The 72,089-nt window shown below is 36.9% G+C and overlaps 1 pseudogene; it reads right to left on the bottom strand.

The window, feature by feature from the left end:
• Positions 1–32,127: 32,127 nt before the first annotated feature.
• LOC102270314 (E3 SUMO-protein ligase PIAS2 pseudogene) lies at positions 32,128–33,971 on the bottom strand (annotated as a pseudogene).
• Between the last annotated feature and the right edge of the window lie 38,118 nt (positions 33,972–72,089).

The raw sequence follows: 72,089 nt of genomic DNA on the forward strand, positions 1-72,089 counted from the left end.
ATACAATACAGAAATGAATAATACTAAACATTTTTGTATTAATTTTCTGTAGACTGTGTACTTAGATAATTTTATTCATCTTCTTTTCTAAAATTTCTCAAGTTTTTATAATAAATATGTATGGTATATTATAGAATTTTAAATATTCAGTGAAATACATTTTGTATTAAAAACTTTAATACTATAAATTATAAGAAGTTTTTCTAGACATGTTTAAAGGTCACTGGGACTTTTTATCTGCAATTCTCTTCTATTCTTTTTTGATATTGCACAATAGAGACTAATGAAGGAAAATGATTCCCTTTATCATAAATTTTAGTTATAGTTAAAATGAGTGTTTAATAATATGTACAGAATGTCTCTCCCATTGACCACATGCCAAGGTCACTCAAAGTGTTTTTATTTCTGTGAAAGAATTCTACTCTAGATATCATTGAAAAAAAATTAGAAAAAAACCCACCAAACTATTTTTACCTTTGATCTAGTGGCTCAGACAGTAAAGTGTCTGTCTGCAATGCAGGAGACCCGGGTTTGATCCCTGGATTGGGAAGATCCCCTGGAGAAGGAAATGGCAACCCACTTCAGTATTCTTGCCTGGAAAAGCCCATGGATCGCAGAGCCTAGTAGGCTACCTGCCATGGGGTGGCAAAGAGTCGGACACGACTGAGCGACTTCACTTTCACTTTGATCTATCAGCACTGTGTTTCTCAAATATTAAACAAGTTTCAGGAAAATATGCTATGTTATAGTTACTGGAAAATATCAGACAATTTGATTTCCAGAAGTCTGGGAATCAACAGGGAGATTTGATGCATTTATATCTCCTCATGTCAGTCTCTTGGAGACCTCGCGGACTGTAGCCCATCAGGCTCCTCTGTTCGTGGATATTCTCCAGGCAAGAACACTGGAGTGGGTTGCCATCTCCTTCCACAGGGGATCTTCCTAACCCAGGGATGAAATCCAGGTCTCCCACATTAGAGGTGGATTCTGTAACATATGAGCCACCAAGGAGCCCCTAAGGCACTGTGATACAACAGATGTAACTATAACTATATATACACATGTGTATGTGTAAAATAAATATATATGTGTATATACATAAATCCACACATATATTTGTGCCTTGAGAACCCCATGAACAGTATGAAAAGGCAAAAAGACACGACACTGAAAGATGAACTCCCCAGGTCAGTAGGTGCCCAAAATGCTACTGGAGATCAGTGGAGAAATAACTCCAGAAAGAAAGAAGAGACAGAGCCAAAGCAAAAACAACACCCAGTTGTGGATATGACTGGTGAGAAAAGCAAGGTCTGATGCTTTAAAAAGCAATATTGCATAGGAACCTGGAATGTTAGGTCCATGAAGGCAAATTGGAAGTGGTCAAAAAGGAGATGGAAAGAGTGAATGTCAACATTTTAGGAATCAGCACACTAAAACGGACTGGAATGGGTGAATTTAACTCACATGACCATTATACCCACTACTGTGTGCAAGAATCCCTTAGAAGAAGTGGAGTAGCCATCATGGTCAACAAAAGAGTTTGAAATGCAGTATTTTGATGCAGTTTCAAAAACGACAGAATGATCGCTGTTCATTTCCAAGGCAAACCATTCATTATCATGGTAATCTAAGTCTATGCCCTGACCATTAATGCTGAAGAAGTTGAAGTTGAACAGTTCTATGAAGACCTACAAGACGATTTAGAACTAACACCCAAAAAAGATATCCTTTTCATTATAGGAGACTGGAATGCAAAAGTAGGAATTCAAGACACAACTGGAGAAATAGGCAAATTTGGCCTTGGAGTACGGAATGAAGCAGGGTCAAGGTTACTAGAGTTTTGACAAGAGAACAAACTGGTCACAGCAAACACCCTCTTCCAACAACACAAGAGAAGATTCTACACTTGGACATCACTAGATGGCCAACACTGAAATCAGATTGATTCTATTCTTTGCAGCCAAAGATGGAGAAGCTCTATACAGTCAGCAAAAACAAGACCGGGAACTGACTGTGGCTCAGATCATGAACTCCTTATTGCCAAATTAATACTTAAATTGAAGAATGTAGGAAAAACCACTAGACCATTTAGATATGACCTAAATCATATATTTTACAATTATACAGTGGAAGTGAGAGATAGATTTAAGGAACTAGATCTGATAGAGAGAATGCCTGATGAATTATGGACAGAGGTTCGGGACATTGTACAGGAGACAGGGATCAAGATCATCCCCAAGAAAAAGAAACAAAAAGGCAAAATGGTTGTCTGAGGAGGCCTTACATATAGCTGTGAAAAGAAGAGAAGCAAAAAGCAAAGGAGAAAAGGAAAGATATAAGCATCTGAATGCAGAGTTCGAAAGAATAGCAAGGAGAGATAAGAAAGCCTTCCTCAGTGATCAGTGCCAAGAAATAGAGGAAAACAACAGAATGGGAAAGACTAGAGATCTCTTCAAGAAAATTAGAGATACCAAGGGAAGTTTTCATGCAAAGACGGGCATAATAAAGGACAGGAGTGGTATGGACCTAACTGAAGCCGGAAATATGAAGAAGAATTGGCAAGAATACACAGAAGAACTGTACAAAAAGATCTTCATGACCCAGATAATCGCGATGGTGTGATCACTCACCTAGAGCCAGGCATCCTGGAATGCAAAGTCAAGTGGGCCTTAAGAAGCATCACTATAAACAAAGCTAGTGGAGGTGATGGAATTCCAGTTGAGCTATTTCAAACCTTAAAAGATGATCCTGTGAAAGTGCTGCATTCAATATGCTAGTAAATTTGGAAAACTCAGCAGTGGCCACAGGACTGGAAAAGGGCAGTTTTTTTTTTTTTTTAAGTTAATTTATTTATTTTTAATTTTATTTTATTTTTAAACTTTACAATATTGTATTAGTTTTGCCAAATATCGAAATGAATCCGCCACAGGTATACCTGTGCTCCCCATCCTGAACCCTCCTCCCTCCTCCCTCCCCTCCCCTCCCTCTGGGTTGTCCCAGTGCACCAGCCCCAAGCATCCAGTACCGTGCATCGAACCTGGACTGGTGACTCGTTTCATACATGATATTATACATGTTTCAATGCTATTCTCCCAAATCTCCCCACCCTCTCCCTCTCCCACAGAGTCCATAAGACTGATCTATACATCGGTGTCTCTTTTGCTATCTCGTACACAGGGTTATTGTTACATTTGAATCAGTTCTAATGAGATGGATAAAACTGGAACCTATTATACAGAGTGAAGTAAGCCAAAAAGAAAAACACCAATACAGTATACTAACACATATATATGGAATTTAGAAAGATGGAAAAGGGCAGTTTTCATTCCAATCCCAAAGAAAGCCAATGCCAAAGAATGCTCAAATTACCTCACAATTGCACTCATCTCACACACTAGTTAAGTAATGCTCAAAATTCTCCAAGCCAGGCTTCAGCAATGCATGAACCATGAACTTCCACATGTTCAAACTGGATTTAGAAAAGGCAGAGAAAGCAGAGATCAAATTGTCAGCATCTGCTGGATCATCAAAAAAGCAAGAGAGTTTGAGGAAAACATCTTCTTCTGCTTTATTGACTATGTCAAAGACTTTGTGGATCACCACAAACTGTGGAAAATTCTGAAAGAAATGCTAATACCAGACCACCTGACCTACCTCTTGAGAAATCTGTATACAGGTCAGGAAACAACAGTTAGAACTGGACACAGAACAACAAACAGACTGGTTCCAATTCAGGAAAGGAGTACGTCAAGGCTGTATATTGTCACCCTCTTATTTAACTTCTATGCAGAGTACATTGTGAGAAATGCTGGGCTGGATGAAGCACAAGTTGGAATCAAGATTGCCAGGAGAAATATCAATAACCTCAGATATGCAGATCACACCATTCTTAGAGCAGAAAGCGAAGAACTAAAGAGCCTCTTGATGAAAATGAGAGAGAAGAGTGAAAATTTGGCTTAAAGCTCAACATTCAGAAAACTAAGATCATGGAATCCAGTCCCATTACATCATGGCAAATAAACAGGGAAACAGTGGCTGACTTTTTTGCGGGGGGGAGGGAGGTCCAAAATCATTGCAGATGGTGACTGGAGCCATGAAATTAAATGCGCTTTCCCCGTGGAAGGAAAGTTATGACCAACCTAGACAGCATATTAAAAAGCAGAGACATTATCTTGCCAACAAGTTCCATCTAGTCATGGCCATGGTTTTTCCAGTGGTCATGTATGGATGTGAGAGTTGGACGATAAAGAAAACTGAGCGAAGAAGAATTGATATTTTTGAACTGTTATTTTGGAGAGGACTCTTGAGAGTCCCTTGGACTGCAAGGAGATCCAACCAGTCCATCCTAAAGGCGATCAGTCCTGAGTGTTCATTGGAATGAATGATGTTGAGGCTGAAACACCAATACTTTCACCACCTGATGCGAAGAGCTGACTCATTTGAAAAGACCCTGATGCTGGGAAAGATTGAAGGCAGGAGGTGAAGGGGAAGACAGAGGATGAGATGGTTGGATGGCATCACCGACTCAATGGACAAGAGTTTGGGTAATCTCTGGGAGTTGGTGATGGACAGGAAGGCTTGGCATGCTGCGGTCCATGGTGTACTCCTTTGTAAGAAAAGTTATGACCAACCTAGATAGCATATTCAAAAGCAGAGACATTACTTTGCCAACAAAGGTCCGTCTAGTCAAGGCTATGGTTTTTCCAGTGGTCATTTATGGATGTGAGAGTTGGACTGTGAAGAAAGCTGAGTGCCGAAGAATTGATGCTTTTGAACTGTGGTATTGGAGAAGACTCTTGAGAGTCCCTTGGACTGCAAGGAGATCCAACCAGTCCATTCTAAAGGAGATCAGCCCTGGGGTAGGGTTAGGAATTCTTTGGAAGGAATGATGTTAAAGCTGAAACTCCAGTACTTTGGCCACCTCACGTGAAGAGTTGACTCATTGGAAAAGACTCTGATGCTGGGAGGGATTGGGGGCAGGAGGAAAAGGCTGACGACAGAGGATGAGATGGTTGAATGGCATCACTGACTCAATGGACATGAGTTTGAGTGAACTCTGGGAGTTAGTGATGGACAGGGAGGCCTGGCATGCGGCGATTCATGGGGTCACAAAAAGTCAGACACGACTGAGTGACTGAACTGAACTGAACTGAACTGAAAGCTCTGAAACCATTAATCCAATTAAAAAGAAAGACAAAAAGAATATGAAACCTCAATATAGATATTTTCTTATATTTATAAATGATACACATCTACTGTTGCATTTCCAGTCATACATTACGGAACATTTCAAAGGGCAAGTTAACATGAAATAAATGATATTTTATAATTTTTGCTCTACTATGAAAGTTTTTGGCTGTGTTCTAGGTTTTAGTTTATAAATGTCTACAACTATGCTTTATAAATAATATTAGCATACTGTATTCCTATTCCTAGGGAGTAATTTATTTTTAACAGCAATAGACACAAATCTCTCTTTCAAGTTGTCCTTTTTTCTTTGAAATGGGGGAGCAACTTCTTGTCACATTTGAGTCAATGATGTTGCTTCTAATCTGTAATATAGCTGCTGGTTTGTTTGTGTTTTTCTGCTTACTTACTATTCTTACTTGCAGTATAAGGATTATATTCTTCCTGGAGCCATGTGTTTTTCCGGTTCTTAATCTCATGAGGGTTAACATTAGATATTTTGTTTCTATGAATTCACATACCTCGGACATATAAACTAAAAGCACTACATTAAAAAAGGTAGAGATATTAAAACCCTATATATTGGGTTTGGACTTTTCCCTCATGTGCAGGTAAAAACTATCATCTGGACAAATTATTTTCCTTTAAGTCGTGGTAGTTTAGTCGTTCAGTTATGTCCAACTCTTGGTGACCCTAAGGACTGTAGCATGCCAGGTTCCTCTGTCCATGGGATTTTCCAATAATACTGGACTGGGTCTCCATTCCCTCCTCCCAGGGATCTTCCCAACCCAGGGATCATATCCACGCCTACTGCATTGGCAGACAGATTCTTTTACTGCTGAGCCACCAGGGAAGCCCTTTTCCTATAAGTATGCCACTGCTGCTGCTGCTAAGTCGCTTCAGTCGTGTCCGACTCTGCGACCCCAGAGACGGCAGCCCACCAGGCTCCCCCGTCCCTGGGATTCTCCAGGCAAGAGCACTGGAGTGGGTTGCCATTTCCTTCTCCAATGCATGAAAGTGAAAAGTGAAAGTGAAGTCGCTCAGTCGTGTCCGACCCTTAGCGACCCCACGGACTGCAGCCCACCAGGCTCCTCCGTCCATGGGATTTTCCAGGCAAGAGGACTGGAGTGGGGTGCCATTGCCTTCTCCGCCTATAAGTATCAGCATGTTAAATATCTCTTAAACAAATTCAATGTTTATTTTAGTTAAAAAACTCAAGCAATACCCTTACTCTTCCAGTATTGCACTAAGTATGTGGAATCAACTGCAAAGAAATGTGATCAAATCTTAGAAAGCAATGCATGATACATTTAACAGCTTGGATTTTAACTGGCAGTCAGTAAGAATCAATAAGTTACCAACATGACTTGAATCTTTTGGCTGGATGGACCATTCTCAGACATGAAGGCGGGTAAACTAGAAGAAAAGAGTAACTCATGTGTTTCAGAATATTGCCTTTCACTTATGCTCCCCAACTGCATTTGTAGGAGCTTTAATTCCTAGATAGATCATATTTTCCCCTATTTAAGATCCACTTGAAGTAAAAGATTGATGTTCATTAACATCAGTTTGTCAGTTAACAAATTACTGAGGAACTCAGCCACGTAAACTGTGAAGAGGTGAGAAGTTGAATGCCACAGTGGTTAGACAAAAAGTTCTCAGTGCCTGGAAAATGTGTGAAATATGAAAGAGCAGATTTTGAATATAGGTTGCCCTGACTTCGCTTATTTAACAATAAAGCCCATTCTAATTGAAATCTCTAAGATATTGTCTCACCAAGTCCAGGAAGAGATCATACTAATTGAAGCAGTATGAACACATCTTCCTGGAAAGGCTTCTCATAGGTATGACTAGGAAAAAAGTTAAAAATTCATACAGTGTTGGGGATGGATTCCAGGAACTCTCTTCTTTTGTCTTTATTGATGAGGCGTGTTTAAGCTTTTTGCCTCATACAGAGATCTATTTTATAATTATTGAACCTGCCTGAAATCACAGCGTCATACATAACTAAGGCCATCAAGGGGACCAAAATCCTATTTCAGAATTCTCTCCTGAAAAAGAAATGCAGACAAATAGATACTGAGCACAAAACAAAGAAAGGGCTTAGAAAATTTTCATGTCTGATTTTGTGAATAAGCATAGGCAGTGTGGGTGAGGATTACATCACTTCAGCATGTGTGAATTTGCTGGTAAATTTACTACTTAAAAAAAAAAAATCTAAGTATATGTAGCCCAAAACAATCCTATTAACCTAGATCATTTTGTTTGCATCATAGAGTTATGTAAATCTCTCAAGAAATTTGAAAAAAGTCCATAAGTTCACAAAATAGAAGTCATTATAATTTTCAGTCTCTTTATAGATATAAATGTCTATATAACTAATTTTATACTTATCAAATCTAATAATTGAAACCACAATGTTGAAAGTTGGGAACAAAAGGTAAATAAATAATAACTGTAAAAGAGCAAAAACAAATATTTTAATAAAAAGGCTGTGACAACTTACAATTTGATGTCTTCTCAGTGCCTGTGCAGACTTTACTATGTCTCAGGAAGCTTTCTTTCTGTCCATGAGTCTAGGAGCCGAAAGGAGCTTTATAAGCAGTTGGAGAAGACAATTGACTACTATAAAGAAGGACTTTACGTATTCTTAATCTGTCCTTGCTAGAGTCACCAATGTCACTTCTCTGACATTGAGCATTTGAGCTAATTCTTGGGAGAATTTGGCAATTTTGATGATTCCTCTAATCATAGAACTCTCTCCTCTTGATATCTTTGATAAACTCCCCCACTTTTTGACCAATGCTATAAGCCTTCTATTTCTTCTAGACTCGTAGCTTCCTGTCTGGACTGTAAATGTCAGTTTCCTTAAAATTAGAAGTCTTGCCATTTCTGTACCTTTTGAACTCTTTAATTTTTTGTGAAAGTCCTTCTGCATATACTACTACCAGCTTAGGCCTATAAGTATACATTCCTACTCTCACTTATGCTTTTATGTTGTATAATTTTTTTTCAATATTAGATACTGTTTTTACTTCTTTCCCACCTTTCTTAGTTGCCTAGAACAGACAACATATATCTTTTGTTATAAATTAATGTATAGAGTTACCAATGATTTTTCATGAATTTAAAAATAACACGTATATTAAGCAAAATGGCCTTGAGGATGTACTTGTCAGCAGCTACGCCATGTCACACTGTGCTAATCGGGCCAGGCAGTGGTGCAACATTCTAATGATCCAGCTGGGCTTAGGTATTTCCTAATTAGTTATGTAATCCTATTCTAACATAACAGACATCTGAGTCCAACAAGTTTAAATGACAAAGCTTAGGCCCTACACTGCATAATAATGTTAAGAGTTGAGAGAAGAATCGTTTCTAGAGTCACATACTAATTGTCACTCAGCAACTAGCTGACAGGGAAACAGGCACAGCATTAAAAGTCTAAGATGGTCACAGCAATCTGCTTGAGTTACCTTTTATAATTTGTTCCTTTCTGTTGCCAATTCCCAGTCACTGATGTCTGTGAATAATGTAAAAGGAACTGTTGAGTACAGTGGCTGAAGCAAAACCCTTACAGCTTTCTTCACAAAGAAATGAATTTAGTTCTTACCGAAAGTGGTTAGTGATAACCGAGGTGTGGTCATCGCAGGAGAGGTATTTGTTCAATAATTTCTCGTCCTAACTATACTCTCACTCTTCTCTCCTATTCTGTTAAATATTCCAGCTTTAAAATATACATGAACATATTTAAATATTGGTTATGGAAGAATTATTTTATTTGGTGATAATCAAGACATTATTAGATCATGACTTTATATTCACAGTTTCAAGCTGGAAATAATACAGAAATAATGATTAACATTTGTTAATCATTCATTCATTATGGATTCAGAGAAGGAGAGCTTTTGCTGAGTGACTCATAACGGATGCTAATCACATTAATTTTACTACATTTGGGATGTCACCAAAGCAGAAGGGCTGGTAAAACATTTTGTGGGCTGGTAAATAGTTTTCATCTATTTGCATGGTTGACTGATACTGTTTACTAAATTTGTTTTAAAGAGCCCCATGCCAAAGGCAGTAAAATATAATATGAGAGAATAAGAAGCTAATTAAAGCAAATTACTGCCAAGCAAGCCAATTATATTTATACTTTAATACATTTTATGCAATGGATTTATATCTATATCACATCATTATAGGTTAATCAAATGTAGGCTAAATGCTTAAGAAAATAAAGAATTAATAAATTTCATTCAATTTGTGAGAAAATATGATTGAATTGACAAAAAGACATTTTCATGAATAAGATATATGGTCATACAATCTATATTATTTTTTTGGACAATGTAAAGTATTATCCCTTTTAAAACAATATATCAAAATAGTATGTAAATATTTTGTCTTAATGTGCATTTTTCACATACCATATGACACTGATACTTACTCAAGAATTTTAGTGTTTACTGAAAATTTTATAACTCAAGTGGAAACAGACTCAAAAAAGTTATGTGATTTTTCATTATGGTATCTTAAGATAGGTAGCTTTTTATCTTTCAATTTAACTATCTACCTATCAACCTATCTACCTCTCTATCTACCTACAGATGCTTAGGAACACATTATATATTTTATGCTCAGTTCAGTTCAGTTCAGTCGCTCAGTTCAGTGTCCAACTCTTTGCGACCCCATGGACTGCAGCATGCCAGGCCTCCCTGTCCATCACCAACTCCAGGAGTTTACTCAAACTCATGTCCATTGAGTCGGTGATACCATCCAGCCATCTAATCCTCAGTCATCCCCTTTTCCTCCTGACTTCAATCTTTCCCAGCATCAGAGTCTTTTCAAATGAGTCAGCTCCTTGCATTAGGTGGCCAAAGTATTGGAGTTTCAGCATCAGTCCTTCCAGTGAATGTTCAGGACTGATTTCCTTTAGGATGCACTGGTTGGGTCTCCTTGCAGTCCAAGGAACCCTCAAGAGTCTTTTCCAACACTACAGTTCAAAAGCATCAATTCTTCGCTCAGTTTTCTTTATCGTCCAACTCTCACATCCACACATGACTCCTGGAAAAACCATAGCTTTGACTAGATGGACATTTGTTGGCAAAGTAATGTATCTGCTTTTTAATATGCTGTCTAGGTTGGTCATAGTTTTCCTTCCAAGGAGCAAGCGTCTTTTAATTTCATGGCTGCAATCACCATCTGCAGTGATTTTCGAGCCCCCCAAAATAAAGTCAGCCACTGTTTCCACTGTTTTCCCATCTATTTGCCATGAAGTAATGGGACCAGATGCCATGATCTTAGTTTTCTGAATGTTGAGCTTTAAGCCAACTTTTCATTCTCCTCTTTCACTTTCATCAAGATGCTATTTAGTTCTTCTCCACTTTCTGCCATAAGGGTGGTGTCATCTGCGTATCTGAGGTTATTGATATTTCTCCCGGCAATCTTGATTCCAGCTTGTGCTTCATCCAGCCCAGCACTTCTCACGATGTACTCTGCATATAAGTTAATTAAGCAGGTTCACAATATACAGCCTTGACGTACTCCTTTTCCTATTTGGAACCAGTCTGTTGTTCCATGTCCAGTTCTAACTGTTGCTTCCTGATCTGCATAAAGATTTCTCAAGAGGCAGGTCAGGTGGCCTGGTAGCATTTCTTTCAGAATTTTCCACAGTTTATTGTGATCCACACAGTCAAAGGCTTTGGTGTAGTCAATAAAGCAGAAGTAGATGCTTTTCTGGAACTCTCCTGCTTTTTCGATGATCCAGCAGATGTTGGCAATATGATCTCTAGTTCCTCTGCCTTTTCTAAATCCAGCTTAAACATCTGAAAGTTCACAGTTCATGTACTGTTGAAGCCTGGCTTGGAGAATTTTGAGCATTACTGTACTAGCATGTGAGATGAGGGCAATTTTATGCTCACAAATGTTAAAATAATTTATTGTAGTGTAGTAATGAGTGAAATTAACATCTTAGACATACCATTTAATAGCATGTTATTACACTGTATATTAATGTAAGTTGGTTCCCGAGGTCAGAAAGATCTCCTAGAGGAGGAAATGGCAACCCACTCCAGTATTCTTGCCTGGAAAAATCCCATGGACTGAGAAGCCTGGCAGGTGACAGTCCATGGGACTGCAACGTCCTTTTGCATTATATTTACATTAGAATTCACTCTTGATAATATATTTTCTACGGGTTTTAAAAAAATGTGTAAGGACATGTATCTATCATTATAATATCTTACAAAATATTTTTACTGCCCTAAAAATCTGTGCTTTGCCATTCAGTCCTCCCCACCAAACTGTTCAACCACTGATATTTTTACTCTCTCCATAGTTTTAACTTTTCCATAATGTCATATGGTTGAATTCTATGTTGGGTAGCCTTTTCAGATTGACCTTTTCTCACTTATTAACGTGCAATTAAGGTTTCTCAATGTCAGTCCATTTCTTGCAAGCTTATTTCATTTTGGTGTTGAATAACAGTCCGTTGTCTGCATGTACCAGTTTATTCATCCATTCATCTACTGAAGGACATCTCAGTTGCTTCCAAATTTTGGCCATTATAAATGAAACTGTTATAAATACCCATGTTCACATTTCTGTGTAGATACAAGTTTTCTAAACTTTAGGGTAAAAACCAAGGAGCACAACTGTGGAACTGTATGGTAACAGTATGCTGAGTTTTGTAAGAAAACGCTAAACTGTCTCCCAGATTGACTGGACCATTTTGCATTGTCATCAATAGTGTTTGAGAATTCCTGTTGATCCACATCCTCCTGAGTGTTTGGTGTTGTCAGTGTTCTGCATTTTGGCCACTCTACCAGGTGCTTAGTGGAATCTCACTATTATTTGAACTTGAATCTCCCCTGATGGCATATGATGTGGAGCATCTTTTAAGATGCTTATTTGCCATCTGTTTTTCTTCTTTGGTGAGATCTTTATAAGTTCTGTTTGTGTTTTCAGGTATAAGTGTTTTAAGCTAAGGTATTCATTTTTAAATTTAAATAGCAACAATATGAAATATTTTATAAATTATATAAGGTTCTGGACATCTTACTTTGACAGGTTAAGTGCCTTTGGTTTTGTAGATCTATTTTCTCTCCCTCCCTCAACAATGTAAAGAGTCATATTTGCTTAACTAATTGGTTTTACTAGTTTAAAACTCTGTAGAATCTTTCATTATTGCCATAGTTCATTTACTTTAAGCTTTAGATTCAGGTATTTATTATTAAAATATTACATATCATGAAATGACCAGCTTAAATACTCATAGTAAACAGATATGAAAACATCAAACAAAGTAACATTGTTTCAGAGAGAGATTCATTGGGGAACATCTGCCTCTCCTTAGTTACATAGTCAGGTAAATGGAGCCATATGTATTAAGTGACCCTGTTTGAGTATATCTGCAGTAATCCTCCAATCATTTCTGAAGTACTGCTGCTGCTGCTGCTAAGTCGCTTCAGTCGTGTCCAACTCTGTGTGACCCCAGAGACGGCAGCCCACCAGACTCCCCCATCCCTGGGATTCTCCAGGCAAGAACACTGGAGTGGGTTGCCATTTCCTTCGCCAATGCATGAAAGTGAAAAGTGAAAGTGAAGTTGCTCAGTCGTGTCTGACTCTTAGCGACCCCATGGACTGCAGCCTACCAGGCTCCTCCGTCCATGGGATTTTCTAGGCAAGAGTACTGGAGTGGGATGTCGTCGCCTTCTCCATCTGAAATACTAGCGTCTCTGAAATCTGTTATGACATATATTATAAGAAAAAAGAGGATTCCTAGATTTTAAAAAATATATTTTTTTTTTTTTTTTAATTCATGTATTCTTGTCTGGAGAATCCCATGGACAGAAGACCCTGGTGGGCTAGCACGCTACAGTCTGTAGAGTCACAAAGAGTCAGACAGGAATGAACAGCTGAGCACTCACACGCAACTCTTCAAGACTGAACCAGGAAGAAGCAGAAAACATGAACAAACCAATGACAAGCACTGAAATTGAAACTGTGATTAAAAAATCTTCCAACGAACAAAAGCCCAGGACAAGATTGGTTCACAGGTGAATTTTAACAAACATTTAGAGAGAAGCTGACACCTACCTTTCTGAAACTCTTTCAAAATATTGCACAGGGAAGGACACTCTTAAACTCATTCTATTTATATGAGATTGTCATGAGAAACGCTGGGCTGGAAGAAGCACAAGCTGGAATCAAGATGGCCAGGAGAAATATCAATAACCTCAGATATGCAGATGACACCACCGTTATGGCGGAAAATGAAGAGGAACTAAAAAGCCTGTTGATGAAAGTGAAAGATGAAAGAGAGTGAAAGATTTGGCCTAAAGCTCAACATTCAGAAAACTAAGATCATGGCATCTGGTTCCATCACTTCATGGCAAATAGAGGGGGAAACAGTGGAAACAGTGTCAGACTGTTTTTTGGGCTCCAAAATTACTGCAGATGGTGATTGCAGCAATGAAATTAAAAGACGCTTACTCCTTGGAAGGAAGGTTATGACCAACCTAGATAGCATATTCAAAAGCAGAGACATTACTTTGCCAACAAAGGTCCGTCTAGTCAAGGCTATGGTTTTCCCAGTGGTCATGTATGAATGTGAGAATTGGACTGTGATGAAAGCTGAGCACTGAAGAATTGATGCTTTTGAACTGTGGTGTTGTCCCTTGGACTGCAAGGAGATCCAACCAGTCCATCCTAAAGGAGATCAGTCCTGGGTGTTCATTGGAAGGACTGATGCGGAAGCTGAAATTCCAATACTTTGGCCACCTCATGCGAAGAGTTGACTCATTGGAACAGACCCTGATGCTGGGAGGGATTGAGGAAGGAGGAGAAGGGGACAACAGAGGATGAGATGGCTGGATGGCATCACAGACTGGATGGACATGAGTTTGAGTAAACTCCGGGAGTTGGTGATGGACAGGGAGGCCTGGCGTGCTGCGATTCATGGGGTTGCAAAGAGTTGGACATGACTGAGTGACTGAACTGAACTGAACTGAACCATCACTCTCATTTCAAAATCAGACAATGATATCACAAAAAAGAAAGTTACAAGTCAATATCACTGGTGAATATTGACATGAAAATTCTCAACAGAATAATAGCAAACATAACCCAACAACACATTAAAAGGATCATATACCATGATCGAGTGGGGTTTATCCAAGGGATACAAAGATTCTTCACCATATGCAAATCAATCAATGTGATAAACCATATTAACAAACTGAAAGGTAAAACCCTATAGTCATCTCAATAGATACAGATAAATATTTTAACAAAATTCAACAGTCAACACCCATTTATGATTAAAAAAAAAAAAAAACCTTCCAGAAAGTGGGCATAGAGGCAACATATCTTAATATAATAAAGGTTGTACACAACAAACCCACAGCAAACTATTCTCAATACTAAAAAATTGAAAGCATATTCTCTAAGATCAGAAACAAAACAAGGGTGCCCACCCTCATCATTATTACTCAACATAGTTCTGCAAGTCCTAGACATGGCTATCAAAGAAGAAAGAAAAAAGAAAAGGAATCCAAATTGGAAAAGAAGTAAAACTATTACTGTTTGCAGATGATTTGATACTTTACATAGAAACCCTAACGATGTTACCAGAAACACTACAGTTTGTCAATGAAATTGGTAAAGTTACAGGATAAATATTAATACACAGAAATCTCTTGCATTTCTATATACTAAAAAATAATTAAAGATCAGAATGCAAATACGAAACATCTCATTTACCATTGTATCAAAGAAAATAAAATACTTAGGAATAAACCCACCAAAAGAGCTGTACTCAGAAATTTACCCACAATAAATGAATGCATTTGCCTACACAAAAACATGAATGTAAATGTTTACATAGATTTTATTTCAATTACCCTCAAATCAGTACCAACACAATATTCACCAGGAGGTGGATGAATCAATAAATACCTATGTGATGGAATTCAAATTTTAAAAAATGAAATAAATTACTGATAAGCATGAGAGCACAGATAAATCAAAATAAGTATGTTGAGTTATAGGACCCCAAACTACAGGAACTACAGGTATTTACTACGTGTCCCCTTGTATAACAAATTCTGGAATATGTATACTAATCTATATTAAACAAAAAGCAGATGAATGTGGTGGTTAGATTAGAAGAACAATAGGAAACACTTGGTATGATACATATTTTCATTACCTTGATTATCTTAATGGTTTCATAGCTATATGTGTATATGTATATCTAGGCTTCTGAGGTATCTCAGTGGTAAAGAATTTGTCTGCCAATGCAGGAGACACAGGTTTGACTCCTGGGTCAGCAAGGTCCCTGGAGAAGGAAATGGCAACTCACTCCATTCCAGTATTCTTGCCTGGGAAATCCTATAGACAGAAGAGCCTGGGTGAGTGGGTGGGTGTGTGGGTATGGGTGTGGGTGTGTGTGACAAATCAAATACTTGACGAAAATATATTTAAATTCATAAAAGCAGTGGTGTTCATATGATCTAGATTTGAACATAGAATATGTAATTAAAATATTTTAATACTATATATAAGTATTTATACATATATGTATTTTATATATATATATAAAATATATGGGTCACATTACATGTACTTTGGTAATACATACTGGGCTTTCTAAACAACTGGAGAAATATACTTTAGGGTTAAAATATTTTCATTTGAATATCTTAGTCATTTCTAATTTAACATTTCTAAAATTGATTTTCAAATTCCCTCTATCTGCTACTATTGTGCTTCATGGTTCATTCATTAAGAGGCATTGAAATTTTACCAGCTACACAAACCAGAAGGGAGAAGGAAATGGACTCCAACTCCAGTATTCTTGCCTGGAGAATATCATGGACAGAGGAGACTGGCAAGCGACAGTCCATGGGGTCACACAGAGTCAGACACGACTGAAGCGACTTGGCACACAAACCAGAAGACTATTTTTCTCCCATCTCTCTATATCCTAACCAACATCTTGACTCAATGTTATTTCTAAAATTTCTTTATTCTACATCTCTCCATTTGTATTTTTATGACCCTGCCTTTTTAACATTGCTTCCTAATGCCAGGAAGATAATGAAATCATTATATAAATTACTTTATGACATTTACTTGCCTCTGTATACTCATCTCAAACTACTGCATTCTCCATCTACATTATGACTCCATGTCAGCAATGCACTGAACTTGCTTTCTTTTTTTTTCTTTCTGATTTTGTTTTATTTTTAAATTTTACATAATTGTATTAGTTTTGCCAAATATCAAAATGAATCCGCCACAGGTATACATGTGTTCCCCATCCTGAACCCTCCTCCCTCCTCCCTCCCCATACCATCCCTCTGGGTCATCCCAGTGCACTAGCCCCAAGCATCCAGTATCGTGCATCAAACCTGGACTGGCAACTCGTTTCTTACATGATATTTTACATGTTTCAATGCCATTCTCCCAAATCTTCCCACCCTCTCCCTCTCCCACAGAGTCCATAAGACTGTTCTATACATCAGTGTCTCTTTTGCTTTCTTTTTAAAAGTAGATTATGTTCTTTGTGGTGCTCATAGGTATGTTCTTTCACCTGAAAGGCTAATTTTCAATTTTGCTGGCATGCTAATTATACATGTTTCAGTTTCAAAAAGATTTTCAGAGTGAAGCTTTCCTTAAACATTAGACTAGGCTGAGACTTGCTTGTTAACTCTCTCATAGGATAATTTGGACTCTTATTAACTAACGTGTATATTAGTTATTTATATTATTTAATTATTATTATAAATAATGCCATGAAGACTGAGACCCCCAAGGACAAGCACTGTGTCTGTTGTATCCTCCTATGAGACTAAATATTGACTGAATGAACGCATATATACTTAATAAATCTACAGCATCATACAGATGAAAAAACTGAGGTCTCAGTTCAGTTCAGTTCAGTCACTCAGTCATGTTCAACTCTTTGCAACCCCATGGAATACAGCAAACCAGGCCTTCTGGTCCATCACCAAGTCTTGGAGTTTACTCAAACTCATGTCCATTGAGTTGGTGATGCCATCCAACTGATGCTCATCCTCTGTTGGCCCCTTCTCCTCCCATCTTCAAACTTTCCCAGCATCAAGGTCTTTTCAAATGAGTCAGTTGTTCATATCAGGTGGCCAAAGTATTGGAGTTTCAGCTTCAGCATCAGTCCTTCCAATGAATATTTAGGACTGTTTTCCTTTAGGATGGACTGGTTGGATCCCCTTGCAGTCCAAGGGACTCTCAAGAATCTTCTCCAACACCACAGTTCAAAAGCATCAATTCTTTGGCGCTCAGCTTTCTTTATAGGCCAATTCTTACATCCATACATGACTACTGGAAAAATCATAGCTCTGACTGGACAGACCTTTGTTGGCAAACCAATATCTCTGCTTGGTCATAACTTTTCTTCCAAAGAGCAAGCGTCTTTTAATTTCATCACTTTAGTCACCATCTGCAGTGATTTTGGAGCCCCCAAAAATAAAGTCTGTTACTGTTTCCACTGTTTCCCCATCTATTTGCCATGAAGTGATGGGACTGGATGCCATGATCTTAGTTTTCTGAATGTTGAGCTTTAAGCCAACTTTTTCACTCTCCTCTTTCACTTTCATCAAGACGCTTTTTAGTTCTTCTTTGCTTTCTGCCATAAGAGTGGTAGAGTGGTATCATCTGCATAGCTGAGGTTATTGATATTTCTCCTGTCAATCTTGATTCCAGCTTGTGCTTCATCCAGCCCAGCATTTCTCATGATGTACTCTGCATATAAGTTAAATAAGCAAGGTGACAATGTACAGCGTTGACATACTCCTTTCCCAATTTGGAACCAGTCTGTTGTTCCATGTCCAGTTCTAACTGTTCCTCCTTGATCTGCATACAGATTTCTCTGGAGGCAGATCAGGTGGTCTGGTATTCCCAATTCTTGAAGAATTTTCCACAGTTTGTTGTGACCCACACAGTCAAAGGCTTTGGCCTGGTCAATAAAGCAGAACTGAGATCTAAAGCATTCTTAAATTCACAGTACCATTGGTTGAAGACCAGAGGTATTAATAGTAATGTTTCTTCATTGTCAGTTCAGTATTTTATCCTCCAACTACATTACATCAGTTATAGAATAACTCTCCAGAATTCAGAAATACATTATTTTCCCCTTACCTCACAATCCAACACTGATATTGCAGAATGGACATCATTCCTCTCAGTTGTGATCCTGTGAACTATGCTCTTTCCCCCATGGCTACTGAGTTTGTTCTAGAAGTTTTGTCTATTCCATCCAGCTATAAGGGGAAAGAACCAGAAATATCATCTGTGGGAAATTGTTATGGGCTGGATCTGAAAGTGCTGAACATTACTTTCTCTCACCATTTCATTTGTCAACATAATCACATGGCCTCACCTAACTGCAAGAGAAACGGGAACTGGAATCTAGCTGAGTGTCAAGAAAAAGGTGACGATAATCCGACATGCAATTAAAACATACTGTAATAAATAGCTACCACACAATTAAAACATACTGTAATAAATAGCTACACTCCAGAATGTCAAGATATAAATACTAATAAATAAACACTACACCAAATACTAATTTTAAAGCAGCATCTATCAAGTGTAAGTTTTGTAGAGTCAGGCATAACCCAGTGTTTGACAGACTGAGTTGAAATTTAATGCACAGAATTTATAACATAGAATAGGACTTCCCAGGTGGCAGTAGTGGTAAAGAACCCATCTGTCAAAGTAGGAGACATAAGAGATGTGCATTTGAACTGTGGGTTGGGAAGATTCTGTGGAGGAAGGCATGACAACCCATTCCATTATTCTTGCCTGAGAAATCCCATGGACAGAGGAGCCTGGCGGGCTACAGTCCATGTGCTAACAAAAATTAGACAAGACTGAAGCTACTTGGCACACACACACCCACACTATATAACTTAAAGGAAATAAAGTTATAATCATTTCTTCTATGTAAAATATCCTAATCAGTATATTAATTACACTTCAAATCTTGTTAGATGAAAATTATTATAGTAACAATCTACTTCATAGTTTTACCCTACTGTTAAAAATTAAAAGAGTCAGAGCAATTATTTTCTTTGCTTAAAGGATGAATTATCATAAAGGTCACTGATATCCATGTGCTCTAGAAGCAAATAAGGGAGATTTTATACTCAATGTGTAAATAAATATTTCATTTCATTTATCAACATCAAATTTAACTTCCCTTCACTTCCCTGTGCTGAGAAATACACTAGATTAGGGTTCAGGATTATAATGCCACTGTAAGAAATGGACAAAGAGCACAGTGGTTATAAGCTGAGTTGACTGAAACAATGCAATTCACAACAAAATTGAGGGGAAAAAATATACATTATCAATGAAGCATATATAAAAACTAGAAGTCATTTTGAAAGAAATCTCATTTTAACTCTATAACTATTTTTCCTTCAAAAGTATCTTTTGCAAAAATTAATAACTGCATACTATTATGTAATTCACTAATGTTGCAAATGGTTTGGTCTCTATATTTTACAATCTACAGATAAATTTCCAAAAGAAAAATCTTAAATTTAGCTTGATGCAATTGTTAGAACACTCAAGAGATGATAATAATTTGCATTGTCTCAGTTTTAATTTGTATTTGAAGAGAAAATTCAGTTTCATTAGGCCTAAGGTATATGCTAAATTTCTTGGTTATTCTTATGCATACTTTTTTAAAGTTGGCCACTATTATGTTGGCACCATTGTCAATAATCAGGGCATAAAAAAATACAAAAATATATTCTTTGAAGATAATGTTACACAAATTATTGCTGATTTTATTTTTATATCCTCTCCCTATTTTACATGAATCTGCTCTCCATCTTTCTGTTTATGAGTGTATTGAAAAAAATTCTTTGTGAGGCAGGTGGTGTAAATAATCTGCACTTGAGGGACATGTCACTGTTTTCATTTACTATTTTAATGTCTACATGTCCTTATATAAAAAGTTCTGAAGATTTGCTATTTTTAATGGAGCAATAGTTATGAGACTGATACTGATGAGATACATTGCCTTATCATTTATTGCTCATCAATTATGTGACAGCCACTTGTTGGGGCTCTAAGAAACACAAAGGAGTAAGATATGAATCTCATCCTTGAATAGTCAACTGTATATTTACCACTATTTTTCAGAGACGTTGTTGCTACTGATTATGAAATAATTATTTTATATTCTATTAAGAAAAAAGTGCAGTCAATTAAAAAGATCTAATCTCTTATTGCATCAATTATAACACATATCTGTATTTTATAGGTGTTATAATGTAGAAAAATATACATTTAGAGTATTTGCAATATGATATTAGCATCAGTGTGATAAATGCTCTATCAAGTGGTAGAGAGAAGACAAAGTGAAAATAGAGGTAGCTTAGATTGATTTTTTCTTGAGAGAACAAAGGAGAGGGTATTTAAGCCATGTCATAAGTGATAAGTAATATTTTTCATGTCATAAAGAATAGAAAGGAAGTTTTAGGGCAGCACATGTAAGTAAATAACATATTGCTGCTAAGTCGCTTCAATCGTGTCCGACTCTGTGGGACCCCATAGACGCCAGCCCACCAGGCTCCCCTGTTCCTGGGATTCTCCAGGCAAGAACACTGGAGTGGGTTGCCATTTCCTTCTCCAATGCATGAAAGTGAAAAGTGAAAGTGAAGTCACTCAGTTGTGTCTGACCCTCAGCAACCCCATGGACTGCGGCCTTCCAGACTCCTCCATCCATGGGATTTTCCAGGCAAGAGTACTGGAGTGGGGTGCCATTGCCTTCTCCAAATAACATATTAGGTTGGTATAAAAGTAACTGCAGTTACTAAATCATTACAATTTGGCTCAAGCATCTTTATTAATCAAACTAGGAACCATTACAATCAACAGATTTTTGCCAGTGAGAAATGTTTGTTTATTCCTGTAGTGTAAAAATCCGTGCTTCAGGATTCAACAAACTCTTACAAGCATTTTCTGCATCCTGCTGGTAGTGGAAGCATTTCCCTGCAAAAAGTAGTCAAGATACTTGAAGAAGTGGTAGTCAGTTGGCAAGAGGTCAGGTGAATATGACAGATGAGGCAAAACTTTGCAGCCTAGTCCGTTCAAGTTTTGAAGCGATGGTTGTACAACGTGTGGTTGGGTGTCGTCCTGGAGAAGAACTGGGACCTTTCTGTTGACCGATAACGGCTGCAGCTGTCATCTCATCAATTTGCTGAGCATAATTCTCAGATATAATGGTTTCATTGGGATACAGAAAGCTGTAGTGATACAGACAGGCAGCAGACCACCAAACAGTGACCCTGACCTTTTTTTTGGTGCTAATTTGGCTTTAGGAGGGCTTCCCTTGTGGCTCAGCTTGAATCTGCCTGCAATACAGGAGACCTGGGCTTGATCCCTTGGTTGGAAAGATCCCCTGGAGAAGGGAAAGGCTACTCACTCCAGTATTCTGGCCTGGAGAATTCCATGGACTGTATAGTCAATGAGGTCTCAAAGAGTCAGACATGACTGAGCTACCTTCACTTCACTGGCTTTGGGAAAAGTGTTGGAGCTTCTTTGCCCAACCACTGAGCTGGTTGTCGCTGACTGTAAAATCCACTTTTCTGACACATCACTAGTAGTAAAGAGCTCTGCCTGCTAATACAGGAAACGTAAGAGACACTGGTTCAATCCCTGGGTTGGGAAGATCCCCTGGAGGAGGAAATGGCAACCCATTTCAATATTCTTTCCTGGAGAATCACATGGACAGAGGAGTCTGGCAGTATGTGGTCCATAGGGTCACAAAGGGTCAGACAGGACCGAAGTGACTTAGCATGCATACTTTCTCGCATGTCACAATCTGATCGAGTAATTGTTCATTGTTGTTGCATAGAATAAAAGATGATGCCTCAAAATGATGTTTTTGTTTTTGTTTTTTTTTTTTTGATTTTCAGTCAGCTTATGAGGCACCCACTTATAGAGCTTTTTCATCTTCCCAATTTGCTGCAAATGCTAAATGACGTTAGAATGGTTGACAGTGAGTTCTTCTGTAACTTCTCATGTGGTTGCAAGAGGACCAGTTTCGATGATTCTTTCAGTTGGTCTTTGTCAACTTTGAATGGCCAGCCACTAGACTCCTCATCTTCAAGGCTCTCGTCTCCTTTGCAAAACTTCTTGAACCACCACTGCACTGTACATTTGTTAGCAGTTCCTGGGCCAGATGCATTGCTGATATTGTGAGTTCATTCTGCTACTTTATGGCCCATTTTGAACTAAAAAAAAAAAAAAATACCTTGAATTTGCTTTTTGACTAACATCATTTCTGTAGTCTACAATAAACATAAAATAAAGAACAGGTAATAAGTCATTAGCAATAAAAGAAAAACATAGGGCAAGAAAGCAAGAAATGTGCATTAAAATGATGTATAACATAACTATGTTTATTTAAGAATATATTCCAATATCAGATGGCAAAGTTCAAAAATGCAAAACTGCAATCGCTTTTGCACCAACCTAATAATATCACTCTTCTGTGTCTAAATTCTATAATCCTACAGTGATACAGTAGAAAAATGTGTTACCGTAAGCGTGATATGTCCTCATGGAGTCCATGTATTGAGTGCTACTCTTTGTCTTTCGTCATGATTTTAATAGTTTCAGCTTTTATCTCTTCAAACCGGTTTTTAATGGGAACAGGATAATTTCATGCCTTTCTTATCTGTGCTGTAACAATTTGCAAACTGCTATTAGCTACTAGCTTTCAATCTTTCATTTTTATTTTTGATGTTACAACATTGAAGTATTTCTCTAGCAAATTCCACGTGGAAATGCCAGAGATGTTTTTGAGAGTTTACATGCATTCTATTTCTGTACTGTACAGCCATTTTACTCAGAGAGTACCACGTCAAAGTATCTTCGATACATCATTCCTCCTCACTCCTCCATTGTGTATCACAGTTGGGGATTTTCTACGATACTTTGATGTGGAATTTCGGTACATTATTTTTATTGACAAAATATAAGCACTGGATGCAGTTTTCATGAACTATGATTAGAATCAAGGGCAATATCTAATTTCTGTGGTCATCTAAATCATTTCAGCTATCTAATATCAAAGGTTGTTATTTTTAATAAAAATTCATATTTAAAGGTATATGGCTTAGATAATCTTTAAAATTACTTTCCCAAAATATTTTATTCAATTTAATTTAGTAACTGCTAAATGTGAAAAATTAATAATTCATAACAGATAAACCAACAGAAAGAATGTGTCTGTTTTTCTTCCTAATTTCCCTATATTAATATTATTGCTTGTGTTAAGTTCATACTGTTTCTGTCCTTTATTGTGCCCATCTTTGCATGAAATGTTCTCTTGGTATATCTAATTTTCTTGAAGAGATCTCTACTCTTTCCCATTCTATTGTTTTTGTCTATTTCTTTGCCCTGATCACTTAGGAAAGCTTTCTTATCTCTTCTTGCTATTCTTTGGAACTCTGCATTCAGACGGATATATCTTTCCTCTCCTTTGCCTTTCACTTCTCTTCTTTTCTCAGCTAACAGAAGCAAGAGATATTAAGAAGAGGTGGGAACAATACACAGAAGAACTATACAAAAAAGATCTTAATGACCCAGACAACCACGATGGTGTGATCACTCACCTAGAGCCAGACATCCTGGAATGCAAAGTCAAGTGGGCCTTAGGAAGCATCACTATGAACAAAGCTACTGGAGGTGATAGAATTCCAGGTGAGCTATTTCAAATTCTAATAAATGATGCTGTGAAAGCACTGCACTCAATATGCCAGCAAATTTGGAAAACTCATCTGTGGCCATAGGACTGGAAAAGGTCAGTTTTCATTCCAATCCCAAAGAAGGGAAATTCCAAAGAATGTTTAAACTACCACACAACTACACACAAGCAAGGTACTGTTCAAAGTTCTCCAAGTAAGGCTTCAAAAGTACATGAGCCAAGAACTTTCAGATATTCAAGCTGGATTTAGAAAAGGCAGAAGAAGCAGAAATCAAGTTGCCAACATCTGTTGGATCATAGAAAAAACAAGAGAATCCCAGGAAAACATCAACTCTGTTTTATTGACTACACTAAAGACTTTGACTGTGTGGATCACAGCAAACTGTGGAAAATTATTCAAGAGATGGGAATACCAGACCACCTCACCTGCCTCCTGAAAAATCTGTATGGGGTCAAGAAGCAACAGTTGTCACCGGACATGGAACAATGGACTGGTTCCAAATTGGAAAAAACATACGTCAAAGCTATATATTGTCACCTTGCTTATTTAAATTATATCCAGAGTACACCATGCAAAATGCCAGACTCAATGACACACAAGCTGGAATCAGGATTGCTTGGAGAAATATCAATAATATCAGATGTGCAGATGACACCACCTGGCAGAAATCAAAGAGGAACTAAAGGGCCTCTTGAGGAAAGTAAAAGAGGAGAGTGAAAAAGCTGGCTTAAAAGTCAACATTGAAAAAGCTAAGATCCTGGCATCTGGTCCCATCACTTCATGGCAAATAGATGGGGAAACAATGGAAACAGTGATAGACTTTATTTCCTTGGGTTCCAAAATCACTCCAGATAGTCACTGCAGCCATGAAATTAAAAGAGGCTTGCTCCTTGAAAGAAAATCTATGACAAACCTAGACAGCCTATTAAAAGGCAGAAACACTACTTTACTGACAAAGGTCTATCTAGTCAAAACTATGGCTTTTCCAGTAGACATGTATGGATGTGAGAGTTGGACTATAAAGAAGGTGAGTGCTGAAGAACTGATGCTTATGAACTATGGTGTTTAGAAGACTCTTGAGAGTCCCTTGGACTGCAAGGAGAACAAACAAGTCAATCTTAAAGGAAATCATTGGAAGGAATGATACTGAAGCTGAAGCTCCAATATTTTGCAGTGGGTATTGGAAAAGACCCTGATGCTGGGAAAGATTGAAGGCAGGAGAAGAAAGGTCAGCAGAGGATGAGGTGGTTGGATGGCATCACCAACTTAATGAACATGAGTTTGAGCAAGCTTCCAGAGTTGGTGATAGACAGGGAAGCTGGCGAAGGACAGGGAAGCCTGGCGTGCTCAGTCCATGGGGCTGCAAAGTGTCAGACATGACTGAGCACCTGAACTAAACTGAATATTATTGCACAAAATTATGTGAAGATATATATTATACCCAAGTTTTTGAAGTCCTTTTCCATGAATATAAAAACAGAACTTAGAATAAATATAAAAGGCAGGTTTGAAGAAATATTTTCAAATCATATAATGCCATCAGTAAGCAAAGCTATTTCATTGAAAAGCTCCTTCAAAAATGTTAATAGGGATTTCGTTCCAATTCTCATAAAGAATTCTCATAATCTTCATGTTAATACTATGACCCTGATAGAGGGCAATTATCTTTGAAAACCAATCAAATATTCATTACAGCTGAATAAATTTGTTATTTAACTTTGCCGTTTAGAAATTCAAATGTCAATTTTAAAATGATTTAAAATATTTGGCTGCATTAGCTGTCTCGTGTTTTAAGGTATTCTCTATTCATATACTGTATCATATCATCTTAAATACCAATATTCTTAACATTCTCCTATACCAAATTTATATTAAATCATCATACTCAGTATGAGCTATGACAGCATCAAAGTCCAGAATGAAGCCTTAGTAATAGTGAAGAGCAATTTGATGCACTCCATCCTGGCTGATCATGTGCCAAGGAAGATGATATTTAAGCGAATGATAATAAAATCAGCTGAAGCAGGTCCTCAGACAGACTTATTCCATTTTGTGGTAACTGGTAAAATGGAGGAGTATCAGAACTTGTGTGTATTATGTGCTTGCAGTCATAAAACAATATATCCAAAGAATTAGAGAAAACAGAATGGAGGAATGATGTCACTTTTTTTCTGCTTCTGAGTACATAATTCATGTATGTTTCAGCTTTTCTTCTAAAAGAATATCACATGTAGGATTTCTTCTTTCAGGTAAACTATTTGAATTCCCAAATCCAATCTTCCTACTGAAAATTTAAAAGTGACTGCTATAAGGGTAAAAATTGCTAACAAATTGATTTTATTTAAAATTTTCTTTTTTTTTTTTCTTGAAAATATATAGCTGTAAACACAACATCAAACCTAAGCAGGAGAACGTTACCTGCACATTCTACTTGTTTATATTCTCCTCCATTTATCCATCTTCCCAACTTCTATGGGTTTCCCACTTGGTGCTAGCGCTAAGGAACCCCCCTGCTAAAGCAGGACACATAAGAGACATGGGTTTGACTCCTGGCTCAGGAAAATCCCCTGGAGGAAGGCATGGCAACCCACTCCAGTATTCTTGCCTGGAGAATCCCATGGATAACAGAGCCTGGTGGCTTACAGTACCTGTGGTGCAAAGAGTCAGACAGGACTGAAGCAACTTAGCAATCACACATGTACCACCCTCTATACCTGAGAAAAACACGAGATAAACACAGATAAACAACTGTGCATGTTCTATTTCCTTTGAAAAATAGTTTTTCTACACACATTGTTTAAATAATATGTTAATAATGTTTGTTTGTTTATAAATTCTGGATAAGGAATATTCCTGTATATAATTTGGTAATTTTAGAAATTTTATTTTTCATGGAAAATTAAGTTTCAAAGATTCATCTATATTATTATACCTTTTCATATATAATATATGATACATACCCTTTCATATATATACCTTTCATATATCTAGGCATTTTTTACGTATCTCAATATTTTTAATAAAACATTTTAATATTTTAAGATAACAACTTGTATAAGTTTGGGTATATAATTTCTAATTTCCTTAAAATTCTGTATAATGATAAGTAATAGACTTTTTGTCTCATACTGGGTTTTTGAAACTTTACTAATATAAAAATTGACTAATTTTATATGACTTTTTATCCGATTATCAGTTTTTTGAACTTTTAAAATGTTAACTGTCATGAAATACACATTGTTGTTATTCAAGGGATTAGATCTGGTAGACAGAGTGCCTGAAGAACTAGACAGAAGTTCCTAACACTGTATAGAAGGCAGAGAGCAAAATCATCACAAAGACAACCAAATGCAAGAAGGCAAAGTGGTTGTCTGAGGAGGCTTTGCAGATACCTGAGGAAAGAAGAGAAGCAAACAACAAGGGAGAAGGGAAAGATATACTCAACTGAATGCATAGTTCCAGGGAATAACAAAAGAGAGATACGAAGGCCTTCTTAAACGAACACTGCAAAGAAATGGAGAAAAACAATAGAATGTGAAAGACTAGAGAACTTTTCAGGAAAACTGGAGATATCAAGGGAGCATTTCATTCAAGGTTGGGCACAAAAAAGGACAGAAATGGTAAGGACCTAACAGAAACAGAAGAGATTGAGCAGAGGTGGAAAGAATACACAGAAGGACTACACAAAAAAGGTGGTAATGAGGCAGATAACAATGATGGTGTGGTCATCCACTTAGAGCAGACATCCTGGAGTGTGAAATCAAGTGGGCCTTAGGAAGCATTACTATGAACAAAGCTAGTGAAAGTGACAGAATTCCAGCTGAGCTATTTAAAGCTCTAAAAGATGATGCTGTTGAAGTGCTGCACTCAATATGTCAGTAAATTTGGAAAACTCAGCAGTAGACACAGGACTGGAAAAGATCAATTTTCATTCCAATCCCAAAGAAGGGTAATTCCAAAGAATGTTCAAACTACCACACACTTGTACTCATTTGACATGCTAACAAGATTATGCTCAAAATTCCTGAAATTAATCTTCAACAGCACATGAACTGAGAACTTCAAGATGTATAATTTGGATTTAGAAAAGGTAGAAGATCCAGAGATCAAATTGCCAACATTTGTTGGATCATGGAGAAATCAAGGGAATTCCAGAAAAATATCTATTTCTTCTTCATTGACTATGCTAAAGCCTTTGACTCTGTGGATCATTAAAAAAACTGTGGAAAGTTCTTAAAGAGACAGAAGTTACCAGACCACTATACCTGTCTGCTGAGAAACCTGCAAGCAGGTTAAGAAGCAACAGTTAGAACAGCACATGGAATAAATAACTGGTTCCAAATTGGGAAAGTAATTTGTTAAGGTTGTATATTGTCACCTTGCTTATTTAACTTCCATGCAGAGTACATCATTTGAATGCCAGGCTAGATGAATCACAAGCTGGAATCAAGACTGCTGGGAGAAATATCAACAACCTCAGATATGCAGATGATAGCACTCTAATGGCAGAAAGTGAAGGTGAACTAAAGAGCCTCTTGATGAGGGTAAAAGTGAAAAAGCTGGCTTGAATCTCAACAGCTTAAAAAAACACACACACACAAAACTAAGATCATGGAATCTGGTTCCATCAGTTCATAGCAAATAGAAGGAGGAAAAGTAGAAGCAGTGACAGATTTTATTTTCTTGGGCTCCAAAATCACTGCAGACAATCATTGCAGCCGTGCAATTCTAAGATAGTTGCTCCCTGAAAGGAAAGCTATGACAAACCTAGATAGTGTATTAAAAAGCAGAGACATCACTCTCCTGACAAAGGTCCCTATTGTCAAAACTATAGTATTTCCTGTAGTCATGTACGTATGTAAGAGTTGGACCATAAAGAAGTCTAAGCTCCAAAGAATTGATGCTTTCAGAAGACTCTTGAGAGTCCTTTGGTCTGCAAGGAGATCCAACCAGTCAATCCTGAAGGAAATCAGTCCTGAATATTCATTGGAAGGACTGATGCTGAAGCTGAAGATGCAGTACATTAGCAACCTGATGGGAAGGGCTGATTCACTTCAAAAGACCCTGATGCCAGGAAAGATTGAGGGCAAAAGTTAGAAGGAGGCAGCAGAGGATGAGATGAGATGATTAAATGGCATCACTGGCTTGGGAAAACTCTGGGAGATAGTAGGACAGAGGATCCTGATGTGCTGCAGTCCATGGGTCGGACTTAATGACTGAGCAACAACAAAATACACAAAAAATTCACCATCCAACCATTTTACATTTATATAGTTCAGTAGTTCAAGTATATTCACACTAAATATATATCCAGGATTATTTTCACTTTAAAAACCTGAAACACTATACACAATAAACAACAACTCTCCATTTCCCTCACCCCTTGTAGCCCTTGACAACCATCATTCTACTTTCGGTCTCAATATATTTGACTACTGTAGGTATCCTTTATAAGTGGCTATTTTCCTTTTTGCAACTGGCTTGTTTCATTTAGCATACTTCCCTCAAGGTCCACTCCTACTGTAGCCTATGTCAGAATTTTCATCCCTTGCCATGCTAAATAATATCCCATTGTATCTATATACAACATTTAGCTTATCTATTCAGCTGCCAGTAAGGACTCTGGTTGCTTTCAAATTTTGCCTTATCTAAAAAATGCTACAATGAACATGGGTATACAAACATTTCAATTAGAACTGGCTTACAATTCTTTTGATTATATACTAAGAAGTAGAATTGCTGGATCATATAGTTATTCTATTTTTAATCTTTTTATAAACTGCCAGATTGTTCTACATAGCAGCCGAAATATTTTGCAATTCCACTAGCATTACACGGTTTTGATTTTTGCCATATTCTTTCCAATAAATGTTACTATTTTATTTTTTGATAGTTGCCATCATAATTAATGCAATGTGCTGTGTCACTGTGGTTCTGATTACATTTCTCCAATAATGAATGATATTGAGCACCTTTTCGTATGCTCATCTATTTGTATATCACTCTTGGTGAAATGTCTATTAAAAACCTTTATCCATTTTTGGAGGGATAAATTAAAATTTATGTAATTTAGTGTAAAGTACCAAAAATGAACAGTAAAACTGTTCACATAAAATGTTGAAAACAAAGTACAGCTATAAAAGTGCAGAGGTTATCAGTTACAAGAATCAAGTAAATAAACTAACTTCTTTTTTTTCTCATTTACCTTTTAAAACTTTGTTGGTTAAGTTGGAGAGAGGAGGGTTCCTGAAAATCTAATGGGTAATGAAATGATAACAAATATACAGCATTTCTTTATTAACAAATTATACCACACAAATCAGGTTACTTTTTCTGTCTGATTATAGAGTTAACAGAACTTGCGTCCACATTTAGAGCAGCGACATAAAATTTTACCAGGAAGAAATTCTGTATATGGACCAGAGGACTGCAACATGTCCTAAGAAAGCAAAACTGGCAATTCTGATGCAACGACTGCAAGAAGATTCAGGTTTGTTTTCCATGTTTTTGACTCTCCAAAAGGGATAATACATTAAGGGGATAATACAGCCAAAGAAGGGAAGATGTAGAAAATCACAGGAAATTAAATGAGTACAAAAACAGCACAAGGGTTGAGAAGATGTGAAAAACCAAGCAGAGACAAGGCAGCTCCCTGGAGTGGCACCAACCCTGATTGTTCCCTATCCTATATGAAACTGATCAGACTCTTCATCTGGGCATTTCAGTCTGAGAAATAGGCCAGATTAATGATCTTTCAACAAAGGTTTATTTAGATACAGCTTAGGGAGAGAAAGCTAAACATTAGGAAAGTATTGACTCCTTGAGAAATCAAAATTGTGTGGCCAAATGAAAGCAAAGTACAAAATTTGGATAAAAATGTTTCTCTAAGGGTAAAATTCAGTTTCCTGAGAGATTTAAAATCAAACACATAGTAAGAGAGTGGTTTGCAAAGTGGGTTTCAGGCGCATCCTTTCCTCTTCAAACTTTTCTTATACTCAAAGACTTCTAATTCTGGTTTTATCCTTTGTGGTTTCAGGAAATATTTCCCTTTTTTTTTTTTTTTTTTAAGAAAAGGGAATCTGATACCATCTCCACCCCTTTGCTATTGTTTGTTCTTTAAGTTTAAAAATCATTGCTCTGAGCAAAATGAGATCTATGATATACTTTCTTTGTCCGTATTACTCATCGTAGATTTGAACATTATCCTATAAAATAAATGAGTAAAATAAGTTCTTAGGACGAAGTTAAACTGTGCTATTCCCACTGCCCCTAAATCTGTTTTTCCACTGCCTCCATGCTCTCAATATTTCTGGACAGTGTGAACAAAATTTTAACAAACATTCCAGCCACACCTTAATCCAAAAACATTTCATTCAACAATTGCAGAGAATTTCTTTGAGAAGGTAAGGCCCTAATTTACAGACATCTCTAGAATGAGAAAGTTCAATCACCAAAAACAGCACCCATGACGTCAGGGCAGACTCTGCATAGTGTTCTTCAACATACTCACTAATGAGGAGTAGCCAAATCCCAGAACTCCACTCTGTACTCATGGGCACATAACACCAGAGTGGAAACATCCCCCAGGGAAAATGCTTAACACAAAGGCCATTTTTCTTTGATGGAAACAGAGAAAAATGGATCCAAACTTTGGCCACTTATCTAGACTTCATTACTTCAATGAAACAGAACAAATCCATGGAAAGGACTCATTTAGTGAACATAACTTCTTTCCGTATATGTTTCCTTCACTTCAGGTTAAACGAAAAGTTGTCATTTTAGAATCACTAATTACATCTTTTTTTAATTAGAAAAAAGTATACTTGAATATTTACATAATTTTATTGCTGTGTATAACAAAAAAAAATTAACTGATTTGTAGAATCCATCCTGTAACATGAAATTGAAATCCATTTCTCAGGAGGATATAGTTACAGTTGAATGTATCTGATGATGCTCAAGAGTACACCAAGAGTAAGAAAAATCCTTGCATGTCATGTGGTTCTCATTGCAGTCATCTGTGTTCATCTCTCAGAAGGAAAAATAATCCATTTTATATTTCAATAAATATCAAAGTAATCATTAGCAAAAAAATAGCTTCCATGGAGCAGAGATCCAAGAAAGAGCAGTTCTGATGAATGATTTGTAGAATCGAGTGGGTCCTTCTTTAGTCCAGTGAGATGATCTTAGGAATGTTACTTCCACTGTTATGACCCCTGTCTCACTTCTGCTGCTGGATGAACTCACACGAGTACTACTTTCCATGGGGGCTGGTGGTGGTGACGGACATACTGCTTGCTGTTAAGGGTGAGGTGAGACTGGGGATCAACTGGAATAAGGGAAAGGAAATCCAAACCTGGCAGGTCTGAGGACATGCTTGAGACGGGCATGTGGTGGAATGGTAACGAGTAGTCTGTTAATGAAGGCAGAATAGCAGCAGGATCAATGGAAGTCACGCTGGGCACACTTACAGAAGACGGCTGATACATGAGAACCCCTTTGGTGGGGCTGCTTTGTGTTTCTGACATAAAGATGCATTTCCTTTTGGCATGAGGGTCTTCCTTTTCATCAGAAAAGCTTTCTGCTGTTAGGTAAATGATATCCACTTTCTACTTGCTTGTCTCATCGGCTAGGCTACAGTCACTGAACAAGTCTTACTGAGGACACTTGAAGTTTCTATTTTTGTACATGGCTGGCTGGGTATTTTCATAGCTTCTTTCTTCAGTCTCATTGGACACCAAGAACCATCTTCTTGGAATTTTATTTCATCCACATCAGAACAGTCATTGAGAATTTCCATAAAAATCCCATCTAAAATTAGACTTTCATAGGCAGCTTTTTTGTCACACACAGGACAAATCCAGGTGGGTTTCTTCTCATTCATTTTCAGATAAAGAGCAGCATCAAAACACTGTAGGTGTGCACAAGTCACCGCAGAGCATGGGATCGTCAGCCTCATTTTCCCTAAAGAGCACATCAAGGACACCTGAAGGCTAGTGGTAGCAATTTCACTGTCAGGATCCTTAGTAAATTTTTCTTTAATTAGTGCTCTGGAATGATCAGGGTTTCTAATATCTTTCATTTTTATTCTCTGTAATAACATGGCTGATGTGAGTTTTTGTACAACATATACAGAAATGAAGTAATTTTTTCCAATTTCTGATGCTCAAGAAATGGAAATCAGGTTTGGCACAGCTGAAGATAACCTAGCTAAAGATATGATATTCAAAGGTTGTCCAGGGCGCTTCTGTTCAATCCCATTTTAACTTGGTGGTGCATAGCCAAGCAAAGGAAACAACTTCCCATTTACTTTCATACAGAGACTATTGGGATAGTTATCTTCTTTGGGGCAACTTGTCTCTGCCAGATAAAGTCTCAGCTGAACTTGTACTGTATAATCTCTCCTACCACCTGGCAAAAAATCCCTGGATATGCATCTGTCTCTAACTTGTTGAGGTGTCAGAGTAAAAATAAAAATTTCTCTTGGAACTGCTGTACACTGCTTTGAACTAAACTCGTGGGCTTGATGAGAACATCAGGGGCCTCATAAAATGGTATTTTTTTGTTTTATTTTTCCCCACACATCATGCTGGACATGAAGGATTGGGGGAGACGGCTGCCAGCATCTCAAGCGTGGGATTAGTATCTTGAAGCAGCACAGAACCAGCAGGAGAGAACGGCGAGTGAGGTATAACTGAAGTGGAAGGCCACGAGTGGGTTCCAGCTGCAGCCAAGTCAGGTTCTACAGGTGAGCTCCCATCCAAACTGAAAACCAGTGATTTGATTGTGGATAAATCAGAGGCCTTCAAGTGTCCACGGGAATCTGCGTCTATACAATTCTCGGATTTTAATCTGAACCACAGGGCTGCAGCCACTCTTCGATAACTGCAACGCCCTCATCAGGAGGTCATGCTTACGACCATTTTTATTCCGTCCGGCAAAGCCTAGTAACATTTGTAGTTCAGAAACCCTAAAACTGGAAACCATATTCAACTCCTCGAAATCTGCCATTTTATACCACCTGCGAGCGCCGCCACCACTGCGGCCACAGCGCCCCCTCCCCGTGCCGCCAACAACACGGCCAACCACCACTGCAGCCGGTGCCACCTTCTGCATCACCCTGCCCTGGGGGCCCCTGAAGAAGCCACGGCCGCTGGGCCCGTCCCTTTGTCCACTTTTAAATGGACATTTTAAATGTTGTTTGTTATTTGTTACTGAGAGTTGTGTTACTCATATACTCTGAATTCATATTAACTTCCAAACATACATTGATTTGCAAATATTGTCTCCCATTTCATAGACTGCCTTACTCTATAGATTGGCCAACCATCTTAAAAATTAAAATCACTTAAAAATGCTAACAGTTGCCCTGTAAATTTGTTTTAAATTTTAGCAATGCGTTGTGTCATATAACAGGAGTGCTGTTTTTCACGTTCAAAATGTTACATATTTTCTCTTGAGTTTATGCCTAATTTTGTTACCTACATCTTCTGAATAATGATAGAAGTGATATTAATAGTAGGAAATATTTTGTTACTGATTGTAAAGGTTTCAAATATTCCTACTTAGAATAATACTAATTATAATTTTAAGTATATATGTTTTAGAATAGCTTTAGATTTACAGAAGGATTGCAAATTTAGTACATATATCCTGCATCCACTTTCCATTACTAATAACATTTTACATTACTAATGAACCAATGTTAATATGGTTTTATTACCTAAGGAAAGAAAAGTGACCCCATGGATAATGTCCATATTTTATCCAGATTTCCTTCGTTTTTCGTTCTTACCCTCTTTTTCTGCTTAAGAGACCCTATTCAGGATACCACATTGCATTTAGTTGCAATATCTCTTTGGGCTTCTCTCACCTGTGCCAGTTTCTTAGACTGTCCTTGTTTCTAAAGAATGTTTTGAGACATGCTGGTAAATTGTGTTAACATATAAACTGTGGCATAGTAAAACGTTTAAGAGTTTATTTGAGCAAAAATGCAGTAGAATTGGCAGTGCCAAGCTCAAAGTGATTAGGAGTGCTCTGCTGAGGAAAGCTAGCGGAAAGACTTAGGTAGACAAGTTACAGAAGCAAAGAAAGAAAATTATTTGATTGATTTACTGTAAAGCCTAGTTGACTATTTGTGATGTGTTGTAGCTAGGTTTTGATTTTCTTAATCTTGAGGCATTTACAGGCTTAGATTTTGCTTTGCTTACATTGGCTACCAAAACATTAGCATCACTTCAGCCTAATAGACTCCTTGTTTAATTAACGTAACAGATGTTTTGTAGCATGCCCCTCTATTGGGGATTTGTCTGATGTTTTTTTCTCATAATTAGACTGGAATTATTGTTTTTTGAGAGCAAGGCCACATACGCAAGGTATCATTTTTATGACATCATATGAAGGGTGCATACTATAAGCTATAGACTTATTACCATGGATATTGACCTTAATTACCTGCCTGAAGTAGTGTTTGTGAAATTTCTCCACTGTAAAGTTACTCACCATCTCCCCTTTCACATTGCACTTTTGAAATCAAGTCAATTAGTACAATCTACATTTAAGTACTGAGGAGTTATGATCCATCTCCAGGGTGAAATATCTATATATATTATTTGGACTATATCTACATGAAAAATTTCTTTTTTTCTATGTATTTACTTATGAAATAATTTATTTATGTCAGTATGGACTCAGGAATTATTTTTTGTGAATTATAATCTAGTACAAATGTACTTACTTTTTTACTCAAATTGTAGCTTTGACTATCAGAAGCCCTCTCACTTGACATTCAAGTCTCTGACATAACACCACCACCACTGTGTGTACACATGTCTCTGTGTGTGATCATGAGTTGTGTCCTAAGCTACAAATTATCCTCTGGCACTACAAGATGCTCCAGGCTCATCTTATGCATTTCCTTTACTAGTCCTACAATCAATAGCCCTTGATTATTATTTTGGAGAATGGTACTAGAAATTGTATAATTCAGGTATCTACCATGAACACTGCTACTGAGTTTCATTGCTTTTAGGCACTTTCAGCTCATAGAGTAAGAAAATATATGTATAGAGCTAACCTATATGTAGGCATACATCTGTAACTCTTTCTATATCTAGCCATCCATATACAAGTGTTCATACTGACTTCTACAATTTTAATCCATTATCCCATGGGTCATTATAGTCTCACCCCCATGATTATGTATAAATGCCCACTCTAAAACTGAAAAACCTGACTTTCACCTTCTACTATCCATTTCCTTAATGGTTTAATTCCTCTGAACATGTATAGCACTATCAGAATTATTAACCTATGTCCCCATGGAAAGAACTTTATCACATAGAAAACTAAATTAGAATGTTTACAGTATAATTCCTTTTGTCTTCAGTTTAAATAGTCCATGACATAGTCATTCAGGTCAGCACAGTTTACTTCACTCCCTTTAATTAGTGCTATGGGCTGAAAATTTCATCCCTCCAAAATCATGTATTGAAATCCTAACCCCCAAGCATGATAATATATATGTAGATAGGTCCTTTGGGAAGTGATTAGGTCATGAAGAAGGAGACTTCATGAATGGCATTAGTGACATTATACTAAAAGAGATCCCACAGAGCTTCTCCTTCCACTGTGTGAGGGCACAAGAAATTTGCAACTCAAAGAGAGTTCTCATTCAATCATGCTGGTTGATCTTGGACTTCCAGTCTCCAGGTATATGGAGAAACAATAAATTTCTGCCATTCATAAGCTGACTAGCTTGTGGTATTTTGTGATAACAATCAAAATGGACTAAGACAGTGAAAAAGGTTGTTAAATATATGTGAAATAGAGGTGATTTATTTGTCATTCTGCATTTATTCTGGGCACCCTTGAACTCCAAAATAATATACTCTTAAAAATTTTAAATACTTTAAATTTCGACAGATTTTGGCAAAGGCACAATGTCATATAACTGCATATCATAGAGAACAGGTTAACCTCTGAAAAATTCCCTATGCTCTATCTTTTCAAATTTCCTCTCCCCTGCCCTCACAGTATGACATGCTTATATTTGTCTGTCTGTACTTCTACCTCTTCCAGAGTGGTATGTAATTGAAATCACAGAACTCATACTTTTTTCACAATGACATCTTTTACTTAGTAATGTGCATTTAACATTCATCAATGTCTTTGATGACTTGATAGTCATTTTAATTGCTGAATAAAATTCAATTGTATGGATATCACACAGATTTTCTGAAGTCCATTCACTTATTGGAGGACATAATGCCGCTTTCATTTTTAGCAATTATGAATAAACCTGCTATAAACATTTATGCATAGTTTTTTGGTGGACATAAGTTTTCAAATCAGTTTGATAAGTACCTGTGTGTGACTGCTGGTTGATAATCTATGGTTAGCTTTGTAAGTCACAGCCAAACTCTTCCCAAGTGGTTGTACCATTTTTCACTCCCAACTGTAATAAGTGAGAGTTCCAGCTACTCCTCATCCTCACCAGGATTGTTGCATCTGGGCCATTGTAATAGGCATTTACTAGTATCTCAATGCTTTAATTTGCAATTCCTTAATTATATTTGATGTTCATAATCTATACTTATTTGCCAGTTGTTTATCTTCTTAGGTTAGGTATCTGTTCTGTTTGCCCATTTTGAAGTTCTCTTTCTTGCTGTTTAGTTTTATGAATTCTTTCTAAGTTGAATATCAGGAGCTTTACTATGTATATGCTTTTCAAATATTTTTTCCCAGTCAGTGGTTTGTCTATATTTTCTTAACAGTGGCTCTGAAAAAGAAGTTTTAAATATTAATAAAGTGCTACATGCCAATTTTTTCTTTCATGGATGTTGCTTTTGGTGTTGCATCTAAAATCTCATCACCAAACTGAACATCACCTAGATTTTCCTCTAGTTTTCTACTAGAAGTCTTATAGTTTCACACTTTACATTTAGATCTACATTCCATTTTGAGTCAATTTCTATAAAATATGCAAGGTCCATGTCTAGGTTATTGCTATCATTTTGTATATTTTGTGGGACAACATATTTTTTTCATAGCTATTTTTCAAACAATGATGAGAATGAATCTCATCTTTTCTAAAGGATTTTGCCTTTATCTACCATTTTATTCATATTGGGTAAGAATATTTGTACATGATTTTTGTTGCAGCTATATTCATATATGTGACTGACTTTTAATTTTCCAGTTAACTATTGTATACCAAGAATATTCTTGAATCATATAATACATTGGGGAATATCCTTATTCTAGTATTTAAACTTTTTTTTATATTGGAGTATAGCTGATTAAAAATATTGCTATAGTTGCAGGTGGACAGCAAAAGGACTCAGCCATACATATCCTTATTATTATTATTATTATCCTTATTATTTAAAAGGCTTTGTATAATAATTATCCTATGGCTCTTCACTGTAGGCAGATACATATCCAATGATTCAATTTCTTTGGTAATTAGAGGGCTTTTAAGTATTTATATACATGCTTCATAGAATGAGTAAATTTTTTTAAGTGAGATGCCACTTTATATTACAAAGAACAGAGATTGTCTCAGTTTCACAGAGGGTATGTGAAATGTGGACCAGTTTACATAAGTTCAGCTTGTACTGCTTAAAGTATTTTTTCAAATAGAATAGGAAAGATTCTGTCCCTTTCTAGAAAAAGGATACCCAGTGTAGTAAGCAATTATCATAATGCATCACAGTGAATCACATCTTCTTGTGTCCAAACACGCATGCCATATAACTGTTGTGGGTCCTCTTATAAAAAATAATTATTCATATTCTTGAATCTGGACTGATTGAGTCTTCTATTGACCAATAGATGTGGCAGAAGAGATAGATGATTCTGGAACATAGAACATAAGAGGGCTTGCACCCTCTGCTCTCATTTTAGAAACTTGAGAACTTTATGTATGAAGCATAGTCTAAATTACTTGAGATGAGAGGTCATATAGCAAAATAGAGGCATTCAGCAGGAATGACCTTGGGACTTTTTGTTCAATCCATCCATTGGGTGAATATAGTCATGAGTGAGTTTTCAGTCTCATAAAAATGCCACATGCTACATTTTAAAAAAATCAGTCTTCATCTAATGAATTCCAATTTAGCCACTTTTCCATCTTTTCCATAGTTTCCTCACTCATTATAGATGTTGCTTTTGTTGTTCAGTTGCTAAGTTGTATCTGACTCTTTGCAACGCCATGGACTGCAGCGTGCCAGGCTTCCCTGTACTTCACTGTCTTCCAGAGTTTGCTCAAACTCATGTCCATTGAGTCGATGATGCCGTCCAAACTCCTCCTCTGTTGCTCTCCTCTCCACCTGCCCACAATCTTTCCCAGCATCAGGATCTTTTTCAATGCATCTACTCTTCTCATCAGGTAGCTGAAGTATTAGAACTTGAGTTTAGCATCATCTTTCCAATGAATATTCAGGGTTGATTTCCTTTCGAGTAGACTGGTTTGATCTCTTTGCAGTCCAAGGGACTCTCAGCAGTCTTATCCAACACCACAATTTGAAACCATCAATTTTTTGGTGCTCAGAGTTCTTTATGGTCCAACTCTCACATCTGTACATGATTACTGGAAAAAACATGGCTTTGACTATACAGACCTTTGTCAGCAAAGTGATGTCTCTGCTTTTTAATACACTATCAAGGTCTGTCATAGCTTTTCTTCCAAGGAGCAAGCAAGTTTTAATTTCATGGCTGCAGTCACTGTCTGCAATGACTCTGGAGCCCAAGAAAATGAAATCTTATAATGTTTCCACTTCTTCCCCATTTATTTGCCATAAAATGATGGGAGATTTTGCCATGATCTTTGTTTTTTGAATGTTGAGTTTTAAGCCAGCTTCTTTACTGTAGACTCTTGAGAGTCCCTTGGACTGCAAGAAGATCCAACCAGTTAGTCCTAAAGGAAATCAGTCCTGAATATTCATTGGAAAGACTGATACTGAAGCTGAAACTCCAATACTAAGGCCACCTGATGCAAAGAATTTATTCACTAGAAAAGGCCCTGATGCTGGGAAAGATTGAAGGAAGGAGAAGGGGACAACAGAGGATGAGATGATTGGATGGCATCATCGACTCAATGGACATGAGCTGGAGTAAGCTCCAGTAGTTGGTGATGGACAAGGAAGACTGGCATGCTGAAGTCCATGGGGTCACAAAGAATTGGACACGACTGAGTGACTGAATGGATCTGAACCTCACTCTCCTATTTCACCATCATCAAGACACTCTTTAGTTTCACTTTACTTTCTGCCAATAAACTGTTATCATCTGGATATCTGAGATTGTTGATATTTCTCCTAGCAATCTTTATTCCACGTGATGGATTCTTGGAGTGTGGGTCGTGAGTTGTCCAGTCAAATGGGTTGTGAGTCATCCAGCCCAGCATTTCACATGATGTACCCTGCATAGAAGTTAAGTAAGCAGGGTGACAATATTCAACTTTGTCATACTCCTTACCCTATTTGGAACCAGTCAGTTGTTCGGTTTCTGGTTCTAACTGTTGCTTCTTGACCTGCATACAGGTTTCTAAGGAGACAGGTAAGGTGATCTTGTATTCCCATCTCTTTAAGGATTTTCCACATTTTTTTTATGATCCACATAGTCAAAAGCTTTAATATAGTAAATGAACTCCCCCCCACCTTTTTTTTCTGGAATTCTCTTGCTTTCTTCATGATCCAGTGAATGTTGGCAATTTGATCTCTGGCTCCTCTGCCTTTTCTAAACCTAGTTTGTACATCTGGTTCATGTGCTGCTGAAGCCTAGCCTGAAGGATTTTGAGCATAATCTGCAAACATGAGAAATGAGCGCAATTGTACAGTAGTTTAAATATTTTTTTGGCATTTCCCTTCTTTGGGATTGGAATGCAAACTGACCTTTTACAATCCCGTGGCCACTGTTGAGTTTTCCAAATTTGCTAACATATTGAGTGTAGCACTTTAATAGCATCATCTTTTCCAGCTAAAATTTCATTACCTCCACTACCTTTATTGGTAGTAATGTGCCCTAAGGTCCATTTGACTTCATACTCCAGGAATCCATCACCTGGATAAATTACCTCAAGGAATTTCATCATCTCCCCTAACACTGTCCATAGTAACACTTCCCTAAGGACTACTTGACTTCACCCACCAAGATGTCTGGCTCCAGGTGAGTGATCATAACATCATGGTGATCCAGGTCATTAAGACCTTTTTTGTATAGTCCTTCTGTGTATTCTTGTCACCGCTTAATCTCTTTGGCTTCTGTTAGGTACTTATTTTTTCTGGTCTTTATTGTGTCCATTCTTTCATGACATTTTCCCTTGATATCTCCAATTTTCTTTAAGAGATCTCTTGGCTTTCCCATTCTATTGTTTTCCTCTATTTCTTTGCATTGTTCATTCAAGGCCTTTTTATTTCTCTGTGATATTCTCTGGAACTCTGCATTCAACTGGGTATATATTTCCCTTTCTTCCTTGTCTTTTACTTCCTTTCTTTTCTCAGCTATTTGTAAAACTTCCTCAGACAGCTGTTTTGCCTTCTTGCATTTCTTTTTCTTTTGGTTGGTTTAGGTGACTGCCTCCAGTACAATTATGAGCCTCTGTCCATAGTTCTTCAATCACTCTATCCACCAGACCCAATCCCTTGAATCTGTGTGTAACCTCAACTGTATAATCATAAGGAGTTTTATTTAGGGCATACCTGAATGGCCTAGTGGTTTTCCCTACTTTTTCAATTTATGCCTGCATTGAGCCATTATCAGCCCTAGGTTTTGTTTTTGCTGACTTATCCAGCATCATCATCTTTGGCTGAAAACAATATAATCAATCTGATTTCATTATTGACTATATGGTGTTGTCCATGTGTAGAGTCGTCTTGGGTCATTAGAAGACAGTGTTTGCCACGACCAGGGTGTTCTCTTGGCAAAACTTTGTTAGCCTTTGCCCTGATTCATTTTTACTCCAAGGCCAAACTTGCCTGTTACTCCAGGTATCTCTTGACTTCCTACTTTTGCATTCCAATCCCCTATGATGGAAAGAACATCTTTCTTTCTTTTCTTTTAAGGTATTACTTTAGCTCTTTCCAAAATGGCCTCATGTAGAGACCAACAAACATCCTCTTTTTCTTTCTGGATATACCATACTGTTGATGTGATAGCCAGGACTTATAGCCCACAGCATTAAAATCATGCCCAGAGGAAATTTATCTAAGAAACACAGATATTTTCTTTACGAGGTAATCATTCTTCTGCTTAAGAATATTACATAGAACTTGCATAAATATGTGAAAAATGCAGCAACCAATAGATAGTGAAATGGACACTTTTTTCTATATGAGCACTGAAATCAAGAAGACAGAATGCAGCCTTGTTCAATCTTACCTGGAAACCTGAAAGTCCAGGAAATCAAATTTTTCAGTTTTTCATATGTCTTTTATCGACAGCAAAATTTCCCTGAGTATTGATTTAGTGCTTATAAATAATTTTTGCTAGTCAAATTCTCAAACATGGAATTCATAATTAATGAAGATTGACTGTATATGACATATATGTGGACATTTCCAAATACAAATACTTTTGCAAAGTAGAAATAATTAGAATTGCTAGATGTGGAACTCTCCAGTTGAGGTAAAAAAATGTGACACATCTTCTGTAGATAATCAGGGAATAGTGACAGCCAGGAGTGCAATGCAGTATAAAAATTTCAATCTCCATGACTATTTGAAGAAGTTGAACCCCAACTTGGGCTTCCAGGTGTTGCTAGTGGTAAAAGAACCCACTTGCCAATGCAGGAAACATAAGAGACATGGGTTTGATCCCAGGGTCTAGAAGATCCCCTGGAGGAGGGCATGGCAACCCACTCCAGGATTCTTGTCTGGAGAATTCCATGGATAGAGGGGCCTGAAAGGCTACAGTCCATAGGAGTCACAGAGTTGGACATGACTGAGGCGACTTAGCACACATGCACTAACCCCAACTTGGCAACCTGTTAATGGAATAGCCTTATGCAAGTAACTCATCATTTCTGATTCTAATATCATTTGCTCTCTTGTAAAACAACAACAACAAAACATAATATACTTTAGTTTAGTTAGTTCAGTCACTCAGTCATGTCTGACTCTTTGCGACCCCATGAATCACAGCACTCCAGGCCTCCCTGTCCATAACCAACTCCTGGAGTTCACCCAGACTCACGTCCATTGAGTCAGTGATGCCATCCAGCCATCTCATCCTCTGTCATCCCCTTCTCCTCCTGCCTCCAATCCCTCCCAGCATCAGAGTCATTTCCAATGAGTCAACTCTTCTCATGAGGTGGCCAAAGTATTGGAGTTTCAGCTTTAGCATCATTCCCTCCAAAGAAATCCCAGGGCTGATCTCCTTCAGAATGGACTGGTTAGATCACCTTGCAGTGCAGGGGACTCTCAAGAGTCTTCTCCAACACCACAGTTCAAAAGCATCAATTCTTCGGCGCTCAGCCTTCTTCACAGTCCAACTCTCACATCTATACATAATCTACTAGGGATATGCTATTTTTAGTATTTAAAAATATATATGTTATATATATATATTTTTTTCTCCTAGGAACAGTAGTTCAGTGTTCACTAATTTAATGTTAATGGAGATTTTTAAAAAAAAAAAACTACCATGAATAATGAAAACTAACTGTATATATGTGTGTTTATGTGTTTTGTATAAATATGTAATTATATATATAATATGTAATTATATATGTGTTTTTATATAAAATATGTAATTATATGTCTCATACATATATACAACTGTGTGTCTTTGTGTTTACAGACCACACTGATGAAATATTATATTCGCCCAATAGAACATTATTCAGTTGCAAAAAAGTACATACTACTGACACAGGCTCAAATACATTATGTTCTGTGAAAGTAGCCAGACACAAGAGACTATTCTAGGATTCTATTTACATAAAATGCCCAGAAAATATAAATTTATTGAGTTATTCTCTCAATAAATAAGTACATTATTGGTGGCTGGGAGTTGGTGGTAGGAGTGGGAATTAGCTGTAAAGAGGCATGAGGGAATTTATTGTAGAGAAGGAAATGTCCTAGAAATGATATGTTGATGGTCACATTACTCAGTAAAGTTGTTAAAAATAATCAAAGAATTGTACATTGAAATGGTTGAATTTTATGACATAAATTTGTTATATACTGTAACTGTTTTATATTAAAACTGTTTATAAAGTAATAAGGGTGACTTTCTAGTGAGTTATTTTACTCTTGGGGTATCTACTTTGTAATCACCACCTAGAGTTCACAAATAATGCTTTCCTTAGTTTCCTGAACTATATTTATTGAATCTATGCTATGCATCTCATTTACTCTCTCTTCTGCATCACTGTTTATTCTTGTTACCTGCACATTTGATGTCAAAGCCACTGCAGTGATTCTGAAGTCCACTATATATCCAAAATGTAATGGCTCTATCATCTTTTTAATGTATCAGTTAATTTAAAAAAATCATTGGCTACCGTGTGCCAGCACAATACCAATTTCTGAGGATGGAATACTAACTAAAACAGACATAATACCTATCCTTTGGGCTTATCTGATGGCCCAGACAGTAAAGGATCTTCCTGCAATGTGGGAAACCTGGAGAAGGGAATGTGTACTCTCTCCAGTATTCTTGTCTGGAGAAGTATATGGACAGAGGAGCCTGGCGGGGCTTCCGCAAAGAGTCGGACATCACTGAGCAACCAAGCACTGGCCAGCACAGCAGAAAGGTTAATTGCTCAAGAAGTTAGAATAATCTATTTCAATCCTCTCTAGCTTATACACACACTCTGAAACAACTGACAGTTTCATTCCAGGAGATGAAATGGAGTGAAAAGAAAATAATGCTAAATGCCGTGAATTCCTCACTCACTGAAATTCTACCACTGAACCTAAATACAAACATCGTATGCTTTCTGTGTTTTCTTCACATTAGTAAAGCTGGCAAAGGTTGTGGGTTGGGCCATGACTTGATTCTCAAACCATAACATGGCTCTACTGTTCTTGAAGTTGAAGTCCTCATAGTTACATTGGGACTCAGAGCATCATCTGGATAAACTAAGTTGCTGTTGTAGCTTCTTACTTACTAAGATCAAACTTTGTAGTGCTCTCCACACAAATACACTTAGAAACATTATTCTATTTCTGAGAAGTAGGATTGTTCTTACCTCATCATCCTGCTAAGACTGTTAAATAACAGGTTTGTTGGCACTGGCTAGCTCATAAACACAGAATATAGAATAAATAAATCAGTTTTCGCACTGAAAAATAAAACTTCATGCATATATCCCTTAAGATGCCAAAAAGACAGGATCAATGATACTGATATCCTATTTACTTTTTGGAATTTTTGTTTCTATCTGCAAAGCAAGATGCAGGAAAATCCCCATGAACCACATCTGTTTTAACGTCATTTGCACAAACTCAAAGGCAGTTTTGCCATTCCACTATTGTGTTTTTGAAAAGATATAACAGTGTCATATAATTGTTCTTGCTATGTTTTTCTCTTTTAAATTTCTCTTTATGACATCACTTCTGAACATTTCCTGCTCAATAGTTATGACCCTTGTCTCCAGAAATTCATGAGATATTCGCAACATGAAGTAGGTTCTAATGAAGTCATTTCCTTTTGACCATTAATATCTTTGGGTAACTATGGAACCTCAGAGGATGTGACTAATGTAATAGGTTGTGGTGAAATTGCCATTCAAACTGGCAATGCTATTTGCATTTCTACAAATAAAAACTGCAGAACTCTTGGCATATAGCAACCCTACTCAAAATTCTTCACTAAAAAAACAAACAAAAAAACTTCAATATATATATTTTTTAAATCTTCTGATCTCTCTTTTATAAAATCCCTATTTTTCGTATGCTATATGAGACACAACAGAGGTAATACTCTTTTTTTTTTTTTCATATCAACTGCTCTCAGCAATATATAGGATCTTCCAGACCAAATAATAACTATTGATCGAAACCTCCTTGTAAATAATAGTGGACTCGTAAGTAAATTCTGTCCAAAGTTAAGTAACCCAAAGTGACTTCTATCAGCTACTTTCCTTAAGAGATACTTTCACTTTCTTCTTTGGCCCTCCATTTGACCACTACCTAAAAAGTTAATACAACTTCTTGTATCATATGGTTTTGGAACATGTCTTAGGATTGGTGGAAGAGTTAACAGTGAGTGGAGAATTTCCTAGAGTAGAGACATTATTCTACCTTTGGACAGCCTGCCTTCAGGTTGAGTAAGGTGATTTAAAAAAAAATACTAAAATAAACTGCTATATTGTTTACAGAACTGATATACGATTTTCTTAATCACAGCCATTCTCATTCTAAAATTTTAAGAATGATGGTAATCATTGCTTTTGGCAATAAGAGAAATACATTTATTTCTCAACGCAGAAGTACCAGAATTACATAAAACATTTTAGTCCAAAATAAATGTTACTGAACACTGCTCATCAGAACTGGAATATTAAGGGAAAGGAAAATCATAGAGGCAACTTCTGGCATGCCTAGGGGGAATATAGGCAAATAAGAGGGTGTTGTGTAGTGATCTAAAGAACAAACTATACATAATGACAAAAAACTTAAGTTTTCTATGAATCATTTATTCTTAAGTAAAACATTTAAAATTCTTAAGCATGTTAAATTATTGGTAAAAAGGTTGACAATATCTATCACATAAGAAAAACATGAACATTTATGGACTAGAATACAATAAGTACTTAATCAATGTGCATGCTAGGTTGCTTCAGTTCAGTCACTCAGTTGTGTCTGACTCTTTGTGACCCCATGAATCGCAGCACGCCAGGCCTCCCTGTCCATCACCAACTCCCGGAGTTCACTGAGACTCACGTCCATCGAGTCAGTGATGCCATCCAGCCATCTCATCCTCTGTCGTCCCCTTCTCCTCCTGCCTCCAATCCCTCCCAGCATCAGAGTCTTTTCCAATGAGTCAACTCTTCGCATGAGGTGGCCAAAGTACTAGAGTTTCAGCTTTAGCATCATTCCTACCAAAGAACACCTAGGGCTGATCTCCTTCAGAATGGACTGGTTGGATCTCCTTGCAGTCCAAGGGACTCTCAAGAGTCTTCTCCAACACCACAGTTCAAAAGCATCAATTCTTCGGCGCTCAGCTTTCTTCACAGTCCAACTCTCACAGCCATACATGACCACAGGAGAAACCATAGCTTTGACTAGACTGACCTTTGTCGGCAAAGTAATATCTCTGCTTTTCAATATGCTATCTAGATTGGTCATAACTTTTCTTTCAAGGAGTAAGCGTCTTTTAATTTCATGGCTGCAGTCACCATCTGTAGTAATTTTGGAGCCCAAAAAAATAAAGTCTGACACTGTTTCCCCATCTATTTCCCATGAAGTGATGGGACCGGATGCCATGATTTTCATTTTCTGAATGTTGAGCTTTAAGCCAACTTTTTCACTCTCCACTTTCACTTTCATTAAGAGGCTTTTGAGTTCCTCTTCACTTTCTGCCATAAGGGTGGTGTCATCTGCATATCTGAGGTGATTGATATTTCTCCAGGCAATCTTGATTCCAGCTTGTGTTTCTTCCAGTCCAGCATTTCTCATGATGTACTCTGCGTGTAAGTTAAATAAGCAGGGTGACAATATACAGCCTTGATGTACTCCTTTTCCTATTTGGAACCAGTCTATTGTTCCATGTCCAGTTCTAAGTGTTGCTTCCTGACCTGCATACAGATTTCTCAAGAGGCAGATCAGGTGGTCTGGTATTCCCATCTCTTTCAGAATTTTCCACAGTTTATTGTGATCCACACAGTCAAAGGCTTTGGCATAGTCAATAAAGCAAAAATAGATGTTTTTTTGGAACTCTCTTGCTTTTTTGATGATCCTGCAGATGTTGGCAATTTGATCTCTGTTTCCTCTGCCTTTTCTAAAACCAGCTTGAACATCAGGAAGTTCACGGTTCACGTATTTCTGAAGCCTGGCTTGGAGAATTTTGAGCATTACTTTACTAGCGTGTGAGATGAGTGCAATTGTGGGGTAGTTTGAACATTCTTTGACATTGCCTTTCTTAGGGATTGGGATGAAAACTGACCTTTTCCAGTCCTGTGGCCACTGCTGAGTTTTCCAAATTTGTTGGCATATTGATTGCAGCACTTTCATAGCATCATCTTTCAGGATTTGAAATAGCTCAACTGGAATTCCATCACCTCCACTAGCTTTGTTCGTAGTAATGCTTTCTAAGGCCCACTTGACTTCATATTCCAGGATATCTGGGTCTAGGTGAGTGATCACACCATCGTGATTATCTGGGTCATGAAGATCTTCAGTCTTATCCAACTCTGAACGACCCTATGGACTACAGTCCAACAAGATCCTCGGTCCATGGGATTCTCCAGGCACGACTACTGGAATGGGTTGCCATGCCCTCCTCCAGGGGATCTTCCTGATCCACGTATTGAATATGCATCTCTTAGGGTCCTGCATTGGCAGGCGGGTTCTTTACCACTAGCACCACCTGGGAAGCCCTAATCAATGTGAGTCACTGCTGTTTGTTTTACACAGTAATATTTTGTATTCCCTTTTTATTAACACTGAAAGATTGGTTTTATCTCAGGTCACTTCAAGTTCTAAGTAAAGTGCTTTGCATATTTAAATGACCAAAATAATTCTTGTGAAATTTAAAAACTCTTTCTTATTCAAAATTATTTTTCTTACTATTTGGGAATATCTTAATGGAATTAAAATATACTAAATTTTTAACTTTATGTAACCATTTTCTAAAATATTCTTATCTATGAAAGCAACCAATGCTTAAGTATGTGTCTAGTCTAAAATCATATAATGATTTGGTTCAGAAGTACAACCACAGGCCCCAAATATTTTAATCACAGTTAGGTCTCTTTACTCCATATCCCACACACACTGTTTTTTAACTCTTTTTTCGTTAACATATTTTTTCATTACATTTTAATGAATTTTCTTTCATGTCATAGGAAAATGCAAAATTATTATGTTATTTTAGTAAGGGAGTTTACAAATTACCTTTTTTTTTTTTTTTCTGTTTTTATTCTTCTTAAATTTTTCAGTTATTGTGTATAAAAAAGTTTTAAAAAGATGCACATATCTTCTCAACCCAGGAATCAAACCAGGGTCTCCTGCATTGCAGGCAGTTTCTTTACCAACTGAGCTTCGAGGGAAGCCCCATAAATATATTCAACATCCTATAAATAAGCATCTTGCCTGTATAATGTATATAGTTTGCCAAAAGAGATTATTTCTAAGATAAAGGGGAATACTGAATAATAGTGGCAATTATAATTCTGCACCATTTTCACATTCCATTAAAAATGAATTATTATATTAACATTTATATGCTTTAGTGGAATTGTTTTGTTGTAAAGGTGCACCTCATGTGAAGAGTTGACTCATTGGAAAAGACTCTGATGCTGGGAGGGATTGGGGGCAGGAGGAGAAGGGGACGACAGAGGATGAGATGGCTGGATGGCATCACCAACTCGATGGACGTGAGTTTGAGTGAACTCCGGGAGTTGGTGATGGGCAGGGAGGCCTGCGTGCTGGGATTCATGGGGTCACAAAGAGTCGGCACGACTGAGTGGCTGAACTGAACTGAACTGAAAGGTGCACATACTCTTTGACAGACTCTGGCAATGGTTGTCAGTTTTAACCATCACTAAGATGAATATGGGTTGTATCAGTGCAGTTCAGTTCAGTTTAGTCGCTCAGTTGTATCTGACTCGTTGCGACCCCATGAATCACAGCACGCCAGGCCTCCCTGTCCATCACCAACTCCCGGAGTTCATTTACTCAAACTCACGTCCATCAAGTCGGTGATGCTATCCAGCCATTTCATCCTCTGTCGTCCCCTTCTCCTCCTGTCCCCAGTCCCTCCCAGCATCAGGGTCTTTTCCAATGAGTCAACTCTTCGCATGAGGTGGCCAAAGTATTGGAGTTTCAGCTTCAGCATTAGTCCTTCCAATGAACACCCAGGACTGATCTCCTTTAGGATGGACTGGGTGGATCTCCTTGCAGTCCAAGGGACTCTCAAGAGTCTTTGCCAACACCACAGTTCAAAAGCATCAATTCTTCGGTGCTCAGCCTTCTTCACAGGCCAACTCTCACATCCATACATGACCACAGGAAAAACCATAGCCTTGACTAGACAGACCTTTGTGGGCAAACTAATATCTCTGCTTTTCAATATGCTATCTAAGTTGGTCATAACTTTCCTTCCAAGGAGTAAGCATTTTTTAATTTCATGGCTGCAGTCACCATCTGCAGTGATTTTGGAGCCCAGAAAAATAAAGTCTGACACTGTTTCCACTGTTTCCCCATCTATTTCCCATGAAGTGATGGGACCAGATGCCATGATCTTACTTTTCTGAATGTTGACCTCTAAGCCAACGTTTTCACTCTCCTCTTTCACTTTCATCAAGAGGCTTTTTAGTTGGCTTTTTAGTTCCTCTTCACTTTCTGCCGTAAGGGTGGTGTCATCTGCATATCTGAGGTGATTGATATTTCTCCTGGCAATCTTGATTCCAGCTTGTGCTTCATGACCTATGTATCATGATCTGTTTAAATCACTGTTTTTTCCATTGTATTTCTGCATCAAGAGTCTACAGAAACTTGGGAAATAGGGAACCTGTGTAAGTTTGAAACATGTTTAAAATAGATTAAAGAATTTTGAAGTCTTTCTAGCCATTGTCAAACCAAGAAATACAGATATTCCCAAACATAATTTCTGATTAAAAACACTTGAGGCTTAATCTTCTCTTCCTACATAGAGAAAAATGCATTGAACTTGCAAAGAAAAATTCCCTTGTTAGTTATTTTTATTACATACAACATTGGATAGGAACTAATGTTTAGCAAGCCAGAGGGTGAGAAAATAAATTTTATGAAATATAAGCTATATTTGATGAATAACCTAGAGCTACTTCATATATTTTCACTGTGATACTAGTATTTCTGACATTGTCACTAGTACAAAATTTATATGTTTATTTTGAAATTCTTCCCTTTCACAACTAATATAGATATAGGTAAAGATATGATAACATTTATAGAACTTGTTGCAAATGTTTGAAAGTATATATTTAAGGGATATCGCATGAAACAACTGCTGCATTTAAGCATTAACAGCAGTGTTAAACAAAAAGCTTCTGATTAAGAATAAAAAAAAATACACATATTTTATGCATTTTAAATACTTTTGAAGCTAGAAAAAAGCTTTTATATTTGCTTATTACTATATTTTTTGTATAGGGTCTACACTAGTTGTATAAGAGATTTCATTTATGTGCTCAGCAGTCACCAAATCTCTTTGCTCTTTGGTCTGTACAGTAAACTATCAAGATACTTACTAAAGTAGCTCATGCTGCTGCTACTGCTGCTAAGTCGCTTCAATCATGTTTGACTCTGTGCGACCCCATAGACGGAAGCCCACCAGGCTCCCCTGTCACTGGGATTCTCCAGGCAAGAACACTGGAGTGGGTTGCCATTTCCTGCTCCAATAAAGTCGCTCATAGAATTGACTAAATATTCATTTATCAATGCATTTATCCATATAGAAAAATTTCCTTTATTCTTTACCATATAAGTTCTGGAAATTACAGAAGTAACTAATAAGATATGCTTTTATAAATTTTGCTTACTTGGCAAGATAATACATTAGGACATAAACAGCCAAATAAAACGGATTTTTGTATTCAAAACTGTATGTCACAAATGAAGTAGAATAGTAGAAAATAATAGGCCAAAGTGGGGATTCTGTGTGGGTATTTGTGTGTGTGTGTGTGTGTGAGAGAGAGAGAGAGAGAGAGAGAGAGAGAGATGGGTGCGGAGAGAAAGATATTTTAGCAAAGGTATTCAGGGAATCTTCTCTGAGTAAGGATATAAAGTATGTCATGAATGCTGAGAAGAAGCTATGTGATGATAGGTTTAAATAACATTCTTTTTTTCCTCTCCACCTTTACTGAGATATAATTGACATATAGCATTGCATAAATAAGCATTGCATATTTAAGTTTGTTTCATATATTAATATTTTGTAAAATGATTATCACCATAGCATTAGCTAATGCCTCCAGCATGTCACATAATTACCACTTCTTTTTTGTGGGGAGCATATTTTAGATCTATTCTCTTGTGATAGAAGAAAAACAAATGCCAAACTTTTGTATGAAGAAAGTATGACGATGGATTAAAAAAAAAGTAGAACATAAAGTATAACATACCAGAATTCATATCATGAAGTAAAGAATGCATAAGAATTGTATTTGTTAAACTTTAAATTTTTTCTATATTTTAATTTATAGATTAGTCTAGAGACTATGTATATAGGTGCACAGGCTTGCAATAAAAATTAACATTTTTATTTACCATGGATAATGATAAAATGAAAAAAGACATTTTCCTAAATGTGCTGACTTACAGATATTAATAAATTTAGTGTTATTCTAATAAGGTATTGCATGTACAATTATTAGGATAAATTTTAGAAAGGATATATTTCATCTCAAATAGATCCAACAATTAGCCATTAATAATTTATTAAATATTTGAGCTTCCCAGATGACTCAGAGGGTAAAGAATCTGCCTGCAATGTGGGAGACCTGGGTTCAATTCCTGGGTTGGAAAGATCCCCTTGAAGAGGGCATGGCAACTCACTCAGTATTCTTGCTTGGAGAATCCCATGGGCAGAGGGAGGAGCCTGATGGGCTGCAGTCTACAGGGTCAGAAAGAGTTGGACATGACTGACTTACTAACGCATACATTTAATATTTATCCCAAGTTCTTGGATATTAAGTTTGCTATTTAACTGGTAGAAACATATTAAGTTTAATTGAGGAAAAGGGCAAAGGAATGTGACCCTGTATTCCAAGCCTGAGGACTATTATCAAAAGACTTCATAGATTGTACCTTTTCCTACATTATATATTTGAATGAAGTTGGAAGAAAAGTTCCTGGAAATTAGATACATGAGATTTTGCATTACTGTGTGTGTATTTCAACTATTTAGGATTTAACTCCAAGTTCAGATAAAGTAAGAGTAAGGTATAACATCTAAGCTCTATAACTTGACCTTGATGTAAATAGTTTGTTCAGAGAAAGCAAATAGGTAGGTATCAGTTTACAGAGGACAACATTAAATGTATTTCCTCTAAATGAATATACTTAATTTGATTATAATCACTTAATATTTCTTCACATGGCAAGGGTTCATTTCCATATGACATTGTTTATACACCACAGAAATCTGTATGCAGGTCAGGAAACAGCAGTTAGAACTGGACATGGAACAACAGACTGGTTCCAAATAGGAAAAGGAGTACATCAAAACTGTATATTATCACCCTGCTTATTTAACTTACATGCAGAGTACATAATGAGAAACGCTGGAATGGAAGAAGCACAAGCTGGAATCAAGATTGCCAGGAGAAATATCAATAACCTCAGATATGCAGATGACACCACCCTTATGGCAGAAAGTGAAGAGGAACTCAAAAGCCTCTGGATGAAAGTGAAAGTAGAGAGTGAAAAAGTTGGCTTAAAGTTTAACATTCAGAAAACGAATATCATGGCATCGGGTCCCATCACTTCATGGGAAATAGATGGGGAAACAGTGGAAACAGTGTCAGACTTTATTTTTCTTGGCTCCAAAATCACTGCAGATGGTGACTTCAGCCATGAAATTAAAAGACGCTTACTTCTTGGAAGGAGAGTTATGACTAACCTAGATAGCATATTCAAAAGCAGAGACATTACTTTGCCCACAAAGGTCCGTCTAGTCAAGGCTATGGTTTTTCCTGTGGTCATGTATGAATATGAGAGTTGGACTGTGAAGAAGGCTGAGTGCTGCAGAACTGATGCTTTTGAACTGTGGTGTTGGAGAAGACTCTTGAGAGTCCCTTGGACTGCAAGGAGATCCAACCGGTCCATTCTGAAGATCAGCCCTGGGATTTTTTTGGAGGGAATGATGCTGAAGCTGAAACTCCAGTACTTTGGCCACCTCATGGGAAGAGTTGACTCATTGGAAAAGACTGATGCTTGGAGGGATTGGGGACAGGAGGAGAAGGGGATGACAGAGGATGAGATGGCTGGATGGCATCACTGACTCGATGGACATGAGTCTGAGTGAACTCCGGGAGTTGGTGATGGACAGGGAGGCCTGGCGTGCTACGATTCATGGGCTCGCAAGGAGTCGGACACGACTGAGTGACTGAACTGAACTGAATTGAACTGATACACCACCATTTTCACTTCCTAACAAATTAAACATGCTACAAAATAGAGTTGCCAACTCTGTGAATCAAGACATATTATCTCTCTGAAATATTATTTATTACACATGATGAATTTAATTTAGAATGTGTTTTGCATTGGGAGTTGGTGATGGACAGGGAAGCGCCGCCTGGTACAGTCCGGGGGATCGCAAAGAATCAGACACATCTGAGACTAAACTGACTGATGTTTTGCATCACAGAAATATTCTTTTCCACTTCATCTCAAATATCTGTTTTAGACTAATTGCTTCTTTAATTCCTTTTAAAACAAAATAAGAAACTATTCAAAAAATTACAGTAGTCATATTTCATTTTCTGAATTTCTCCAAAGACTGTCATGTTAATTTAAAATGTAGATGCCATTCAGTATTAAGTACTTGATGAAAGTTATGGTGCAATAATTATTCATACCATTATTGTCTCAAAAGGAACAGCTCTAAAAATTAAGTCATAAGCACATTCCCATGTTGATATTAAAAACAGTTTGTTTTCTAGCCTTTATATTTTACTTTATTAGCATTTCTAGCCTTACAAATATTTTACTGATCAACACACTGATTTTATATCTCAATTAAGTTTCATTTTACAGTACAAAGGAAGCCAATCTAGAATCTCATTTATAAATTCAAATCCAACTTGACATGGCTGTAACTAAGAATATATGCTACTGAAAGATATTCTACACATTTTCTGAGCTATTTCATGCTATTTTGCTAAAGTCATGAGGAAATCTATTGCATCACAGTTATAATACTTGACTCTCAATGTACAGGTGGGAGCAAATAGCTTACAACTAGCTATCTAAGGAATACTTACCTAGTCCCATCAATGTCAATAAATACTGAATGATTAATTGGCAGATGTTGTATGATTTCAACTTTATCTCTACTTAATAGTAGTCTCATTTCATATATTTTCAGTTACCTTCCTAAATGCAGCTAAATTGATTACAATGGTTACATTAAATTCCTTATCATTTGTTGAAAATAAGAGCCTGTTCTGACTTATAAATAGTTACTATCTGGGTCTAGAAAGATAAAACATCTTTGTTCAACTTGTGTTAATACATGGTAATGTTTGCTAATCAAGCAGTTGTGAAAAGGAGTCTTTCTTTTTTCAGTGAGATAGCATAAAAAAAAATAAAACAGTATATTACAGTACACCCTCCTCACGTGCATATTCCATGTCTGTCCTGCAGCTAGTCCCCCAGAGATAAGGAGGGATGACTGTATAAACATTGTTTGATACTATAGACTCACATTTTAATTTTTTTTTTTAATTCAGGCTATATAGGCTAAAATAAGAACTGCTCGTAATCCTGCCTCCAAGATAATCATTGTTGAAATATAAAAGTGGCAACTTCTAGAGATTTACTTGATGTGTTTACAGTTTGGAGAACATGCTTAAGATTCTTGTACTAAATGTATGTCAGTCACTCAGTCATGTCCGACTCTTTGTGACCCCATGAATTGTCAGCCTGCCAGGCTCTTCTGTCCATGGAATTCTCAAGGCAAGAATACTGGAATGGGTTACCATTTCCTTCTCCAGTCGCACTAAATTTTCACTTAATAATAAAACTAATTCTTACACATTTTTCTATAAATGCCAAAATTATAGCAGACTCACAAAATGAAATTTTCATCTTTAAATGGTTATATTATTGGATGACTTTTTCATGCTTTATCATATGTAAAATATAATATCCAAGGGTTTTCTACTGAAAATTAACACCACAATTGTCAAAGAAGAAAAATAAGCATTTTTCTTTTTTAAAAATACAGATGTCATATCAGCAACTTCAAATATGATAATGTTAAAAGATCCATAATGGTAGCAAAGTAGATAACATTAAACAAATAAAGTAACTACTGAAATGCCTATTTTCCTTTTCTATAGCAAGTTTACAATATATAGTATTATGTTGGCTAATTTTATGTGTCAATTTAGATGGACCACAGTGCCTAGATGTGTCCTCAAATGTTAACCTGTATGTTTCTAGGAAGGTGTTTTTTAAGGGCTTCCCCGGTGGCTCAGAGGGTAAAGTGTCTGCCTGCAATGTGGGAGACCTGGCTTTGAAGGAGGGTGTTTTTTAGATAAGATTAAATTTAAATTGGTGGACTCTGAGTAAAGCAGATTACCCTTCAAGGGTGGGTGGGCTTTATCCAATCAGCTGAAGGCCTTAATAAAACAAAGCTTGACTTCTCCTGTATGCTATGTTGCTTCAGTTATGTCTGACTCTTTGCGACCCCATAGACTGTAGCCTGCCTGGCTTCTCTGTCCAAGGGATTCTCCAGGCAAGAATACTGGAGTAGTTTGCCATTTCATTCTCCAGGGGATCTTTCTGACCCAGGGATCCAACCCAGGTCTCTTATGTCACCTGCATTGGCAGGCAGGTCCTTTACTACCAGCTCCACCTGAGCAAGAGGAAATTAGAGCAGACTGCATTTGGACTGGAACTGCAACTTCTCCCTGTTAATAATGTGTGTATGCACGAAGTTATTTTAACTCTTTCCTTATTGTTTGCATAGTATTTTTAAATGAGTACTTAGTGACTTATGGGAATGCATTCATGCCTTGTTCAACTGAACTTTGCCTTACTGTGATTCCCAGATACTCTATTTTTTTTTTTTTTTAACAAGTTGAAGGTTTATGGCAACCCTGCATTGAGCGAGTCTATTAGTACTATTTTTCCAACAGTATTATTTTCAATTAAGTATGAACATTTTTAAGACATGATGCTAATAAACTACAGTATAGTGTAGTATAAATGTAACTTTTATCAATATATATATGGGGAAAACAAAAAGTTCTTGGGATTCACTTTATTGGAATTTTTACTTTATCGCAGTGGTCTAGAACTGAACTTGCAATATCTCTAAGGTATGCCTGTAGTCATAAATTCTTGAAATTTATTCTTAAAAGAAAAACAATAAAGAAAAAGTTAACACTACATGATCTCACATAATGAATCTAAAAAAGCTGAACTCATAGAAACAGAGAGTAGTATGGTGGTTGCAAGGGCTACGGTTTAGGGGAAATGAGATATCGGTTAAAGGGTACAAACTTTTAGGTATAATATGAATTTATCTAAAAATCTAATGTATATCTTGGTGACTACAGTTAATAATACTGTATTATATAATTAAAAGTTATATTATTAGAGCATAAGCGCTCTTAACAGTAAACAAAGTCTCACGTAGTACTCTTGGTAAAGAACTTGCCTGCCAATACAGGAGACTTAAGACATGTGGGTTCGATCCGTGGGTCAGGAAGATTCCCCTGGAGGAGGAAATGGCAACCCACTGCAGTATTCGTGCTGGAGAATCCCATGGACAGAGGAGCCTGGTGGGCTACAGTCCCTGGGGTCGCAAATAATGGATCATGACTGAGTGACTTACCACACATACATATGAGGTGATGAACATATTAAATAATTGATTACAGTAATCATTTAACAGTATAGGTATATATATATTTATCACATGTATAAAAATCTTGTTGTACACTGTAATCAGATCAGTCACTCAGTCGTGTCCGACTCTTTGTGACCCCATGAATCGCAGCACTCCAGGCTTCCCTGTCCATCAACAACTCCAGGAGTTCACTCAGACTCACGTCCATCGAGTCAGTGATGCCATCCAGCCATCTCATCCTCTGTCATCCCTTTCTCCTCTTGCCCCCAATCCCTCCCAGCATCAGGGTCTTTTCCAATGAGTCACTCTTCCCATGAGGTGGCCAAAGTACTGGAGTTTCAGCTTTAGCATCATTCCTTCCAAAGAAATCCCAGGGCTGATCTCCTTCAGAATGGACCGGTTGGATCTCCTTGCAGTCCAAGGGACTCTCAAGAGTCTTCTCCAACACCACAGTTCAAAAGCATCAGTTCTGCAGCACTCAGCCTTCTTCACAGTCCAATTCTCACATCCATACATGACCACAGGAAAAACTATAGCCTTGACTAGACGGACCTGTGTTGGAAAAGTAATGTCTCTGCTTTTGAATATGCTATCTAGGTTGGTCATAACTTTCCTTCCAAGAAGTAAGCGTCTTTTAATTTCATGGCTGCAGTCACCATCTGCAGTGATTTTGGAGCCCAGAAAAGTAAAGTCTGACACTGTTTCCACTGTTTCCCCATCTATTTCCCATGAAGTGATGGGACCAAATGCCATGATCTTCGTTTTCTGAATGTTGAGCTTTAAGCCAACTTTTTCACTCTCCACTTTAACTTTCATCAAGAGGCTTTTGAGTTCCTCTTCACTTTCTGCCATAAGGGTGGTGTCATCTGCATATCTGAGGTTATTGAGATTTCTCCCGGCAATCTTGGTTCCAGCTTGTGTTTCTTCCACTCCACCGTTTCTCATGATGTACTCTGCATATAAGTTAAATAAGCAGGGTGACAATATACAGCCTTGACGTACTCCTTTTCCTATTTAGAACCAGTCTGTTGTTCCATGTTCAGTTCTAACTGTTGCTTCCTGATCTGCATACAAATTTCTTAAGAGGCAGATCAGGTGGTCTGGAATTCCCATCTCTTTCAGAATTTTCCACAGTTTATTGTGATCCACACAGACAAAGGCTTTGGCATAGTCCATAAAGCAGAAATAGATGTTTTTCTGGAACTCCCTTGCTTTTTCCATGATCCAGCAGATGTTGGCAATTTGATCTCTGGTTCCGCTGCCTTTTCTAAAACCAGCTTGAACATCAGGAAGTTCACAGTTCACATGTTGCTGAAGCCTGGATTGGAGAATTTTGAGCATTACTTTACTAGCGTGTGAGATGAGTGCAATTGTGCGGTAGTTTGAGCATTCTTTGGCATTGCCTTTCTTTAGGATTGGAATGAAAACTGACCTTTTCCAGTCCTGTGGCTACTGCTGAGTTTTCCAAATTTGCTGGCATATTGAGTGCAGCACTTTCACAGCATCATCTTTCAGGATTTGGAATAGCTCAACTGGAATTCCATCACCTCCACTAGCTTTGTTCATAGTGATGCTTTCTAAGGCCTACTTGACTTCACATTCCAGGATGTCTGGCTCTAGGTCAGTGATCACACCATCGTGATTATCTGGGTTGTGAATATCTTTTTTGTACAGTTCTTCTGTGTATTCTTGCCATCTCTTCTTAATATCTTTTGCTTCTGTTAGGTCCATACCATTTCTGTCCTTTATCGAGCCCATCTTTGCATGAAATGTTCTTTTGGTATCTCTGATTTTCTTGAAGAGATCTCTAGTCTTTCCCATTCTGTTGTTTTCCTCTATTTCTTTGCATTGATCACTGAAGAAGGCTTTCTTATCTCTTCTTGCTATTCTTTGGAACTCTGCATTCAGATGTTTATATCTTTCCTTTTCTCCTTTGCTTTTCGCTTCTCTTCTTTTCACAGCTATTTGTAAGGCCTCCCCAAAGAGCCATTTCACTTTTTTGCATTTCTTTTCCATGGGGATGGTCTTGATCCCTGTCTCCTGTACAATGTCACGAATTTCATTCCATAGTTCATCAGGCACTCTATCTATCAGATCTAGGCCCTTAAATCTATTTCTCACTTCCACTGTATAATCATAAGGGGTTTGATTTAGGTCATACCTGAATGGTCTAGTGGTTTTCCCTACTTTCTTCAATTTAAGTCTGAACTGGACAATAAGGAGTTCATGGTCTGAGCCACAGTCAGCTCCTGGTCTTGTTTTTGCTGAGTGCCTAGAGCTTTTCCATCTTTGGCTGCAAAGAATATAATCAATCTGATTTCGGTGTTGACCATCTGGTGATGTTCATGTATAGCGTCTTCTCTTGTGTTTTTGGAAGAGGGTGTTTGTTATGACCAGTGCATTTTCTTGGCAAAACTCTATTAGTCTTTGCCCTGCTTCATTCCGTATTCCAAGGCCAAATTTGCCTGTTACTCCAGGTGTTTCTTGACTTGAACGGTTCTTTGAAGACCTACAAGACCTTTTAGAACTAACACCCAATAAAGATGTCCTTTTCATTATAGGGGACTGGAATGCAAAAGTAGGAAGTCAAGAAACACCTGGAGTACACTGTAAATATATACGTAATTTTTATTTGTCAATTATGCCTCAACAAAACTGGAAAAAACTACAATGTTGTTAAATCTATTAATGTTGTTAAAATCTATTAATTTACTTAGAGGTTATCCCTTCTACTGCTTTAGTTTCTAGTTTTTCCCAAAGAATTAATAGATCACTCAAAACTCTTTGCTGCTGCTAAGTCGCTTCAGTCATCTGACTCTGTGCGACCCCATAGACAGCATGAGAGCAATTCACTTTGGGGAAGTGAATTATGAAACAAATATAGTTTAATGCTTAGCAAATACTATTTTTAAGCATTCTGTCTCATACATTGACTCATTGATCTTTTTCCCTGATGATGAGAGGTACCATGAGAGAATGAACTGCGTCTTATATATTAATTGACTCCCTATTTTATGGGAACTACATAGTAGGTTATAACCACTCAGAAATTGTTTCTGTGATGAATTACTTTTTAATTTTGTTCAAATACATTTATATAAATAATAGGCTTTACATATAACATGCAGTCTCCTTAAATAAAACAATCCAATTCACTTACAGCAAAGTTGTTAAAAACTTACTCAAATCTTGTTATTGTTACACTGAAACAAAACCAAATTGACCATCTTTTCGGTTCCATTAGCCTGATTGTGTAATGAGAATTAGGAAGACAATGTACTGAAAAACACCTAACCTGTAAGTCATACTAAATTAAATACATTATTAAAGCAATGAATTACCATCTGTTTTATTTTTTCCTAAGGGCTATAGTGTGAGATTAAGACAATTTCAAAGGAAAAGTGGCATGATGATTAAAAACTACAGTTTGTAAATGAAGCAGTTTACAATATACTGCTTATTCAAAGAACACATAAAATTACATAACTATATAAATGTTTAAATGTATGTTATCTGCTTCCTTAAAATTCTCTTTAAATATTATCAGTACCAAGCATCAGGAATGTAAAACAGCACAACAGATCTTAATGATTATAAAAATATTTTTACTAAGCTATTAAAATATATATATATATATTATTAATTTTGTCTTGGTTTTATTGTCATCAATTCTGTATGGGTTTGATTATTATCTGTTGCTGTTTTTGTTCAGTTTTTAAGTCTTGTCTGACTCTTTGTGACTGCAGCATGCCAGGCTCCTCTCTCCTCCAATATCTCCTGGGTTTTGTTCGAATTCATGTCAATTGAGTTGGTGATGTTATCTAACCAATCTAATCCTCTGCCCTCCCCTTTTCCTTTTGCCTTCAATCTTTCCCAACATCAGAGACTTTTCCAGTGAGCTGGCTCTTTGCATCAGGTGGCCAAAGTACTGGAGTTTCAGCATCAGTCCTTCCAATGAATATTCAGGGTTGATTTCCTTTAGGATTGACAGGCTTGATCTTGCTGTCCAAGGGACTCTCAAGAGTCTTCTCCAGCACCACAATTGGAAAGCATCAACTCTTCAATGCTCAGCCTTCTTTATGGTCCAACTCTCACTTTCCTACATGACTACTGGAAAAACCAAGCTATATTATATGAACCTTTGTTGACAAAGTGATGTTTCTGCTTTTTAACACACTGTCTAGGTTTTTCATAGATTTCCTTCCAAGGAGCAAGTGTCTTTTAATTTTGTGGCTGCAGTCACCATCCACAGTGATTTTGGAGCCCAACAAAATTTGTCACTGTTGCCATATTTTCATCAGTTTGACATGAAGTGATGGGACTAGATGTCATGATCTTAGTTTTCTTGGTGTTGAGTTTCAAGTCAACTTTATCACTCTCTTCTTTCTCCCTCATCAAGAGGTTCTTTAGTTCCTCTTCACTGTCTGCCATTACGGTGGTATCATCTGCATATCTGAGGTTATTGATATTTCTCCCAGCAATCTTGATTCCAGCTTGTGATTCATCTAGTCCAGAAATTTGCATGATGCACTTTGCATAGAAGTTAAATATGCAGGGTGATAATATACAGCTTTGTCATATACTCCTTTCTCAATTTGGAACCAATCACTTGTTCCATGTCTGCTTCTAACTGTTGCTTCTTGATATGCATATGAGTTTTTCATGAGACAGGAAAGGTACTCCCATCCCTTGAAGAGTTTTTCATGGCTTGTTGCAGTTTACACATTCAAAGGCTTTAGCATAGTCAATGAAGCAGAAGTAAATATATTTCTGGAATCCTTTGCTTTATCCATGATCCAAGGAATGTTGCCAATTTGATCTCTGATTCCTCTGCCTCTTCAAAACCCAGCTTTTACATCTGGAATTTCTCAGTTCACATACTGCTGAAGCCTATATTGAAGGATTTCAAGCATAAACTTACTATCATGTGAAATGAGTAAAGGTTTTTGGTTGTTTGAACATTCTTTAGCATTGCCCTTTGCTGAGTTTGGAATGAAAACTGACCTTTTCCAGTCCTCAGGCCACTGCTCAGGTTCCCAAATTTGCTGACGTATTGAGTGCATCACTTTAACAGCATCACATTTTAGGACTTGAAATAGCTCAGATTGAATTCAGCTTCATTAGCTTTGTTCATAGTGATCCTTTCTAAAGCCCACTTGACTTCACACTCCAGGATGTCTGGCTCTAGGTGAGTGATCACACTGTTGTGGTTATCTTGGTCATTAAGATTTTTTCCCCCAGTTCTTCTGTGTATTCTTGCTACCTCTTATTAACCTCTTCTAATTCTGTTAGGTCTTTTAGACCATTCTGTGTTTTATTGTGCCCATTCTTTCATATCTTGATATCTCCAATTTTCTTGAAGACATCTCTAGTCTTTCCCATTCTATTGATTTTCTCTATCTTTTTACATTGTTCATTTAAGAGGGCCTTCTTATCTCTCCTTGCAATTCTCTGGAACTCTGCACTCAGTTGGGTATATCTTTCCCTTTCTCCCTTGCTTTTTGCTTCTCTTCTTTCCTCAGCTATGTATAAAGTCTACTTAGACAACCACCTTGCCTTCTTGCATTTCTTTTTCTTTGGATGGTTTTTGTCACTGAATCTTGTACACTGTTATGAACCTCTGTCCATAGTTCTTCGGGGACTCTGTCTACCAGGTCTAATCCCTTGAATCTATTTGTCACCTCCAGTTTAATCATAAGGGGTATGATTTATGTCATACTGGAATGGTCTATGGGGTTTCCCTACTGTCATCAATTTAAGCCTGCATACTGCAATAAGGAACTTATGATCTGAGCTACAGTCAGATCCAGGTCTTGTTTTTGCTTACTGTATAGAGTTTCTCCACCTTTGCTTCAAAAAACATAATCAATCTGATTCCAATATTGACTATCTGGTGATGTCCAGGTCTAGAGTTTTCTCTTTGGTTTTCGGAAAAGGGTGCTTGCTATGATATGTTGCTTGATATGTAGCTATTATCTGTTAACCCAATATAATTTCACAATTGAGAAGACATTATTTTATATCTGACCATTAACATTCAGTACTGAAAGAAAATATCTCAGTCCTCTTTAATGAATTAGTAAAATGAAACTGATGAAACAAGCCTGAAGCAAACGCACACTATTGAGGTTATACTGTTTGGTACCTAGTTTTAAGGGTATAAAGGATGACAAATCATGATAAAGATCATTCTGTTTATTTTTAAAGATTTTTTTTTTTTGGTAATCTGAGTATCATTGATCCTCCTATGCATCAGATCATGAGATTAGAAATATTAACTAAATCTGTTCCAAAGATATATTCACTAACCTCACTGATCTTTATTCACAATTAGTCCTCATATCTCTGATTCTAAACTTACCAATTTATAAATTCAACAAATATGTTTTGAGTACTTCTAATGTATGAGGCACATTTTTAGTGATGGGAACAGATTTCCTACCTTTCAGTAGGTTATACTTTTGATATTTTCTGCTAGTCCTTGGTTTGGTGACTCAGTTACATTCTCATTTGTTGATTACAGATTTGCTGTTGCCATTCATTTTTGAATATTCACACTTTCTATTTTAACTTCAATATACCATCAGTGATCTTAACATTACCACCTCCACAAGTTAAGAAAGATTTAACACATAAAAGAATAACTCATCTCTCCCACTAAACCCCATCGAAGACAAAGTTTAAACCATATTTTGTGTCTATTATTTCCTAACACTATATTTTGTTTTAGAAATCAATATGGGAAAAATAACAAAAAACAGACATCTGCCATATTTAAAATACTAAATTTTTGGCTGTAGTGAACAATATTTTACTCTTGTCCTCAACTCCCTTAAAGGAGAGAAGTTCCTAAGCAAATTCAAAACTCAATACACAGTAGAACTCACAATTTCGTTATAAAGGAGGCGGAGACAATAGATAACAAAAATAATATACGTGTATGTTAAGTAGTAAGTGTAATTGGGAAAATAAAGCAATTGTAATGGGCAGATGCAATTTAAGATGGTAGTTAGGGGAGCTGCTAAGAAAAACTGCTTTTAGGTAAATGCTGTGACAGAATAATCCATGCAGTTAACAAAAGGGATAATGGGCCAAGCAGAGGGAAAAACAAGTGCAGAGGCCATGAATGTGTTTGTGTAATTTGGTTATTGAAAGAATAGCAAAAACAGGTATGAAAGCCAGCGTCTGTTGAAAGAAAGAAAGAAAAAAAAAAACAGTAAGCAGAAATGTGCAGAAAGAGGGAAAAGGAGGGAGAGAAGGAAATAAATGAAAGCAAAATCTGAAGATGCAGTGCAGGTAAAGACTTTTTTTAAGAAGACAGACATCTAATATTGAATTATAAATCATCTTCTATATTGATGATACAGACACACTTGCTGTTACTGTTATTATTAAATCTCAATTACATATGCCTGGCATCAATGACCAATCTTATGAGGATATGGGATCATAGAAAAGAGGCTGCTCCCAAGTGAGTAGATGCTCAAGTTTAGGAAAAGCAGCAAATATGGGACATAGTAGAGAATGATATTAGGATAATTCAAGAGAAGAAAGACATACATTTATCTATGTATATTCATAAATACAAATCTTTGAAAATGCAGAAATCTTTGGCAGGTATGAGGTGAAATTTCAAGTCCTGCAAATATAGATCCTAAAACAAAGAATGACAATAGCACATGCTTGGATTATATATATATATATAAAATCAAGATACTGTATCTGAGTATCTTAATAAATAGTCTATCAAACATTATTGCCACATAACTTAGATTTTGTGTTATATCATTTTCTCTTTTCTTTTTTATTTTCACTTGAGATTCTCCTTTAGAATGCCTGGGATTTTTTTTCATATTTAGAAATACTAAAGGTCAAAATGGACTTTTATACAGCTTAGATGGAGGAAGTTGTAACTCAGAGATGTGAACACACTTTCAGATTCTGGTAACCATACTCTACAGCTCCTTCTACGGTTGCATATTTTTATACATAAGCCTATGTATTTAAATTAGTGCAAATATTTAAACTTTCATCAGTTTTACCAGTTATAAAAGGTCAGACTTCAATGCCAACTTCCAGTTTTTTTTTTTCTTTAACAGGTATACAATTTGCAAATATTTTCTCCCAGCCTATGGTTTCTTCTCTCATTTTCTTAACAGTTTTTGCAAAGCAAAAGTTTTTAACTTCAATAAAGTTGAGTTTCTCATTTTTTGTTTGTTATTTTTGTTGCTTTTCAACAATGTATGTGGTACTAAATATAGATTACTTTAATAGGTGCTCACTATCAGGATTAAGTATCCCCTTTATATTTGTAAATTGCTCTTAAAAATCAACAATAGTGATTGAATATTGTCACATTTTATAAATCTATTAAACATTGTCACATTAATTTTCTTTAGCGTTTTAATGAATGCATCTCAGTGATCAATTTTTGAATCTTAACATGTCTTACAATTCCAAAGTAAGTCTGACTTTTTCTTGATTAATCTTTATTTTTACTCTGAGGTTCCAATTACACAGGTATCCAATGATTTGATATTATCCCAGAGCTTTGCCAAAAAGTCCTACCAGTGAATAAACAGAGTAGTATTGTAAAACTTTACTGGATACACACCCAAGATACAGTTTATGAATAAGGAACATTTCAAACCCAAACACAGCGTTAGGTTTAGGCTTTCGTTGTAAAGCAGCTTATATGGTGACAAAGCAATGACTGCTTACTCTTCTCAGTGGTTATAGTGTTAGAATTTTCTCAAATGATAAAGAATTGGTTAATTTTCAGGAAACACTTTAAGTTTCCCTTATGAATCTCAGAAGCACAAATAAGAAATGACACAGAATAAAATTAGTCTTGCAAAATAAATCAAGTTTTGTGTGTATGACTAAACTGACTTTGTTCATGGAATTGGTCACCATTTTTTTATTTTAACACATCTTAGATTATTGCTTTGTTTATTCTTTTATCATTTTGAAATTTTGTTTCAATAATTTATATTGACATATGGAAATTTTATGTATTCTTTCTTTAAATGTGTTGAATTTATTGATAATTCTATCAAAGACATTCTTCATCTTTTTGTTATTAATTCATTTTTATTTGTAGCATTTCAGTTTGACTCATTAGTTTGCACATTTCCAGTAAAATTCCCACATAGTCATTCATATTATCCACTATAGGCAATTAAACCCTTAGCATATTAATCATAGTTACTTTGCATTTCTTGAGAAATTCAACATCTGGGTCATTTCCAATTCCAGTGCTTCTGATTATTTTGTCTCTGCAAAGTGTACATGTGTGCATGTTTGTGTGTGTGTGCGTGTACCTGTGTGTTCATGTTTTTTGTTTTATACTCTGATTCTGTAAAACTTGTGTAGGAAAGACTGAGATGAATGATCTTTATACTAGAAAATGTGCATGCATCTTATTTGCCAGAACTTTAGTGTGTGTGAGGGAACTAAGAGGTATACTGACTTTGGATGTTGTGCTTAGGATTCCCTTCTATTCATCTAACATTGGCTTCGTATTTCTCCAGTGTTACCTTTTGCTTAGTGTGGGGGCAGGGTTCCTGGAGTAATCTCAATGTTCCTGTTCACTTTCAGCTTCGGAGTGTTCCTATGTGCATATTACTCACAGAAGGTCTCTCTCTGCCCTCTAGCCTCTCCCAGTGGTAGACAGCTGCTTTACGGTTACTCAGTGCTTTAGCTAAATGTGTGGCCTCAGACTTTATGGTGAAGCCCTAACCTCTGGTCCAGAAGCTCTCAATGTGACTATGTTTGCAGATAGGGCCTTTAAAGAGGTGATTACATTAAGAAGAGGCCCTTAGGGTGGGCCCCAATCCTACTGAACACACGACTTCATAAGAAGAGAAAATCTAGACAGATAAAGAGACACCAGAACTGTGTGCATAACAGGAAATACCATGTGAAAACACAGCAAGGGGACATCTATCTGCAAGCCAAGGAGAGAGCTACTGACAACTCGATTTTGGACTTCCAGCCTCCAGTACTGTTGAGGAAATAAATTTCTGTTGTTTAAGCTACCCAGTCTGTGATATTTTGTTAATGGCAGCTCTAGCAAACTAACGCTCTCAGTATTTTCTAGTTTGTGTTCAGGATACGGGACACCTCGTCTCTGGCACCGATGTATGTGTTGCGTGTATTTCTGGATCTTCGTTGTGGGGTTTTACAGTGGTCCTGCTTCTTCCCCAGCATTAGATGGGACCAAAGCATTTTCCATTCATTTCCCAAATGTAGAGATTTTTGTTTTCTTTGTTTTTCTCTGTTTCTCTCCTCCAGTTGCAATGTTCTTCAGCTGTCATTAGGATCTCAGGGTTTGCCGTCCTTTTTTCAAGGGAAAAAAGGCCTTTTTGCCTTAAGATACAAAGTTCAAGGCAAGGATTTTTGTTATTTCCACTACCCAGGCCTAACAATTTTTTTTTTTTTTTTTAGCTTCTAATCCTTCTTAGGGCTTCCCTGGTGGCTCAGTTTTAAAGAATCCACCTGTCAATGCAGGAGATGTGGGTTCTATCCCTGGGTCAGAAAGACCCCCTGTAGAGGAAATGGGAACCCACTCCAGTGTTCTTGCCTGGGAAATCCCATGGACAGAGAAGTCTGATGGGTAATAGTCCAAGTGGTCGCAAAAGAGTCAGACACAACTTAGCGACTAAACAACAATTCTTCTTCTCAAACGCCTGTGATGACATCTGTGGAAGAGAGACTCAAGTGAGAACTAATGTTTCAGAACTTGTTTCTGAAAGCCCCATGGACTCTATACTATTACATTAACTCACATTATCTTATGAACTGCTTCAAAATTTTAGCTGAAATATTACTAATGCTCTACTGTATCCAAGGTTATCTACTGTTTGAAACTCATATCTCTTTGGTGATACCTTTCTTTCCTTGAATTTCAAGCTACTTGGCTGCACTACAATCTTAACTTTATGATAGTTTCAAGATGAATTATAAATTTACATTCAGTCTGTCTGATTTTTCTGTTAGGTTGGGAGATAAACTCTTTTCTGTGTTCTATATCCTAAATATAAACAAAAAGAGGGAAAATCATCTTCATAAGAACACTGTCAATGGTTTGAAATTCAACATTTTTTATTGTTGAAAAATTTAATAAATGGAAAGTAATGGAGTTCGAATTTGCTAATACGTTTCTTTTTTTTTTAATTTTATTTTATTTCTAAACTTTACATAATTGTATTAGTTTTGCCAAATATCGAAATGAATCCGCCACAGGTATACGTGTGTTCCCCATCCTGAACCCTCCTCCCTCCTCCCTCCCCATACCATCCTTCTGGGTCGTCCCAGTGCACTAGCCCCAAGCATCCAGTATCGTGCATCGAACCTGGACTGGCAACTCGTTTCTTACATGATATTTTACATGTTTCAATGTCATTCTCCCAAATCTTCCCACCCTCTCCCTCTCCCACAGAGTCCATAAGACTGTTCTATACATCAGTGTCTCTTTTGCTGTCTCGTACACCGGGTTATTGTTACCATCTTTCTAAATTCCATATATATGCGTTAGTATACTGTATTGGTGTTTTTCCTTCTGGCTTACTTCACTCTGTATAATAGGCTCCAGTTTCATCCACCTCATTAGAACTGATTCAAATGTATTATTTTTAATGGCTGAGTAATACTCCATTGTGTATATGTACCACAGCTTTCTTATCCATTCATCTGCTGATGGACATCTAGGTTGCTTCCATGTCCTGGCTATTATAAACAGTGCTGCGATGAACATTGGTATCTCTTTCCTTTCTGGTTTCCTCAGTGTGTATGCCCAGCAGTGGGATTGCTGGATCATAAGGCAGTTCTATTTCCAGTTTTTTAAGGAATCTCCACACTGTTCTCCATAGTGGCTGTACTAGTTTGCATTCCCACCAACAGTGTAAGAGGGTTCCCTTTTCTCCACACCCTCTCCAGCATTTATTATTTGTAGACTTTTGGATCGCAGCCATTCTGACTGGTGTGAAATGGTACCTCATAGTGGTTTTGATTTGCATTTCTCTGATAATGAGTGATGTTGAGCATCTTTTCATGTGTTTGTTAGCCATCTGTATGTCTTCTTTGGAGAAATGTCTATTTAGTTCTTTGGCCCATTTTTGGATTGGGTCGTTTATTTTTCTGGAGTTGAGCTGTAGGAGTTGCTTGTATATTTTTGAGATTAGTTGTTTGTCAGTTGCTTCATTTGCTATTATTTTCTCCCATTCTGAAGGCTGTCTTTTCACCTTGCTAATAGTTTCCTTTGATGTGCAGAAGCTTTTAAGGTTAATTAGGTCCCATTTGTTTATTTTTGCTTTTATTTCCAATATTCTGGGAGGTGGGTCATAGAGGATCCTCCTGTGATGTATGTCAGAGAGTGTTTTGCCTATGTTCTCCTCTAGGAGTTTTATAGTTTCTGGTCTTACGTTTAGATCTTTAATCCATTTTGAGTTTATTTTTGTGTATGGTGTTAGAAAGTGGTCCAGTTTCATTCTTTTACAAGTGGTTGACCAGATTTCCCAGCACCACTTGTTAAAGAGATTGTCTTTAATCCATTGTATATTCTTGCCTCCTTTGCCAAAGATAAGGTGTCCATATGTGCGTGGATTTATCTCTGGGCTTTCTATTTTATTCCATTGATCTATATTTCTGTCTTTATGCCAGTACCATACTGTCTTGATAACTGTGGCTTTGTAGTAGAGCCTGAAGTCAGGTAGGTTGATTCCTCCAGTTCCATTCTTCTTTCTCAAGATCACTTTGGCTATTCGAGGTTTTTTGTATTTCCATACAAATTGTGAAATTATTTGTTCTAGCTCTGTGAAGAATACTGTTGGTAGCTTGATAGGGATTGCATTGAATCTATAAATTGCTTTGGGTAGTATACTCATTTTCACTATATTGATTCTTCCAATCCATGAACATGGTATATTTCTCCATCTATTAGTGTCCTCTTTGATTTCTTTCACCAGTGTTTTATAGTTTTCTATATATAGGTCTTTAGTTTCTTTAGGTAGATATATTCCATATATTCCTAAGTATTTTTATTCTTTCCGTTGCAATGGTGAATGGAATTGTTTCCTTAATTTCTCTTTCTGTTTTCTCATTATTAGTGTATAGGAATGCAAGGGATTTCTGTGTGTTGATTTTATATCCTGCAACTTTACTATAGTCATTGATTATTTCTAGTAATTTTCTGGTGGAATCTTTAGGGTTTTCTATGTAGAGGATAATGTCATCTGCAAATAGTGAGAGTTTTACTTCTTCTTTTCCAGTTTGGATTCCTTTTATTTCTTTTTCTGCTCTGATTGCTGTGCTAATATGTTTCAAATCAGAAACATGCAACAGCTAACACTCAACTCTGAAGAAACAGAACAATCTGTGAGTGCCACATTATTATGCAAATTAATTTCTTCTACCTTACTCATCAGATTACCCATTCTGAAGTTTGTCAGAGATATCCCTTCCAGTTAATTGACCGCTGTGAAATTTTACATCTAGCAATTATTTCATCTGTGGGAGTTCTTAATAATACCAAAGGATTCATCCCAAGTATGTACTACCTGACATGGTTTATAATACAGCAAGTTCCTCACTGGTTTTGATGCAAAGTTTTAAACTTACTAAAATTTTCAAGTTAATGATCTCCAAACAGCTGCATTCATAATGAATCTACTACCTTGTACTGTGTACTGTGTCTTTGAAAAACAAATCAACATTAAATTTCTTTACATTTTTGATTCATTCAGATGGGATTATAGTAACAGAACTTCTACAAACTGTTAATAAGATAAAACTCAAACAATAACTAGCCATAGAATAAGTCTAGGCAGGATTCTGAGATTTTTTTTTTCTCTTTAACTCATTTCACTTCTTTACTCCGCTAACGTCTAGTTCGGTGTGTGTGCTCAGTCACTCAATCATGTCTGACTCTTTGTGACCCCAGGGACTGTAGTCCCCCAGGCTCCTCTGTCCATAGGATTTTTCAGGCAAAAATGGCCAGTTCAGTACTCCAAAATTATCCTTCAAATGTGTAGAATATTCTTCAACTATGCTCTTTGGCTTAAATGTACCATCAACTTCTTTAAATGTTTGGTTTATCACTACCTCATTTTCTCAGGTTCAATCTTCTACTTCCTTTGTAACGGTTATTTCAATTACTACTTATAATCCAAATGAAAGAATGAATGAATTATAACAAAAATAGCTTTAACATTCAAGCTATTGAAAAGGGCATCAAACAAGAAAATGTATTCAAAACTGACACACAGTTTCACCTTTGCGTCTTCCTCCTATTCTACTGTCCTAAAAACAAGGCTCTTGCAGAAAGCAAAGCTCAGTAGGTTTATTAATGCTCAGAGTGTAAAAGTGAATGGAATAAAATGAATTCACTTT

The sequence above is a fragment of the Bos mutus genome, chromosome 21 (assembly GCF_027580195.1).
Source record: "Bos mutus isolate GX-2022 chromosome 21, NWIPB_WYAK_1.1, whole genome shotgun sequence".
In the NCBI taxonomy this organism is placed as follows: Eukaryota; Metazoa; Chordata; class Mammalia; order Artiodactyla; family Bovidae; genus Bos; species Bos mutus.